At 46.7% G+C, this 72,089-nt stretch overlaps 1 protein-coding gene and 1 long non-coding RNA gene across 2 annotated transcripts; one reads left to right on the top strand and one right to left on the bottom strand.

The window, feature by feature from the left end:
* Positions 1 to 46,318: 46,318 nt before the first annotated feature.
* On the bottom strand, positions 46,319 to 59,403 carry LOC149367163 (uncharacterized). Its single transcript, XR_016284533.1, has 3 exons — positions 59,194 to 59,403; positions 55,136 to 55,189; positions 46,319 to 47,648 (listed from the first exon to the last, which is right to left on the bottom strand). It is a non-coding gene; the product is annotated as an uncharacterized LOC149367163 (long non-coding RNA).
* LOC149367164 (uncharacterized) lies at positions 48,244 to 51,020 on the top strand. The gene is made up of 3 exons (XM_089554417.1): positions 48,244 to 48,444; positions 48,577 to 49,377; positions 50,333 to 51,020. Exons 1-3 carry the CDS (start codon positions 48,271 to 48,273, stop codon positions 50,702 to 50,704), a joined length of 1,347 nt encoding a protein of 448 aa, XP_089410543.1. The 5' UTR covers positions 48,244 to 48,270; the 3' UTR covers positions 50,705 to 51,020.
* Positions 59,404 to 72,089: the final 12,686 nt, after the last annotated feature.

The following is a 72,089-nucleotide window of genomic DNA, read 5'->3' as shown; positions in this document are numbered from 1 at the left end:
TGTGGACCTGCAAATCTCATTTACCCTTAGTGGCTTCTGCATACATTTGTATCACAGAATTTTTTTCATTCTCTGATAACACGTGCAAAGGAAAAATTTCAGGCAACAGTGTGCTTTCCTTCTGGATGCATTCAAAGAACACAAATGCAGTGTAATCTTTGAGTACAGGATTATTGCAGTCTTGTGTAAACAGTGTATCTGTTACCAGAGAGATATTATCATCAACTACAGCTATTTTCCGCTTCCGCTTCTGGCTTTTGTGTTTTGCCAGAGCAAAATTCGGTGCTGCTGCAATCAGCTCCTTTCGTATCCTGTCCTGCACTTCTTTTTACAAGCATTTATGTGCAGGCCGTTGCACATGACAAAAAGTGTGCATTGGGCGTGGTTCATAGAGGGCTCAAGCCCTGAGAAGTCGCCATTGCTGCTGAGTGGCCGTGCAGGAGAGTATGCCCAGACTGTCTTCACTTGTCCTGAATATGGGAATAAAACTGAAGTTCACAACAAATCCTCTACACCGTGCCATCTGTACTCATGTGAAAACAAGTTGTATTTAATAAAGAATTTAAGAGAAAGGTACAAGAGAATACACGGTCACTCCATTCTGAGCAAAGGTTACAGCGAGCAGGACTTAATAGCAGGAAAAAATTATTTACGCCACTCATCCTACAAATGCATGTCTTAATATGGCCAGTGCATGCAAGCCGTCTACACAAATGGTATCAATCTAGCTTGAGATCTTACCTACTCAGGTATATCAAGGTGGCAAACAAATGTTTGCGGGAGCCTGAGAGGCCAGCCACGCGCGTACATTTTGCCCTGAAGCGCACAACAGAAGACAATAAGGAAAGCGTCCAGGGTGCAGCAAGTGAATTTCACTACATGGCCCGTATTAAAGTGCAGCAAAGAGAACATCGATCACCGCTGCGTTCGCCATGACGGTGACACCGTCGCGCCACCTATAGGCGCTGAAAAGTGCGAATATTTCAAACTCACAGCTAAGGTGGTTGGAAGCATCCGGAAGTACGCGCCCGTGTCATTTAAAATTCTATCCATATTCCACTACCTTCTCTGAAAAAAAGTTTCCAACTAGTCAGCTATGGTGTAAGCCCGTCTTATTTTTGTGGAGCTGTGTTCCCGGTAGAAAGAATGCTAAAGATTTCCAAGTATGCAGAATTTATCAATAGCGTTCAAATTAGCGTTATTGTTAGAATGATTCTGAGAACACTGCCTCTTTATGGAAGTGTGACCACCGAACGCCAATTTGCGCAACTTTTTCGCCGTCGGGAAATTCACTTCGATTGTTGAACACTTTCCGAACAAACTCATATTTTGTTACTGATTTGTTCTTCCGTCGAAAGATATATAAAGAGTCATTCACTTCTTAACTGAGGATTTCTGAAACAAAGCGAGGAAAGAAACAAGAAAGCGAAAAAGTTTTTTAGTTTTTGCCAATTTTTCGCCATACTGCGTCACGAGTTGAACAATCTCATCCCGCTAGTCTTCTAGGAAGTACCAGGAACTGCACAAAAAAGCTGCTAATCATCTGCACATCACCAATTTAAGAGGTACAAATGATTAACAATTCAATTTAGAACATCTTCGTTCTTTCCTTATGGACAGGTGCCACGTTGACATGACAACCTAATGGAAAGGTTATATGGGAGGGCTCGATCGTATGTCTACAAATGAACAAAAAATTCGTACGCTCTATATAAACCGGCTTATTAGCCTTGTCCGGGCTGCAATAGCGCAGGGCTCTCATTGGGGGCACAGATGCCAGCTTTTCGTGTTCTACATATTCGGCTGCAGGTCCTTCTTTTACTGTGAGTATATGGCTGCCGAGTTGCTAAGGCCAAAGGAATTAGTGAAAGATTCAAATATGTGGTCATAATTAATAATCTGATGGTCATTTGTAATCAAACATTCAGTAGTCTGATTCGTCGTTGACTATAACTGTATGCACCAAATTCTTTTCGGTTAGCTCTTATTCAAGTATTTGCAAGGTGCATTGACTGTTGGGTAGCCACATTCGCCAGCCTTTATGGGTTCACCTCGGTAGCGATAATGTGTCCCTGGCTATTTTAGAGACGTAAGAGCCGTCGCCATCAGCTCCTTTTTTTTCGAGCAAACTGAGCGACAGGCACTCATCACCATTTTAATGATCTGTGATCTTCCCCACTGAACAACTTATCTTTTTCGCGTATGGTTACGCGTTCAACATTCTTAACTGCCTGGAGTTCTTTAACCCTTTCTCGCTATTCTTCCGCATAGCGGCACTTTAGGCCACCTAAGCGGCTTCTCACAATCGTGTCAGTTTGCTCAAACCTTCCGTTGGTGACCTTGGTGATCTTACCTTTCTCTTCACTAAACTGGCTCAGTTGCACAGCCGAGGCGGCAACAGTACTGCGACCGAGCGATAAGAAAGGCACAACTAAGCATAAAAATTACGCTGATGACGAATTAAAGCAGCGGCATCCCCTGAGACTATAGGTGAGCAAATCCAGCGCGAAATCCTGGAGAAACAAAGCATCAGGAAACAAAGCAGCTTTCGTTTACGCAGGTGGTAGTTGGAATCCCACTCGGGGTGAAGGTGATTTTGCGGGCGACTGCTCAGACGGAGATTTGCAAAATTGTTCGGATATGGTCGGCATCTTAGGTTCGGCCTAAAGCTAGCCTTCAGGCTCCACGTTAGGCTCGCCGCAGTCTCCGTACAATGCTCGCCTGATATTTCGCTGAGAAAGGAGGTAAGAGCCCTTCGTGACCAAAAAGCAACGCTAGCCGTGGTAGAGGAGGAGCGATGTTTTTCTGGCCGCTCAAGCCCTGCCTTTGTTTATACGTGCCAAAAAAGAACTAGTACCCATCGTGGACCCCAACGCAACGACGTCAGTTATTTTCTATTTAACTTGCAAGGGTGTAAGAGCGTCATCCATTGTTCGCGTCATCGTTTTAATCGCCCTTCCACTTGTCTTTTTTAACATTTTTGTTTTCATTTGTTTTTGTTGCCTCCTATTTTCATCCTTGCCATCATGTGTCTTTCCAAATTTAGTATGTTATCTTTCGGTCGCGTGCAAACTCAGCAGCTGTTACACACATCTTCCCGCCCACTTTTCGAATATATATATATATATATATATATATATATATATATATATATATATATATATATATATATATATATATATATCGCTCCACAATAAAATAATCAGTTGAAGTCAGCGCTGTATCGTCTTGTCTTTCTTCGTCCTTGTCTTAGGAGTGCGCTGTGTTTTTCTCCAAGATTTTCTATGCTGCGGTTACTAGGAATCTCTCAATATTTAGCGGCATTTAGGACCCGATCGACCCTGAGAAGCATCGAACATTCGACTACTGTCAGCTGTTATGTTCGGCTTAGACAGACCATGGAATTAGCATCGCGAGCTTAATAACTCTAATAAGGGCATCACGTAGCACTGGAAACAGTTTTAGGCAACAGACTCCTTTCTGGATTAACTAATCGTGTAATCAAGTAAACAAGTACAAGCGGGAAACTATACTACCATCGCTATCAACAGACGCCTATGTTTAAATCCGACTTCGCGTGCCCTGTTCCTGTTATGAGTGAGAGGATTTACTTGACAGTAGGTTTGAAGCAGCAACGTAAGCGTCAACTAGCAGTGAGCGAAACGCAGTTATGCTGTTAATGAAATGAACTCAAGTTATGTGGATGTCATTCTTTGACGGGGAAAAAATTTGAAAGTGAATGTATACAGAACAAAAGCACTCGAAGCATCATCATCATCAGCCTGACTACGCCCACTGCGGGGCAAAGGCCTCCCAATGTATTTCCAGTTAACCAATTAAGCTTATGTGCTCTAAAGGTTAGCTCCTGCTGTCTAGATATTCTTAGCAATCTGCTGGTGAAATACGTATTTATGTTCAAACCTTTGCGTTCTTTTTATTCGAAAGTGGCACATGAAAATATTTAAGTTAAACTATTGTACATGAATATTGTATTCAATTCAACCAGAGAATAGTGAACGTGCAGAATTGTAGATCATAGTCCAAAAAACTTTGCTTTATATTTCATTAACTAAACCATGCCTAATTTTAAATCTTTTTGAGTCGAAAACCATAGTGTAAAATAACATTTCTCTATCCCTTCTGTGTAGTAAAAAACTAGCCTTGTTGGAACATATTTCCGCCAACCTTTGTAATGTTGGTTTCTTAATGCTTAAAGCCTCTGGCACGCGGCTTTATCACTTTATGACGAAAGTTGCGACCAGACTGATGTGGAAAGTTTGTAGTCCTGTGAAGCTCCTTCTAAGTTTTTCAAGATTGTTCCAGGTTCTGTCAGCGCCTTACCCCGAGGTTCGTAAACACTGAATTTAGCGCGGCCAAGAGCGGCCGTAGTTCCCTTCTTTTACGACCGCTGAGCACATTGGTTAGTGCCGCCGCCGCCAAGCTGTTCAGTTCTCCGCGGGTACAAGTCACCCATTAAAGAATCTGTTCTAGCGTTCCTTCTCTCCGTTCGGCCTGTGCTCACGGCGTTCTCACCACGGCGAGGCAATAACCGCAACAATACTCACAATTATTCGGTTCTTTTTTCCTCATAGCATAAAAATAACAGTGAATTGAACCGAATCAAAATAAATACTTCAGTTTTACTTTTGTAGGAAGACAAAATTGACATTTGAAACACTTAAATCTGACACCGCGCTGCAGACATGTTAGCGTGCGGCTTACTTGTAGACAGTGCCAAGTTATACCACTAACCTCATTTTTTTATGACACACAGGGCAAGCCATTGGTATCCCCAAAACGCTATTGGCCAACAGTGTCTGTCGAAGGTAAATAGGCCTCACCTTTTTACGCCCTTTCAAGTGCACTGACGTATGATAGCAGATGTTCTCATAGTCCTTCGTGTATCTGGAAATCAGGCTGTCCTTGCCCAAAAAATGCGCACCCAAGAGCTAATGAAGCAGTCGCTTTCAAGCAATATGAGTGTTTTAAAGAGTTCGAGAACAAAAGTAATTGTCATTACAAACTTCTTCGCCTCCTTTCGGCCGAAATTGTAACACTCTTACGTGCATACGAATGTGTTTCCTTTACATCGCACATGAAAGGTCATGATTTGTAGCATTGATGGTGTATCTGTGAAAAAGGCTTAAGAAGTTAAGCTAGCGTATACATCGCTATACCTTTTGGACACATATGGTCATGCTTAGCTGCAGCTAGCTAGTGCCCGAGAAAATGGGTTCACTAATCCGTAATATATGCAGGAGGCCAAGCTGCAAGCAGAGAGCTTGGATCAGAGCGAACGTTTTGAAAAGCGGCTAAGGCGTAACGTCGCATCGAGCCTTCAAAAAAATTGCCAACGCTGATATAGCAGAGGCTACCCTTCACGTGCAGTAACAGCAACCGCGACAAGCGACATACCGAAGAGCCTGCTGGCAATGACGATCGTCAGCGCCACGCACTGCTTTGTGAACACCGCTGCGACCTCCATCGTTAGCGTCTCCAGTTTTCTGCTGACTATTTGGCTGTATGTCTGTAATACCACAGCCTAATTTCGAACGTCTGACCTCAGATGGGACGCGAATATCGCCAATGTTACCTCTCCTGCCTTGCGAAAGCTGTTCTTCCTTAGAAGATCCTTACGTTTGGCCCCTCAAAATACCAAGCTTTTTGCCTACGACACCCTCATAAGACCAGTCTTAGAATACGCAAGCACTGTTCAGTTCCCGAAATCTATCACTAGCTTCACTCGGCTTGAGAGAATGCAGTGAAAAGCTGTAAGGTTAATTAATAACAAATACAAACCCTCTGACTCCCCTACCGATCTTGCCGCACCATCTGGCCTTCCATCAGTATTATCTAGGGCAAAAGAATCCCGCATGAAGTTTATATATCCATTATTACACAACACCTACAGTATAGATGTGTCTAAATATGCATCCTTCTCACGGTATCGGCAATCCCGGCACAAGCATGCGCACACACTGACTGAATACTCATGCGGAACCAACGCTCTTAAGCATTCTTTCTTTCCTTTAGCCATCAGCGAATGGAATCAGCTCGATCCATCAATTACCATGTCGTACTCACTATCTTCCTTCACCTGAAAGAATATAAAAAGTATCAGTAAAGTGCCAACAGTACTACATGTTACCAGATGACTGCCCAACAGTTACTTATTGACATTTCTTGAGATATTATTCTTAAGAAGGAATGCATGGCTATTGCCACCCGTTACCTTCTTTTCCGCTTTCCTCTCAGTTCCTATTGCTAAATACTTCAAATACTAGCATGCTTGCTGGCATGAACGACTGCGCTGTACTTGTTTTCTTTTTGTTGCAGTTCTGATTCTTCAAGTGTTCTTTGGTAACCTGCCTACTAGTAGTTATGTAACCCTTATGTAAGAGTTCTCATTTTTGTTGACCTGCTTCTAATTTCTCTGTATTGTATGGAACTCTATATTTTACTGATTGCCCACCTGCTACGGTCTCTTACTGAGACTGGCAGTATTGTAAATAAATAAATAAGAAAGCAACGGCGTGTCGTGAAAAAACGTCCGGTCATTCTAGGTAGTTTGTCACTATTCAGAGCTGAAGAGACCATCCTTTGCTATGCACAAGACCTGCCGGGCACAGAATACCGTTGCCACTAGGAAGGAATCAAGTCAATTTCATTGTAGAGCAAGCCAATATTTATGATGTTTCACAACCCTTTCGGCACAAGTGCTCTTATCACATTGAGATTGGGTTTTAAAAATCGTTAATATTTTGTTGTGCTGCCACAGTCAATTATAGTCGCGGCAAAGTGAATATTACGCGAGCAATTGTTTATGCTTTTCAGATGACACGCTAGTTTTTATTTGCGAGAACATCGTGGTACATTTCGTAACAGTCCTCAAAACAAAATACTCCATTTCCAGGATCGTTCTGAGTTGTTCTCATATACCAAGGTGTTGCGATTAGATAGCCGCTGCAGTGTAAATTTTCGAGAAGTTTTGTTCTTAATAAAATTTCTTCTCATGCTTCAGTATACTTAATTGAATATGGCGACATGGTTTTCTCTCCTTTTCCTAGGAGTGCTCCTTGTCTGGAAAGGGTGGCGAGTGCGGCAGCGATTGCACATGTATTACCAACCCGCTTACCCCAGCTGACACAGTCAAGGGAATTTGCAAGAGTGCTGGCAATGGCCCGGCAACTCCTCAGCAGCCGTCACCAGGTCCCGACGGTGTTCCACACGAGGCATCCCAGCTGCCCGGCACTCCTGGGAAATTGGCCCCAGCAGCGATGGCTCCTGCACCCGGGCCGGCTCAGTCACACCAGCCTGGTTTCGGACGCGGCATGCAAGGACAGTCTTATGGGGCGGCTGGTGGCTATGGCTATTCTTATGGACAGGGGGCGTGGCGCGGTGGTCAGTATGGACAAATGGGAGGAATGGGATCACAGGTAATGGGAGCCGCCTTGGGAGCTCTCGGAACCGGATTGATGGGAGGATTTGGAGGGGGCGGAATGGGAATGGGAGGATTCGGGGGAGGAATGGGATTGGGAGGATTTGGAGCAGGAGGAACGGGAATGGGAGGAGGATTCGGAGCAGGAGGAACGGCATACGGCCAAGGAATGGGAGTGCAGGGACTGGGAGGGGGAGGTGTGGGACATGCACCAGGGGGTGCGTAGACGCAACCTCAACCGCCTCCAGTTCCAGCGCAAACACCAAATGCGGAAGGGCAGCCACTACCTGCACCTTCGGGAGAAGCGTCATCTCAAAAGGTACCTGCGGAACCATCCACAAAACCTGGAAGCGTCTCAACCAAGCCTGCGAGACCTGCGCCGCCGCCACCGCCGCCTAGCACGTCGAGTCCAGGTTCCAGGCCTCCAACTCCACCCAAAAGACCTAATTTTCCGCCACCAGCACCGCCTTCGCGACCCCCGACCGGCGGCAGGCCTCCACTGCCGCCGGGACGACGTCCTCCAACCGGCAACAGGCCTCCACTGGCTCCGGGACGACATCCTACTAGACCGGCTACTAGACCTATTAGGCGGCCATATAATGGGTGAACTGTCTATGGGTGCCATTTACCAGAAAATAAATTTGCCCTCCAGCGTTAAAGTTGACTTCCTGAAAGGTTCCTTCCTTCACCATAGGCTCAAACCAGTAGGGCAAAAAAATTTGGCCGACGATTGTGATGAGAAATTTGTTGGCAGCTGTTGAGGCATATGAAACCTAGGCCGTCGCCGAAGCAGCACGCAACACAGAAAGGCGGCTTCGCTTGACGTCGATTTTCCATTGAGGCAGCGATCGGATGCTATATTTATTTTCGGTTTCAACTACTTTGCTCGCACTAATCACTCGTGCACATGCAGCATTCGCGTAGTATTTTTAATGCTCTCAATAATTTATCAATATGAGTGTAAGTCTACAATTAACAACACTTCGCCCTTTCCATTTACTCTTCTCCAACGAAACACAATGTTTCTGCATTTTCGCTGCCGAGAGCAGTTGCCCATGTACGCGCATTGGTGACTGTTGTGACCACTGGTATGTAAACCGCGCCAGCGTCGCAGCTTTCTGAGTCTATTGAGTACTCCGCCGTGCCAGGCCTTGTGTTCGTGCCTAGTTTTAGACTTGAAATACCTTGCGAGACTGCCTGCGCCTCCATCACAGCACAAAGGCGATTCATTTTTCATATGCTGCAGTATAGTTCCAGAAAAAAATTATAGTTACTTGTTTGAGAGCCATTACTGAGCGCCCGAGATTGCAGATTTGTACCGATTGAGCTTAGCTCACAGAAAAAGAGACAATGCTGCCAATTTTTAACCAAAGTCAAAATTTATTAGTTGACAACCACAATACAACACAAGACTCGGAATAGCACTCTCTTCACTTACTTGAGATAGTAGGAGGGCAATATAACGCCCTCATAACATCTTGAAAACTCCATGTCCACAAAACTGTCCTCAGTCGCAGTTTTATTGTGAAAACAATACTATGCTCATGAACGGCCTTTCGTGTAGCGGCGGCCGGTAGCTACGTTTAACCTTTAGAATGACCTCTGATGTCACACCAGGGTTAGGGATGGGCTACCAAGTCGAGTCGTCGCGCAGCGGCGGCCGGTAGGCACGCGTGACACTTAGAATTACCTCTGACGTCATACGATGCCTAATATCGTCATAGCGTGACGTCATACCAGGGTGAGAGATGGGCTACCAAGTCGAGTCTTCGCGCAGCGGCGGCCGGTAGCCACGCGTGACCTGTAGAAGCGGCGCACTGCGTTCCTTCTGTTGGAGGCGCTGCGCTTTTGCTTTCGCAACCTACCAGGCTTAACCAAAGCTAAGCCCCCGCCAATTTTTTTAATACACAATGACATGTAAATAGACGAGACGTTTCAGGCAGCATTTAAGTCGTATTGCAAGATATAGGGCTACAGATTTCTCTATTATGAAAGCACTGTCGAACATTTAAAGAGGTATAAAGCAACTGTATACTCCAAATCCCTGCCAAGTGCACGCTAATCATAGCATTTATTCACCCCAAACAGAAATAATTCCTATGCAGAACATCACTTAGTAGAGTCACCAAAAAGCAGAATCATTCAATCGCACTGCAGCTGCCTACACATTAACAGAGTTAACAGAGGAACCCAAGCAGAGGGCTGAGTCGGGCTGGTTTGTTCATGTTGAACCAACCAACCAATCAGCGCATGTGTCTATCTCTTCTTCTTCCGTCCCGTCTGTCAGCTCTGTTTTGTCATACCATTTAACAGGCGAACTTCCGTTTTTGTACAGATTACCAAACGGTCATCCCAAAGTGACATCTCACTTTTTCACCACAAGCTCGAAAAACACCTTTCTGAAATGTAAAGCACTCAGTCACAGCGACATACAACAGTACCAAAGAGACTGTAACACCGTATAGATGCAATGCGATTCCAGCGCAACAATTGCTACTTTGTCACTTTTCTACGGCGCACCAGTTCATCGCGTGGTATGCGCTCTTTGTCTGTAACCATGCCGTCTTTCCGAAGGCAGCAGCGTGAAAGTTGTAGTATTGGAACTTTGGTTAGTACTGTGCGCACCTAGCCGACGACAACGTAACAGGAGGAAAAAACTAACCAAAAACTTGAAATGAACCCTGATAAAAGGCGAACAGCCCCACGCATCGAAGTCGAGAGATGACATGATAAGCCGGTGATGGCCGTTCGGAGCCGGTAGTCACCGGCAAGCATGCCGCATAGCCAAAGTGGATGGCATAAGAGTGGCTGCCCGATTCTTTGGGGGAACTCGAGCATCAATACGTTTTAAAAGAAGAGCGTGAAGAAGCCTTAGTTAGGTTCATATCGTAGGGCTTCTCTTGAGCTTAGAGGGTTTTTTTCCTCCTTCCGGAGCTCCGGTGTCCTTAGCAGCCCGGCGAACCTGCTGGATGAGCTCCTGCTGGCCCTCCCGGTTTTCACTGGTTATCTGTGCCTCCCACTGCTCAAATGACGTGTGTGGCAACTTTAGGTTTTCACGTTTGCTCCTGCATCCCGACGAGATGTGGAAGAGTGTGGGGCGAGCCCTATACCGGCGGCAGGCTGAGCTGGTTATTGTGTAAATACATTCTGCTCTATTTATCGAGTTTTGGGAATGAATGTGCTTGAAGTTGTCTCCGCGCTGTGGTATCTTCTGTGCTGTGCTCTTTGTGTCGTGAGGGGGGGTGTAGACTCTGAATGACGCACTAGGCCTCACTGTCGGCGTTCATTGTAGTTGGAGTATCGGGGTGTGTGAAGGGGTGGGGTGGCATGTTCCGCTCAGTTAATTAGCGCTCGAGCTGGAGCCTTTACCTTCTCATTCTCTTCCAGTCCCAAAGCGGCCTGGGGTTAACGTGATTTGGTGGTGCACTCTAAGGGTGGTCCCTCATGTGGCAGCTGCCTTATGTGGGAGTCTGTCTGATGTTAAGTTGCGCAAGCCTGTTGCGAGTCCCTGATGACGTGCGCTATCTTGCCGAATGTAGTTCAGTAAGGTATGTTGACGGACTAGTTGGTTTTGCATCTTGAAATTTGGAAAAAACCACCTAGGCGCAAATAATTTCACAAGGACACAAAAAGAGACGAGGAGACAACGCACAGACGCCTGTCCGTCGTCTGCTCGTCTCCTTTTGTGTCCTTGTGAAATTATTTGCGTCTAGGTGGTTTTTTCCAAGTTTCAAGATGCCGAATGTATGTGTCTTGGTGTTTTATGTCTAGAGCTATGGGTATGTTCTCAGCTGCAGCGGGGGTCTTTGCTTTCACTCAGGCTGCGAAGATGAAATTTTATGGTCGACGGCTGCCACGGAGTACGCGCCCATCTCCTGGTACACCGCCGCGTCCACATATATGGCTGCGGCGCGGTGGCTCAGTGGTTATGGTGCTCGGCTGCTGACCCGAAACACGCGGGTTTGATCCCGGCCACGGTGGTCGCATTTCGGTGGTGGCTGAATGCTAGAGGCACGTGTGCTGTGCACGTTAAAGAACCCCAGGTGGCCGAAATTATCGGGAGCCCTCCACTACGATGTCCCCATAGTCTGAGTCGCTTTTGGACATTAAACTCCATGAAACATGAAACGTGACCAAACATAAGTATCAAAAATGAAGTTTAGTCCTCAGCGGCGAGACTCGGGCTTGCCGTCTTCCCGAGTGTAACTCTTGGTGCATGTGTTTTGGAATCGGACTCACTTTGATATGACTTCTGGGCTGTTAAGGAGGATCTCTGTGAGTTAAGGGCGTATAAATCCTCCACATTACCTGTTCTTTGAAGGATGGTCCATCCCGATGTTGTAGTTTGGAGCCTACCTTGTGAAGTTAGGACGCCTTCGACAGATCTCCGTAGGTGTTGTGATGTCCTGTAGCCACTAAACATTCGTTTGAGCTTTGAGGGGCAAGCCCACGGCAGTCTTGTACGCCCCTCTAGTGATTACGTCCCCTTGGGATTCTTCTCTCCTGGTGCGAGTGTGACAGGGGATGCTGCAGGTCACTCTGCTGATCACTAGAGCATGGACCAGCTGGAGGGTGTCCAGTTCTCATGCCTCAGCGATGTCTCTTATAGATCTGTCTAGACCCTATAGATCTGTCTAGAGGTTGTCCTCAGATTCTGAGTGGTGTGTTATGCGCAGAGACTGCTTTGAACCCACAATCCTAGGACTCCGACTGGGTTGGCTTCTTTAATTTTCTGTCCCTGAATGTAGATATCAATTTATCCGAATGACTTGTTGCTTGTTCCATGTACTGGGACCATTTTTCGGGGGCGGAGCAGAAGCTAGTGCTGGTCGCAAAAGTCTCCTATACTTTCCAACAAAAGTTCAGACCTCCACATTGAATAATATAGCCACATTCAACAGTAAATATAAAAATTTTGTCATAGTCTAAGGCGCGAAGACAGTGAATAATTTTCAGATCAGCTTCGCTTGCAGCTGCGTCAAACCACTCGGCCATCGGCGCCGTTTTGTGTTGGAGTTCTGTTTTGAGCTGTTTCTTTTCTTTATTACATGGAGAAACTGCTGAAAAAGTAAAAACTCGATCACGCTCCTTCCAGAAGTCTTCGAGCTGCATAATACGAGCCCGCCACTGCCCCACACTTCACCGCCTATTTTGATGCATGTGTGTGCCTCCCGGAATATTCATAACGTCGTTCACAGCCACGCCCTTTCTCTCCGCACACAACTAGGCAACTTTTAAAACCTCTAATTAAAATTGCGTTTTGGTTTGGTTTGGTTTGGTTTGGTTTGGCTTGGTTTGGTTTGGTTTGGTCTGTGTTATTGGGGTTTAACGTCCCAAAGCGACTCAGGCTGTGAGGGACGCCGTATTGGAGGGCTCCGGAAATTTCGACCACCTCGGGTTCTTTAACATGCACTGACATCGCACAGTACACGAGCCTCTAGAATTTCGCCTCCAAAGAAATTCGACCCGCCGCGGCCGGGATCGAACCCGCGTCTTTCAGGCCAGCAGCTGAGTGCCATAACCACTGGGCCACAGCGGCGGACTAAAATTGTGTTTTAAATGGTTATAAGTCGCAAATGTATAACCAGTTATTTTTCTCTTATTAGTGTTTGCCCGCACACTTGATTCTCGCGTTTCAGTTGCACAGTCTTACTGATGTGACTGGCACTCGGTTCTAGACCGCATTCTAAGTGCGCCTTCACGACCTATGTAAACTGAACATGGAGCCTCTCGCTCGGTTTGCACATTATCAGCAGCCGCCGCTGACGGCAAGCGCACCGCTCTCATCTGCTTCCGCCATACCTTCCTCACCTTCTTGCCTCCTGGCCCTCTCTTCTGTATTGCGTGCATTCATCGTGCGGTGTCCTCCGCGTTCGTTCTGCCGATCACAACTTCGGCGTTGCCGCTCAACCCTGAAACGGGCGCTTAATTTCTGCGCTCTAAAACTATAAGCCATATAGGTACGACGAGTTACTATATGCGCTGAAGGGGTCGCTTTGTCTCCAAGCTCTTCGAAAGCGCAGGTTTTGTGGCGAGATGTGGGTAAAATTTGTTGCACCACAGCGTCGAGGTTAACTTTATTTGGCAAATTGTAAAAAACTGATATCGGTATTTCTTACCGTGGCCTACATGCTTCTCAAGAGATAAGAAAACTAACACTAATAGCTAAAAAGTGAATTGTCGGTATCAGTTAACCAGCCTACTAGATAGCACGTGATAACTATATTCTGGTGCGCTATACCACTGACAATGTTATGCCACAAAGAGCGCTCTACTAACGCAAACAGGTACTTTTAAAGATTGAAGGACTACTAGGGCATCAACAAAAGGATGAGTGAAAAGGACAGTTATGAAGTGTATGACAGGTAGAAATATGGAACCTGATGACTGAGCCATAGCCTCGCGCCTCCATCCCCTCCCCCGTTTGTTGCTCACATTTTCAGGCAAAATCCTTTCTAGCACAAAGCGCCCTTCTAAAATGATTTAATAAAATATTTGAAATCCACGCTGCAGGCTATGAAAGTGCATCGTTCGAGCTGAGGGCTTGATTTTAATTTGGTTGGTTAATCTCGGCAGCAGCGACGTGCCACGGTAATTTTTTTCTCATTTTGAGGCCAAGACGCTTTATAACATTTGACGTCACCTCTACATTTATACCTTTAACCTCGCGTTCGAGCAATACAATTTCCTTTAGGTGAATAAATTTCGAACACTTTGGCTATCCAAGCACGTTCATTTACGTATATACAAGAAGGCGGCAGAGGTGATCGCATTGAAGGTAGACAGATGAAAACTTCAAGCTGAAATGTATGAGTGGATTAACATGTGCTGTTTAAACTTGAAATACTGAATCTCACTTTAAATTTGTGCCCTGTGTCACTTTAAGTCCGGTAATGGTCGCCGCCCACCACCTGTGTTCGACATTTCAGGCTTACTGTCGTATGGGACGCGTACAACCGGCTGTACGAGACTTGCAACTGTTGTCCTTAAATCAACACAACTCATTAACGGTAGCCTGCTAGAGTATCTAAACCGGCGTTGAAATGCCAACCCAGGTCACTCAATCTCATTCTCTTACTCATCGATAACTTATGATAGTCATTTTTTTTTTGTTTGTTGAATTTTGGCTTACAATGCAAATGCCAAGGAGGTGCAGGCAAATGCGTTACAAGACGCCTAAGTGAAGCCCGCCCTCTTAAAAAAATGGAATAAAAAAATAAAGGATGAAAGTTGTGCTACACTGGAAGCACAACCGCTGGTAGCTGCTAGGAATTCCATAAATATTAATTTCAACAGAAAGAACGCAAAGCTGCCAAGCTAAAATTTTCATCTCCGGGGTTTAAAATGCGCGTGACATTTCGCCACTCCTAGCTTTTCGGGATGTCTGTGCAGTTTCATCATCCGTCTAATGCACGTTCAATTACCTCCAATTATCCCTGCAATTACCTCACCCTGCGGCTATTTTATCCGCGCAATCTTCTAAATCTCATCCGCCCACGTGACTTTCCAACGCACCCTGCTACGCATTCCCCTTCTTGGAATCCTCGTCATTACCTTACTAGCCATGGGCTGTCTTGCTTTCGCATTACATGTCGTTCCCATAGCAATTTGTCTTCTTCATTTCGACATGAATATCTTTCTTTCTTTTGTCCCGTCTTCTTCGCGCAGTTCTGTTTCGCTCTAACCATGAACCGACTAGCCCAACATCATGTCTTACTTCGATGAATATCATTAGCTCTCGTTTCTTGCCGGAACGACTCCGCTCTTTTTCTCGTTGTTTTTTTTTTCTTTTGAACCTGTCAATTTCCATTCCCTTGGTCGCTACGTTGTGCTCCCTTTAAGCTCAATTATTTTCAATCGAGTCAATCTTTCTTCTCTAGGTTATTACGTGCATGGTACAGCTGTCATGAACTTTCTTCGTTAGGGATATTTGTAAGCTACTATTTAACACCTGACGGTGTCTGCCAAATGAGCTGTACCCTGATGGTCAACTTATTACGGGAATTCCCTTAGGTGTAGTAGATTTGTAATAAGGTTAGGAATTACTCCGTTATTACTCCTTGTTAGTTTCCCTTCGTAGCCGTATGGCTGCACTTGGGCGGGTGCCAATGAGTAATTACTCCCTTAATGCAAATCTACTCAAGATTCGGGAGTTCCCCTGACCATTTGACCAAAGCTGTCCCAACTTCGAGTTATTGATCAATTCAGCCTCACCCTTCAATAAGCTTGCCGTCCGGGTTAGCTCTGTTGGTACAGTGACTGCTCCAGTGGAGTGCTGATCCCTGGTTCGAACTCCGGACCAGGACAAAATTTTCTTCCTGCGAAGTTTCGGAGAAAGCTGTTAGCTTTCCTTAGCAGCCGTATGGCTGCACTTGGGTGGATGCGAATGAGCAATTACTCGCTTATTACGAACTCTACCGAATTCCTGTTCTCCTAGCTATTTAACACTCGTAGTGCTATCACCTATCATTACCTGCTCCAAGTAAATAGTTGGCTGTTTGCGGTAAACTTTTCCTTTCGGAGGCTGTTGAACATTTGTTTAGATATTTTCTTGACAATTTTAGACCCGCCGTTCTGGTATGTTTCTCTGGGCCCAATATCCTGCTTTGCAAGTCCACCCTTGAGTAACTAAACCAGCCAATGTTGTCATAAAATGGGTTATGTTATGATATTGCCCTGTTTCTTCTATCAATAACAATTTCGAATTGAATTCTCTGCACACCCTGTGTACAAACGCGGTTAATATTAGTGGAGAGATCATATCTCGTTGCCTGACATATTTCGTGATAGCTATTTTATGTTATGGCTAAGAAGTTTGGTGGCTGTAAAATCGCTACATATATATATATATATATATATATATATATATATATATATATATATATATATATATATATATATATATATATATATTTCTAGAAGCACGCATAGGCGTCTTTTACACACTATTTACGCAATGCCTATATGATGACCCAGGTTGCGCCTGCGTCAAATGCTGTCTTTTACACTAAGGTATTTGTTTGGGCTAGTCGGTACATTGTTAAAACTGAAGGCTGTCTTTTAATCTATGAAGGCTACTTAAAGAGTTTGGATTGATTCTGCGCATTTCTCTGTCATCTGAATGAAGGTATGATTGTGGTCTATTGTCGAGTAGCTTTTATGAAAGCCAACCTTTCTCTTTTTTGACTGGAGACTAAGCTGGGTCTTAGTATATTAGGGATTAGCTTAGTAAACACCTTGTAAGCAGTGCACAGCAGGCGGATCAGTCAGTAATTTTTCCAGTTCTTGAGGTACCCTTAGTTACGATTTAAGATGGTCTTAGCGTTCTTCCAAGGTTATCTCGGGCATGATGGCGCCCGAAGCAGACGCACGTGCTCGCTGCTCCCAGCCATTTTGTGATGGGCAGCAGTTTCTTGCCGTGGGCTTCTTGCCGGCAGCGTTTTCATCGCAAATACCTCAACATACATTCGATAGGTTGGGGCAACCAAAAGGAAATAAAAATAATATGCCCCTGCCTTCACCGCGTACGCACAACAGACTTAACCCAATTGGAAAATAAAAGAATAGGCCCGTAGGCAAAATATATTTTCGCCACCCATGGGTGGAAAAATAAAATCAAAGGGAAAATACTACTGTAGCGACCCACAACCGGGGGAGCGGGCCCGGGGAGAATCCCCTGATCTCCCCTGGGAAGTAGCGGAAGGGATGGGCAAATGGCGGGGAAAATGGAAGTTGGATTGGGTTATGGGATTTAGTTGGGATTGGGGACAGCAGGGATTTTGACCAGATTTGGTTTGATTTGATCCTGAGTTCCTTTTCAGGCCTCCTTGAAGGGCGAGCACTCAGTCCATCAATAGAGGTCCCTCGGCGTCGAGCATACTCCCACACCACAGAGAACGTTTTGTGGGCAATCTCCGACCGTCTGAGACAGGCAAAACCTACCGGGGCTCGACTAGGATCCCCTCCCCCAAGCCAGGTTCCTCCCCCCCGACCGCCCCACAGTACTAAGATGACGGATTTTTCACACCACTCGTTCGGTACTTCGGCTCTTACTCCACTGGTACTCGCACACGCAGCAGTTATCCTTTCACGTTTTCGCGGCGTTCGTGCCCACCGACGATCGCCCCCGGCCTAGTATGTGAAACTCCAATCCATACACCCACACTTTCATGGTTGAAGTCTCAATTGATGTCCGCAGTTATCATCACATGCTACCACAAGGTAGCATGTTGTCTCTTTGCGACTTAGCCAGGTCTACTAACGTTACTTAGACAACCGCGTGGCTTTCCCGTGTTTCGGAGCTTACTGGCCTCCCGAGCGTGCTACTTACTCCATCACTTTTCGTGCTTTCGGGCCAAAGGCGGCTTCCCCAAAACCAAAGCTTGGTTCGCCCAGCCGCATGCCCCGCGAGGCACCGAGCTCTTCGTGATCGGAAACCAACGCGTCCGCGGCTGGGTGGTACCCCTCGTACCGAGAGGGAACCGTGTGACTTTCAATTTTGCGAATTTTGGAACGACCGCGTCTGCCTGCGCGATCTCGTCGCTCGGCAAAACAGCTAATTCGGAACCGCGTCTACCGAGGCCCGAACACCAGCGGCCAAACGACATAGTCCCAAACGACATAGTCCCAAACAAATCGTTCTAGTCACCAGTTCTTTTGAGCCGGATTCCACGTGCCCAGTCCGTCTCCCTTCTCGGACCTGCCCTCCCACATAGGCAACGGGCATCGTGGGCGCGACACGCTCACAATGTCGCGGAAAGTCTGCTGAACCTTTCCTGGGGATTCGCAACCCCAAGAGTGGGTTCCGGCGGCTCCACTCACCGCTGTGCGTTGCACCAAAACAAAACCTAGCAGCCGAAACCGCAGCGGTCCGTATTTGGTGGCGGGGGGGGGGGGGGGGGGGGGGGGGGGGGGGGCAGGCCGCACAGTCGGATTTCCCCCCCCACCTCAACATACAGGCGGAGGAACATAATATCCTCATGGAATCCGGGACGGGCAAGTACCATCGCGCTCAATATCACTTGGAACCCGCGAGCGTGTGGCCGCAGCGTTTTCGGAAGCATGGTGTGGCCGACAAACGGCGCGCCTGAAAGCTAAGTGGAAAGGATTCTGCTGTTCCAGCAGCCTGGCGCATCCCCCGCGTCGTCTGCTCAACGAAATCTGAGCTGGTTGATTCTCACAGTCACGGGCGCGTCTAGCCTTGCACAGGCGTGGTTTTATGCTGGGACCAACGGCTTTATGCTAAGGCCGGTGGCATAAACCCGGCTCAAATCGTCAAAACCTCTCCTGTCATTCTGTGACTGTAGCGCGATTTGCGCCACGGTTTTATCGGGTATGACATTTGGAAGAAAAAAGGAATGAAAGAAAATTAACTGTGACTGTGTGCGCCTTGCATTCGTCACGCAAGCGCCGGCGATGCGATAACGCCCTGGTACTGCCAAAAGCAGACGACGCAGGGGAAAAGAATGAATGCTGGAATATCAAAATTATTTCCCTTTCGTTTTCAAGCGCGTCGCATGTCGGCTCCACTATGCTTCCGGGGAGCCCTCTGGCCACGCTGCTTAAGGTTGCAAGTCATATTGACCGCGATAGTACAAATGTGTTCAGGGTGTAAAGCGGCACGTCTCCTCGTCGGCAAAGCTTATCTGCAGCACCGGCCGCCCAGACACGCCCCAGGAGGAACTTTCGTTTTTCCTCGATCTTCAGCGCGCGGTTGGTATCAGCGCTTCGTCGAGCGTTGTTCACCTGATGCAGACAAATGCCAGTCGAATGGATGCGTTAGCGGCTGAGGTGTGACAGCTTTGAGCGGAAAATGTGCTCCTCCGTGAGGCTGTGAATGGCCTGAGTGCATCCGTTCTTGTGCATATCGCCAAACAGGATGACTGTTTGCTGTCCGGCTGTTCGGAACCTCGGAACTAAGCGTCTGCTGTGGCCACAAACATCGCTGCCCCAAATTCTGATGTTTTTCCGTAGTCTCTTGCTCAGCACCAACGAAGTCATCTGCCACGCCTGTCTAAAGCGGTGAGCCTGCCATCACGGCCTCGAGCGACATTTGGCACAGCTAAACAGTCGATGCTTAAAGTAACCCCCAAATTGCCGGAAAGGAAAGGCCTATTTATTTCTCGCCTGGTCCCGACTACAATAGCGTCGGACATAGAGGAACTCCTGGGGGATATAGTGGCGGACAAGGTGATTACGTGCAGGAGACTGAAAACAAGGTACGACATGTATTGTTCCTTCCATGTATCGCTCGATGAGCATTTGTTAGATCTTGTTAACAAACCTGAAGTGTGGCCTGACGGTTGCGTGTTTCGCCCCTTCTGTGGAAACCTCTGGTCCTCCCGACACTTTGATAATCCCAACAGCGCTCTAACTTGTACAGAAAATGGCTCAGCAAATTAGGCTACAATTTCTAAACACGAGAGAGCTTCGAACTAAAAGGAAAGTGCTCTTCGCGAATGCATACCAATGTGGGTATGATATTATATGCTTGAGAGAAACATTGCTAAATTCATCATGTGCTAGTAACTCTTATGTTTCACATGAGTATGCTGTCCTCAGTGCCGACAGAAATTACTCCGACCGCGTTAAATACGGTGGCAGAGTTCTGAAAGCGTGCAGGTCTGCATTAGGTTCATTTGGAAGATCTGACTTGGAGACCTAAGAAGAATGTGGGTAGTTATAAATTCTAACACGTGACATATTTCACTGTCTCGTTGGCTGTAATTACTTTCCACCAAATTCAGATCTTAAGTTTCACGAATCATTTTTTTCGATGTGGGAAAAAAATTTGATTTTTCGAAGTACAAAGTTAATATTTAGGGGACTTTTAATCTCCCTAAAGTCGATTGGGCAACTGGTTTGGTCAGCAGCGACTGCGCATCGTACGACAAAAAGCCCGATCTTATTTTTGTTAACTTCCATGAGTTACGTCAATATAATGTGATGAACTGCGCTGGTAATATGTTAGATCTAGTTATATCGAAAGTGCCTGTTTTTTGTGTGCAAGCGGCTAGCGATGCTCTTATTTTAGTAGATAAGTTTCACTGTGTATTTGCTCTTTTCCTTTTTTGTCTTTTCGTCCAGCGCATGAACTGAAACCAGAAAAACTCAGGTACACTGACGGCGATTATCTAGGGCTGTACAAAGAGCTTTCCAGCTACGACTGGTCTCGATTCTTTGATATCGGGAACGAAGACTCATGCGTTCAGCTATTGACATCAGTTGTACAGGGAACGATGAAAAAAATTATTCCCCGGTGGCGTCCAAGGGCGTTTAGATTCTCTTGCTGGTTTTCTTGTGATTTGAAACACTATCTAAAGAAAAAAATAGCGGTATCACAAACACTACGTTAGATCAGAAAGTGAGTATTGGTACCAAAGATATTCACTATGCAGACAAATTGTGAAAAAACTTATTGCACGCGATGATACTCAATAACATAAGCATCTTGAAGAGAACTTTAAGAAAGAACCAAACTCTTTTTGGGTTTTTGTGCGGAAGCAAAGTAAAGAGAAAGTTAGTGCTGCTGTGTTGAACATACGTGACAGTATCTGCTTCAAGCCGCAAGATGTATGCGAAGCTTTCGCTGAGCACTTTAGCTTTTCCTTTGTACACCCTGACAACATAAGCAGTGTTATCACCCTTGAGGACAGTCCTGACTGCTTAGCGCTTGAAAGTGCCGCTGAGTACGGAGTTTTATGAGCGATCCAGAAGCTGAAGCCAAAATGTTCAACAGGAGTCGATGAGATTTCCAGCTTCATAACTAAAGGATGCAGCGACATTTTTGGTCCTGCTCTAACTTATTTGTTCAGTTTATCTTTGCGCACTGATGGTTTTCCTTGACTTTGGAAACTCTCAGTAGTTGTTCCTGTATTTAAGTCTGGCGATGCTTGTGATGGGAATAATTTTCGACCAGTGTCACTTATTTGATGTTTTCCAAACGTTTCTGAAATGTTAATGTACACCCGGCTAATTCTTTAACAGTACCTCGCGAGCGTCGACGAAACTAAAGCCTCTCAATGAAGTTTAGACCAAACTGCTTGTCAGTGCAGAGCAGCAAAACCAGCTAGAATAACCGCGTGCGCACAAGGTTTCGTCCGTCGTGGCTGTCGGCGGCTTGGCTTTTCCCACTAATGCGACACAACCCCCGTCGCAGTTTGCTGAGTATGCAGGTTCTTGGCCGAAGGGAGATAGCTGAGGCACATGTAGCTGGATTGCATTTTTTTGCCAGCACTTACCGCATGATTGCGCATAAGCCGCAAAACGATGAACAAAACGAGTTAACGGGACAAATGCTGCGTTTTACGAAAACGAAGACGCCTCGTTGGATATTGATGCACAGTCAGGCACTATTTATTGTGGCACTTTCTACATATTCCATGTGATGGCGTTTGCGTGCGTCCCAGCGCACGCGCGTGCGTACTGGTGCGTAGAAAGTAAGGCAGGAAATGTCCATCTGACTGAACAACCCCAGCCATGCGTCGGGGTAATGACTCATACAGAGTGGGCACGAGGTCCGTGTCGGCTTTTCCCACTCCCCCTCGACGGCTTCCCAGAGTTCGTCAGAAGTCGCACGGTGCAGGCTCATTCTTGACAGGTTCCTCTTCATTATACCCCACACATATCTTCGTTATGTTGAGGTCGGCTCCTTGTGGCAGCCACGGCAGTGTCGTGACACCGACTTGCTCTAGGTGAACCTTCACAGATCGAGAATTGTGGATAGGGGAAAGATCTTGCTGAAGATAAAAGAACTTCCTTGAAAGGGCCGTCAAGGAAATGGTGAAGGAGCATGTCGTCAATAATTTAAATGTATGTGTCCGAGCAGAAACGACCGGGAATCCGATAGATGGGCCCGAGTCCCTCCTTGGTGATACACCCCTGACATTTAAACTCCTGCGACCGCTGGATTTCACGGCTGTAGTGTTGCAAAGGTTATACCAACAAAAGAAAAAACAGCTAGTTTTATTATCGGAATGTAATACCATATTCCCGGTGCAATTTTAAGTCTTAACATAAAGGCTACGCAGGAAAAAAAATGCAGCTCAGTGCATTTGTTGAGAAGACAGTGAGTGCTTTTTGCTTATTTGTAGGTAGCATGAAACTGAGCGGAAAGTCCGTCATAGGTATCCTTTACAATCACGCACAAAACGTGCACTGCATACCTTGAGAGAGCTGGTCGATAGACTGTTTGCTTTTGGTCCCACTGGGTGCAGAACGTCGACTCGTCGGTGAATGCTACTTGACTCCAGTCGTCCACTGTATACACTGCAGATGCTCGTGCGCAAACCGCATCCTTTCCGCAATGCTGGCGGCCGGAAGCAATCTTTTTTTGGCCGACATATGCTCATGAAGCCTGCTTCACGTAGCAGTTTTCGCACAAGCTCGCCATTTGTGTTCAAGCCGACAATGCTCTTCATCTGGCCCGCAGTCATGAAGGGATCCGCAGCAGCTACAGCAAAAATGGCCATATCTTGCTCTGGTGTTGTCTTGTGGTTCAAACATCTGGGTGCGTATCCAATACGGCCTTCATCACGGGAAGCTTGAATAATCCTATTAAGCGTTGCCTTCCTCACTCCAACTTCCCGTGCTATCTGCAGTTGTGGCCTCGTAGCAGAGCGCCCGCCTCGGCTTCGGGAGGTGGTGGGTCCGACTCCCACCACCGGCCGGGTACCCACCGGTTTTCTCAAAATGGGTACAAGCTATGCCCCGGCCTGATGCTCGGCTCCCCAGGGCTGCATTGCTTGGGAAAGGAGCCTACGCCTTCAAATCCCGTCACATAGCCGCCGCGGTGGCTCAGTGGCTATGGTGCTCGGCTGCTGACCCGAAAGACGCGGGTTCGATCCCGACCGCGGCGGTTGAATTTCTTTGGGGGAGAAATTCTGGAGGCCCGTGTACTCTGCGATGTCATTGCACGTTAAAGAACCCCAGGTGGTCGAAATTTCCGGAGCCGTCCACTACGGCATCTCTCATAGCCTTAGTCACTTTGGGACGTTAAACCCCATAAACCAAGCCAAACGAAATCAAATCCCGTTACTGTGGGCAAAGAGTCACGTGGACAAAGCGATCTTTCCTTTGATGGGTTTGGTTTCGTTTCTTGGGGTTTAACGTCCCAAAGCGACTAAGGCTACGAGAGACGCCGTAGTGAAGGACTCCGGAAATTTCGACCACTTGGGGTTCTTTAACGTGCACTGACATCACATAGCACACGGGCCTCTAGAATTTCTCCTCCAAAGAAATTCGGCCGCCGCGGCCGGGATAGAACCCGCGTCTTTCGGGTCAGCAGCCGAGCGCCGTAACCACTGAGCCAGATCTTCCCTTTGAGATCTTTCCACTTTCGCCAGTGCTACAATACCCAGCCGCGTTTCCTCCGGGATGCGTGGTGGCATTCTTCTTGCTCCTAGGCAGCTAATGGAATAAATTCGACGTGCCGACGACAATTTATAGACAACCACTACTGCGCTGTCAAGAATGCCGTCTTCGTAGTGACATGTAGTGAACTTCTCGGCTGAATAAAAGCTAGCGACATTACTAAAACTTTATCAAAGATTGGCCCATCCTGTCGTTCGCTGCTTTTATTGCGAAAGCAGTACTGCTCACAGTTTGAGCCCTTCAGCGTAGCGCACCGGTGGACACTTTGACCTTTAGCGTGACCTTAGACGTGACGTCATACTAGGTGCGAAAAACCAGGGCCCCAGCTCGGCTCGTCAGTGTAGAGCGGCGGTAGACACGGCGGGCGGTGAGCCTCTCGCTTGTCCCACTAGAGGAGCTGCGGTAGGAGTGACGTCACACCATCTGTGGAAGAAAAGGGCCCCAACTCGTGCCGTCGGCAGAGAGCGGCGGTTGACACGACGCACGGTGAGCCTCTCGCTTCTCCCGCTAGGAGCGCTGCAGTCGGAGTGACGTCATACCAGTTGTATAAACAGAGCTCCAGCTCGTGCCGTCGGCGCTGAGTGGCGGTAGACACGGCGGATGCGGGCTGAAGGAACGGATGAAGTTGCTTTCGCAATTTCCGGGCTTAACCAAGCTGAGCCTGTGCCAGTTTTATTTCTTCCCCATGACGCCGCTGGGATTAGCTGTGGGAGAGGAGGGCACGGCCGGGGTTGTTCGCGATAGTGGGAAGAGCCTAGCAGACGACAGTCGTTACGTGAGAAAACTTGCTCGCTCATGGTTACTCTCGCTGGATTCGCCATTCGGTGCCGTTATAACGCGCTGACAGGCAGTTTGGTCGACGCTGCCGCAGTACTGTCAAAGAATTGGCCGGGTGTGCAAAAGCGTTTGTGCTTATTTTTAACAAAGGATAACACCTCTGAAGCAAGGTTTTTTAAGAGTACGATCCGTTGAATCGAATCTATGCAGTTATCTCGGGTGTAGTGGGCCTCACGTGTTTAATCGCAGTCAAGTGGGCGCAATTAACTTTGACATGACTAAAGCCTGACATGGCAAGCTTGACTTTGACATGACTAAGTGTTTCACCAAAGATACTTTCTCTGTTCACTAATAATCTGTCTATACCATCTCAGACACACATCACTGTCATGATCGTTCAAATTATACAGGCTTGAGGCACTGCATTACAGAGCACTGCGTTGCATAGAAAATCTGCACCATGCATTCCCTTTCAGGCATAATTTCGTGACGTTAAACAAAATCAATGCCCTTCCATAGTTTTTTTGCCTCCATATCTGCGTAGTAACAAACCGTACGGCATCAGGCTTGGCCATTTTCACGTTCCTTTATTAGGTAATAACTGGGCTGCTCAGAAACTTGCTGACTTAGTACTTGATTTATTTAGCAAGCACTCACGTCGTTTTGAACTTCTGCTCCAGCCTCCCACCCCTCACAAATTAATTTCAGGGGAAATGTAGACTTACCTCCTCTTTTCTCCTCCCTCGTGAAGACTTCCCGTATTTTTGTCTGTAAGAATATGTACTTCCTTCTCTTGCTTTTTGTTGTCGTACTGGATTTATTTTCTTCTTTTTCGTGTAATGTTGTGTAAGTATGCTGCTGTGCTGTCTAGTTTATACTTTATGTATGATTGTTTGGTTTCGTTTATTGGTTTGGTTTATTGGGATTTAACGTCCCAAAGCAACTGAGGCTATGAGGGAGGCCGTAGTGAATGGCTCCGGAAATTTCCACCACCTGGGGTTCTTTAACGTGCACTGACATCGCACAGGACACGGGCCTCTAGAATTTCGCCTTCAAGAAATTCAGCCGCCGCGGCGGGGATCGAACCCGCGTCTTTCGGGTCGGCAGCCGAGCGCCGTAACCACTGAGCCACCGTGACGGGGCTGTATCATTGTTTAATTTTTATATACTGTACATGTGTTCTCAAGAACAAAATCATTAGTCATTCCGCAAAACAACTTGCTGGTGACGGCACCTTGTCAGGCAAGAGAACTAGTATTTCTGAATAAAATATCAACAAACCATTATCATAAACTTCGCTACGCTCACTACAGGGCATCTTCCGCGGTCCTTGCCTTTTCTTATATTTCATTCCGTTGCCCTTAACAACCAAAGGCTACTTTGCCTTCGCATTACATGTTCGGCAAATGACATTTTTCTATTGTAGTGTGCCAACTGTGAAGGGTTCCACTACCATCATATGCCGACACTGTATAGTAACAACCCGTTCTGCATAGTAACCGACCACGATGCCCTGTGCTGGCTGGCCTCTCTCAAAGACTCGTCAGGCTGCCTAGCTGGCTGGTCTCTGTGATTATAGGAGTATGATATTCATGTAATTTACCGCTCTGGCCTCAAGCATAATGACGTGGACGCTCTTTCCTGCTCGCCGCTAGTGCTTCATCGTCTGCCCCTGTGTATGCTTACGGCTTGTCCTCGCTTTCCACTGCGACATGTCCACCGAAAAGCGGAAAGACCCTTGGATCACCACTCTAATCGACTGATAATTCGTTTGTTCTTTCTCACGTCAAGCCCGTCACTGTTCTACTTGGCACTGTCTGCTCTATCGTCGCAATTACTTGTTCTACGAACGCAAGTGGCTCGTCATCTCCCGCCATCTATGCACCGATATATCCACTGCTTTTCATGCGGACCCCCAGTATGCCCACGGCGGCGTTTTGAAAACCTACACGCGTCTGCGTATCCGATTCCACTGGCGTGGCATGTACCGTTTTGTTCGCAACTTTGTGCGGTCTTGCCCATCCTGTCAACGGCTTAAAAGTCCGCCTCACATCTCGCCTGCTTCATTGCAGCATTTACCTGCCCTTCCCGCCCGTTCGACCGCGTAGGCATTGACCTCTACAGCCGCCTCACTTCAACTCCGCTGGTCACCACTGGATTATCGTGGCCGTGGGTCATCTCACACGCCATACTGAAACGTCTCCGTTACCACATGCGTCTGCCCGTGACGTCACATCCTCTCTTCTAAAGAACCTGATTCTTTGCCACGGTGCTCCTCAAGAACTTCTCATTGACCGTGGACGCGTATTCCTGTCTGACGCTCTTGAGGCCCTCTTCAAGAAATGCCGCATTACCCATCGAACCGCTTCGCCTTATCACCCTCAGACCTTCGGCCTGACTGAGCGTTTCAACCGAACCCTCAGTGACATGCTGGTCATGTGCGTCAACGCCAACCACTCCAACTGGGACCGGGTTCTTCCCTTCGTCACCTACGCGTATAGCACTGCGACGCAAATCACCACTGCATTCTCTCCCGTCTTTCTTCTGTATGGCCGCGAGAACCCCTGCACGATGTATACTCTTCGCTACCAGCCCTACATTTCCGACTCCACGCCACTCTCCGAAGCCGCCAGGTACGCCGAGAATGCCGTCAGCTTGCTCGCTCGTTCACCACGCAGACCCAGTGGCAGCAAAAACATGACCGCGACACTTCCGCGGCCTCTACCTCCTATCCTGCCGACTCCCTGGTGTCGCTCTGGGTGCCTCCCACAACTCCCGGCCTTTCGCGGAAACTGCTGGATCGGTATCATGGTCCCTACCGGGTTTTCAAGCAAACCTCTCCGGTCGATTACATCGTTGAGCCCATTGTGCCCTCTGGGGACTTGCATCGCCGGGGCCGCGAAACCGTCCACGTCCACCGACTGAAGCCGTACTACCACCGCTCTGTCCTTCCTTGGCCATGAGGCGCTAGGCTGGCTCCTTTTCATTCGGGGGAATTTGCAGTGTGCCAGCTTGACGGGGTTCCGCTACCGCTGTGCGCCAACACTACGCTGCGTTTGACGACGACGAAGTTGCTCCGCTCTCTTGGTGTTGGCTATACCTGTCTACGCTGCCAGAACCCACACAGCGGTTCGGTCTCACCGAGGGCGCCTAATAAACGCACCCCTACACCATTCTGATTTGGGCTAGAATATCGTTAACCCGAGCTTGTTCTATAATCCACTCGGTTCTCTGTCTCTTAACGTTACACCTATCATTCTCTTTGCCGTAGCTCGGTTTACCTAAATTTAGGTTGGGCCATTTTGGCTACCCGCCAAGTCGTGCCGCGTAATTGATTACCGGTATGATGCAGTTTTTATGTGAACTCCTCATAAAGGACACTGATTAACTTCCACTCATGAGCTAAGACTACATGCCGAATTCATGCCACCCTGTCCTACTTCTCGTAGTTTTCTCGTAGTTATTTGAATCTCGTGGTCGGATATGATGTCAGTACTAACCCTAAGCAGATGTACTCCCTTGCCAGTTCTAACGCCTGACTACCTATTGTAAACCGCCACTCGTTTTCCAGGTTGCTCAACAGTACTTTAGATTTCTGCATATTAATGTTAAGATTTGCCGTCCTGCTTTGCCTCTCTAGTCTCCGGTCATGGTTTGCAATTAGTCCCCTGAGTTACTTATCAAGGCTATGTCATCGGCGAATTGCAGATTGCTGATGAAACACTGAAGGATTCCTGAAATCAGTCGCATGAAATGAAAGGGTATTCACGGACTGCGAGAAGACGTTAAAAAGGTAGTTTGTTATGTTTCATCTCGCAGCGCGATATTGTCACATTTGTATTGAGCGGCCGATGGTCAAAAGCGGCGTAGTCCTTGGCGTGTTCTTCCACAACACTTCTTCTTCTTCTTCTTCACCTCTTTATAATGGCACATGCCCACGTGGGGGGATTGGCCAAGGTATAGTGGTATACATAAGGAAATTTTCATAGGATTACGAGAAAATATCGGAGCCAAACGTGAATTTTGAAAAATGTATTCATGAAAAACGACAGAACATTATTTGAAGTGAAATAACAAAGAACATTTTGGCGAGAATAATAATTAAAAAAAAACTAAGAGACTTTTAAAGGAGTTAGCAAATCAACCTACCAGTTGCAATTATGTAATCATGGAGATTCCCACAAATTGAACTCAATGCAAAACCTTTGGCGCTCGCTCCGAACGATAACAACACTGGCAGAGATAACGGGAGCCCTAACCTGGAGAGAGGGACCTCCAGGTAATTCTTTCTCTGGAGTGCGAACTTTGGACAGTAGAGCAGGAAATGGTCCACAGATTCAACGTCCCCGCATGAGTCACATAGGTTTGTCGGAGACCACCCACATCTGCATAGGTATAAATTTAAACTGGGAATCCTGCACCGCAGTCGCGTCATTGCTACCTCACACTGCCTGGTTTTACACGAACGGACGTTCCGTTTATACGCTAAGTGCTGATAATCAGTAGTATTTAGTAAGGGATCGCGTAGCCTGGCTGATATGTGTTGGAACCGCTGAAACCTGGAGATCGCCAGCAGACTGAAATTCGGGACGGGATGCGTTACTGGCCCGTTAAGAGCTGACCTTGCTAAATAATCAGCCACCTCGTTGGAATGAATGCCTGCATGACCAGGAACCCAGACAAAACGGACCTCCTTTAAAGTGCACGGGACAAGCATTCGCAGGAAGCGGCACAAAAAATCTTTTTGGGAACTTTCAAGGGAGACTAAAACTGACAAACAAGCAGCCAGGATGATAACGTGAGATACATGATACGGAATTTTCTGCAGGGCCATTCCAAGCGCCAAAAAATCCGCAAAGAATATGGGGATATAATCTGGGATGCGGACAGAATATCTCCATGCGAAATCCTGCGAAAAGATGCCAGCTGCAGGTTTTTGGCAGCTGACGGAGGCGTCAGTAGAAAGCACCACATGATGGGAGAATTCCGCTGTATGAGCAGAAAGAATGCCTTTTAAAATGTTTGTGGGCATGTGTTTCGCATGAGATGGGAAGATGTGGTCAAAATGGAATTCCACTGCTGCCGGCGTGTCCTCAACCCACTGCAAAGAACTGAGATCAACACCAATCGGTGTTAAAAGTTTCTGCGTTAAGGAAATTTGTGGCATTTGATATCGTGGTCAATGATGGTAAAAAAATAAGGCCTGCTGAGACACAAAAATAGGAGTACTGACATTAGTCATCGGGTCCAACGACCTGAGGAAAGTTCGCACTGTGAGTATTTGAAAGCGGGAAATTAAATCGGGCATACTGGCTTCGAGATAAAGCAGAGCGTTTGAAACTGATTTTGGGAGACCAAGGCAGAGACGTAGAGCACGCCTTTCCAGTAATATTAAGGGTTGGACCTTGTAGTTTGCGCTACCATCAGTATCTTCCCTCCTCTGAAAGCTTCAACCTGATGCTGAAAATACAGGCAGGGAAAAAACCGGAGCAGGGATGCCGTCGGTGGCCAGTTTTCGCCAAACTGGTTATTTTCTGATGTTCCGGGGGGGTTAAACAACTGCATTAGCGCCTTAGCTACTTTTTGATCTTTTGTAACTTTTTTAAGAGAATATTGTCACGTTGTAGTGACGGCAGTCCAGCGGTCAGGAAGACACCAGAAATACTTGCAAACGAAGCTCTTTATTTGGGCTGACTTGCGCCCACAAAAGAACTAACTCACTCGGTGGCGGCGTAAGCAACAAGCGTGCTCGTCAATCGTCGAACTACGAATGCCCGCTGCTCGCGGCATCGTTCAATTTAAAGCCGGCAAGAAAACTTCGAGATAACAGGTCGAGATCATCTAGAGTAATCTAGAAACACGTAGATGCAGCTGTTCATGGCTGTGAACAATCGAGATAAGTCCGGTCGCCTCTCGCGTCACGAACAAAAATGATAACAGCCCTTTCCTGCAGCCTCGAGCGTGAACGAACAAACACTACAATGATACGTGGCATTACCCCCCTTCCAAAGAAGCATCGTCTCGATGCTTTAAAATGAAAATAAACACGGAAAATGAAACTTCGAGTGCTTTAGCGTTCGTAATATGGCTTCAGACGTACGACATGTACGACTTCCGGGCGTGGGCGGCGTCGCTGAGATGCTGTCGTGGCGTCGGGGATGACTTCATAGTCGAGGTCACCGATCCGACGGAGAACCCTGTACGGGCCAAAGTAGCGTCGCAGCAACTTTTCGCTCAATCCACGGCGGCGAACTGGCGTCCATATCCAAACCCGATCACCTGGCTTGTAATGCGTGTCTCGTCGGCGCAGATTGTAGCGTCGGGCGTCGGTGTGCTGCTGGTCTTGAATGCGAAGCCGCGCAAGTCTTCGGGCTTCCTCGGCGCGATGAAGGTAGGCGGCGACGTCGAGATTGTCTTCGTCGGAAGCGTGCGGGAGCATTGCGTCGAGTGTTGTCGTGGGCTTCCTGCCGTATACCAGCTGGAATGGGGTAAACCTGGTTGTCTCCTGGACGGCAGTATTATAAGCGAAGATCACGTAGGGCAGAATGGAGTCCCACGTTTTGTGTTCGGCGTCGATGTACATGGAGAGCATGTCTGCAATGGTCTTGTTCAGACGCTCTGTGAGTCCGTTGGTTTGTGGATGATAGGCAGTGGTCCTCCGATGGCTTGTCTGGCTCTAGTTTAAAATGGCTTGCGTGAGCTCCGCTGTAAACGCCGTTCCTCTGTCTGTGATGAATGAGCACTTCCGGGGCGCCGTGTCGCAGGAGAATTTGTTCGACAAAAAATTTTGCGACTTCTGTTGCGGTACCACTAGGCAACGCTTTTGCTTCGGCGTAGCGGGTCATGTAGTCGGTGGCCACGATGATCCACTTGTTTCCTGATGAAGAGGTCGGAAAGGGGCCGAGGAGGTCCATCCCTATTTGCTGAAAGGGCTTAGTTGGCGGTTGTATGGGGTTCAGGAGTCCGGCTGGTCTAGTCGGAGGCGTTTTGCGTCGCTGACACTCACGGCACGCTTTCACGTAATGGGAAATGTCGGTAGCTAGCCGTGGCCAATAGTACTTCTCCTGGATGCGCTGCAACGTGCGAGCAATCCCGAGATGTCCTGCAGTCGGCTCGTCATGACATGCCTGCATAATTTCTTTCCTGAGATTTTTGGGCACGACAAGAAGATGCACTGTCCTGTTCGGCGCGAAGTTCTTCTTCAGGAGGACATTATTGTGAAGGACGAAGGACGACAGTTGCCGCTTGAACCCTCGGGGAGGCGATGCGGTCTTGCCTTTCAGATAATCAACTAGGCTTTGCAAGTCAGGATCCGAGTGCTGCTGCTGCGCGAAACTGCTGGCGCTTACCGGTCCTAAGAAAGCGTCGTCGTCTTCCTCTTCGGGTGCTGCGTCGACAGGAGCTCGTGATAAGCAGTCTGCATCGGAATGCTTGCGGCCAGATTTGTAGACTACAGTTATGTCGAATGCTTGAAGACGCAGGCTCCAACGAGAAAGGCGGCCGGAGGGATCTTTCAAATTGGCCAGCCAGCACAGAGCATGGTGATCACTCACAACCTTGAATGGTCGTCCGTATAGGTAGGGGCGAAATTTGGACGTGGCCCAAATAATGGCGAGGCATTCTTTCTCTGTCGTCGAATAGTTGGCTTCGGCTCTCGATAGTGAACGGCTGGCGTACGCGATAACTTTCTCCTGTCTGCCATTTTTCTGAACGAGGACCGCTCCTAAGCCCACGCTGCTTGCATCGGTATGAACTTCGGTTTCGGCGTTTTCATCAAAGTGCCCGAGCACAGGAGGGGACTGTAAGCGGCGCTTCAGCTCGTTGAAAGCTTCCTCTTGTGGCCTTTCCCATTTAAAAGGCACGTCAGCCTTGGTAAGTTGAGTCAAAGGTTCAGCGATGCGCGAAAAGTTCTTGACGAATCGTCGGTAATAAGCGCACAATCCAAGGAATCTGCGTATAGCCTTCTTGTCATTAGGCTGCGGAAACTCTGCGATCGCAGCCGTCTTCTGGGGGTCTGGGCGAACTCCATCCTTGCTTACGACGTGACCAAGGAACAGCAGCTCCTCGTAGGCGAAGTGGCACTTCTCTGGTTTCAGTGTCAGGCCTGAAGACTTGATCGTTTCCAGCACTATCCGAAGCCTTCTGAGGTGGTCTTCAAAGCTTGAGGAGAAGACAACAACGTCATCTAAGTAGACTAGGCAAATCTGCCACTTCAAGCCTGCGAGCACCGTATCCATTACTCGCTGGAACGTCGCTGGGGCAGAGCAGAGGCCGAATGGCATCACCTTGAACTCGAAGAGTCCGTCTGGCGTGATGAACGCAGTCTTCTCGCGATCTCTTTCGTCGACTTCAATTTGCCAGTAGCCGCTCTTCAGGTCCATCGATGAGAAGTACTTAGCGTTGCACAGCCGGTCCAGTGTATCGTCGATGCGGGGGAGGGGGTAGACATCCTTCTTCGTAATGTTGTTCAGGCGGCGGTAATCGACGCAAAAGCGAAGGGTGCCGTCTTTCTTTTTCACTAGGACGACCGGTGCTGCCCAGGGGCTCCTCGATGGCTGTATGACGTCGTCACGAAGCATTTCCTCAACTTGCTTGCGGATAGCTTGGCGTTCTAGCGGCGATACGCGGTAGGGGCTCTGTCGCAGTGGTCGTGCGTGTTTGTCTGTGACAATGCGGTGCTTGGCAAGCCGGGTTCGTCGCACATTCGATGCTGATGAGAAGCAATCGGTGTACCTTTGAAGAAGACTGCGTATTTGGTCTTGTCTGCTCCGGGGTAATGCCGGGTTGATGTCGAACGTGGGTTGATGGCCTTGGTCAGATAGTTCTGCGGGTTGGTCGGGTAGGGCAAATACGTCTCTGATGTCTGCCAGCTCGTCGAGGAAAGCGATCGTCGTACCTTTGTTTAGATGCCGGTATTCTTCGGTGAAGTTGGTTAGCAACACCTGGGCTTGGCCATTTCGGATTTCGGCGACTCCCCTCGCGACGCCCAATCCTCGATCCAGGAGTAACTGGGTGTTCCCCTCGATAACACCTTCGGCATTTTCGATGTCTCCAGTACCGATGCCGACGAGAACACTTGATCGGGGTGGCACGCTCAATGCTTCATCGAGGACGTTTAAGGCAACGTGATGAGTCGCGCTCGTCGCAACAGGTATGGCCTTTTCCGTGGAAAGCTTGATCGACTTAGATCGAAGGTCGATGATCGCCCGATGTTCGTTCAGGAAGTCCATTCCCAAAATCACGTCTCTCGAGCATTGCTGTAGGATCAGGAAGGTTGTCGCATAGGTTCTCCCATTTACAGTAACTCTCGCGGTGCAGCGTCCTGACGGCGTAATCAGGTTGCCACCTGCGGTGCGGATCAGCGGGCCATCCCAGGTTGTTGTTACCTTCCTGAGTCGGACAGCGAGTGGCTCACTCATGACGGAGTAGTCAGCTCCGGTGTCCACCAAGGCAGTAACCGCGTGATCGTCGATCATAACTTGAAGGTCACTTGTCCGCGTTTTCGCATTGCACGTTGCTTCGTCGAGTAGTGAGGCTGCGGTCGGCGTACTCCGACGTTACTTCACTGGGCAGCGGTAAAAGCTTCAGGTCTGGCCGCGTCGTTGTCGTCGTCGGTGTTGTCGTCGTCGGTGTCGTCGTCGTAGTTGAGGCATGGTCTTGAGTACTCGTCGATGGAGGATCTTTATCATTGCGCTTAGAAGCAACCTCACCTCCAGAGGCTGCTTTATTTAGTTTAACCTTCGGGGGCTGGGGGAGCGTCCACGCACGGCGTAACCTCGGCTAGGAGATACAAAGCGCGGGGACGATGGCGACGGGGAACGTGATAGGCGGCTCGGGGATGAGTATTCTTCCCGACGCAAAAACTCCTCGATTTCGGCTGGTCGCTGGCCGGGTCGGGGTCGTGGAGCGTCGTAAGAGAACCCTCGGATGCCCAGTCTTCTGTATGGGCAGTGCCGGAGGACGTGACCGGCTTCTCCACAGTGGAAGCATAGTGGGCGGCGCTGGTCGGGAGTTCTCCACTCGTCGCATTTCCTCGGCTGCGCGCGTCGCTCGTAGGACGGGCGGGTTGGGGCGAGTGGGCGGCGGTCCAACGCAGCTGGCTGAGGGCGATAGGGGCTTGGGTCCCATCGTCGAGGTGCAGGACGGCGCACAGCTGCGGCGTAAGTCATGGCTGGGGGCTGCAGAGGCTGCGTGGGTGTCGGCGTCACACCCAAGGCCTGTTGAACTTCTTCCTGGATTACGTCAGTAAGTGGTGAAACCTGTGGCTGCGTTCCATTTGGCAGCAATCGTCGGAGCTCTTCTCGTACTACTTGGCGTATAACCTCCCGCAGGTTATCGTTGTTAGCGGCGTCCAGGCAGTTTGCTGAAAAAACGCGCTGCTGGCGCTCATATTGGCGGGCTCGGGCGTCAAGTGTTTTTTCCATCGTGGAGGCCTCTTCTATGAATTCCACCACGGTTTTCGGTGGGTTCCGTACGAGGCCGGCAAAGAGTTGTTCTTTAACTCCTCGCATAAGCAGCTTGACCTTTTCTTCTTCCTTCATGTTCGAGTCGGCACGCCGGAAGAGACGCTTCATCTCCTCAGTGTACACTGCAACGGTCTCGTTTTGGTGTTGTATGCGAGACTGTAGCAGCTGCTGGGCTCTCTCCTTTCTCACGACGTTTGTGAAAGTCTTGAGAAGCTGCTCTTTGAAGGTTGCCCAATTCGCGAGGCTGGCTTCCTCATTCTCAAACCAGACTCTTGCTGGTCCCTCCAGGGCAAAGAAGACGTACCTAAATTTCATGGCATCGTCCCAGTTGTTAAAGACAGCCACTCGGTCGAACTGCTCCAGCCATTCTTCGGGGTCGGCGCCAGGTGAAGCGTCGAAGGTTGGTGGCACCCGGGGCTGCTGCAGAATGATTGGAGTCGTCGTCTGGGGCAAGCTCATGGTGGACGTTGCTGCTGTCTTTCGCTTCCGGGTAGGGTCCGGCAGATTCCCGAACTCTGGTGCGTCCCCTTGCAGGCGTCGGCTAGCGCGGTGGACTGGACTCAGGTCCTGCGGTTGATGACTCAGAGGGCTGGCGTCACGGCTTGTAGGGGGTGTCCGGTACATGGGAGGCTACCCAGCACCTCCACCAGATGTCACGTTGTAGTGACGGCAGTCCAGCGGTCAGGAAGACACCAGAAATACTTGCAAACGAAGCTCTTTATTTGGGCTGATTTGCGCCCACAAAAGAACTGACTCACTCGGTGGCGGCGTAAGCAACAAGCGTGCTCGTCAATCGTCGAACTACGAATGCCCGCTGCTCGCGGCATCGTTCAATTTAAAGCCGGCAAGGAAACTTCGAGATAACAGGTCGAGATCATCTAGAGTAATCTAGAAACACGTAGATGCAGCTGTTCATGGCTGTGAACAATCGAGATAAGTCCGGTCGCCTCTCGCGTCACGAACAAAAATGATAACAGCCCTTTCCTGCAGCCTCGAGCGTGAACGAACAAACGCTACAATGATACGTGGCAATATTTTCTCCACTTAAGAAAGTGCGCATAAGTGTGTCAGCAATTTTGAACTTTGCAATCAATATAGACTGCAAAAACGGCCGTCTCGGCAGTCGTGGAAGAGCTGCTTGTTCGTCTACTCTTGGCCGATGCCTGAGCAATATTTCAAAATTGGTCTACATTGCAAAATTTATGTCTTTATGCAATCTGTCCAAAGGGCGGTTGCGTGCAGAGTGCAGGGTTCTTCATGCGACGCAGCATGTACCGATTGACTCTGGGGATCAAACTCATTTTCAAAATGTCGAGCGTCATAAGATCGCATAACGCTGGCGGAGAAGATTAAGCACTGCTTGAATAAAATTACAGGGCTCGTTCTTACAACGAAAAAATACAGCCGCATGACTTTCTCTTGCGGCAGCGCCTGCTTCTTGCTTAAACGGCGCTTCATCATTTCAATGCTATAAATTCAAAACAGCTTGAAGTTCCAAAAGCCGGGCAGAAACACTAAAACATTGGGCACCATCTGTTTTAAATATTGCTCGGCCGTGCTGGTGCTCGAAGTCCGGCAATCGCAAGTGGTATAAAACACCTTAGACCATAGTTTTTCAGCGCAACGGCACGCGGCCAAAGAAAAGAAGTAGGAAGAGAAGAAGGACGAACACAGCGCCATGTTCGTCCTTCTTCTCTTCCTACTTCTTTTCTTCAGAAAAACTATGAGTTTAAATCAAGAATAGCAACCAGCCCAAGAACTAAGTCCACCTTAGACCACGCAGCATGCTTAACTTTCTAGCAAGGAGCAGATGCTTACCTTGAGGAAGGTGCCATCAAGTTTATGTCGCCTACGATTTCAAGTCGGAGTGAAATTTCTCGCACACTGTTTTGAAAGAAATCGAAATTGAGAGCAAGAATAAGGTGGAATCAATTGTGGCAGTCATCAAACTAAAGTTTGTGCTGCGGTTAAATTGCAAATCTTCCTGAACGTTTTAAATTCTTTGTGATCTCTTGCATAAAATGAGCCGAGAGCATCTACGCCATGGCATCATTTATTATAGGTGATTAAAGACTAGTGGTAATGGTAGCTGTTGGGCTTTTTACTGCAATTTCAGAGATGTCGACAAACTGTCTATTTTTGGATAATTCTGACCTTTGTTTCGGCAACTTTCAAGAACTCTCAATGGTAACGCTGCTTGTATGCTACCGTGTTGTAAATGAATCCATGTCTCAGCTATGCATTTTTTTCTGCTGCTCAAAAGATTTGCCCTAAAAAAAATTCCTCTCGCCTTTCAGCATTAAAAAGGTCATAGAAATTTCATAGCAAGAGAATATAGCGCAGAGTAGGCAAAAGGTCATAGAAATTTCATAGCAAGAGAATATAGCGCAGAGTAGGACAGGACACAAGACACGAATAACACAAGCGCTATCTTGTCTTCTTGTGTCCTGTCCTGCTCTGCGCTATATTCTCTCGCTATGAGCATTCACCAACAAGCCCAAAAAGCCCTATTTTTGAACAGAAATATTTCTCTGCAACTTATAAGTCGCCATTTGTGCATCCGCATCATCTCCCAAAATGAAAAAAGGGGCCTCAAGCTGTCCTCTCTATGCATACTGCATGAAGGAGACATAATTAGGCGCAGTCCATTTGAAGTTTATTGGCAGCTAAAATCTAAAAAATTAAGCAGCTAACCAACGAACCTCTGCACCAAGCCTCTTTCAACATTGGGTTTGCTAACCTCTCCAATCTATGCAAATCCGCCTCACTTCCCTTACTTATGCCTGTTCCAGAAAAGAATTGTGAACTTATGCAAACTCGGGGGCTGAAAAAATGGCCGTCCTTATGCTCTAAAATACGGGCTGTTTTTCACTTAATGCTACGCAATACTTTCTTCCACTATAGAGAGGCCATACTCTTTTACTGAGAGATCATCATTGCAGGCCTTAACTCATTATCATGTACCGCCTACTGAACACTGCAGGTACTCAAGGCAAAGCTGCTGCAACTTCGCAATGTTCTTGTGCCATCTCATTTGTTGTCTTCAAAACGTATGCGCGACATATCATGGTTTACTGCATAGCTACGTTCTCTGCTTTGCCCGAAACGTAGGCTGTCCAGTAAGATTAAAGCCAACTGTTCACTATCACACGGTCCCAAGAGCCTGAAATCAAATTTTAGCCACTGAATGCTAAATTTATTAAATAATGATAGAAACAAATCAATACTTCCAAAATATGCAAGCTAATGTATATAAATTTACATGTAAAAGTCAAAATGTTTTTGGTGGGGCTGCCATGTGAGAAATCGACATGTCTGTGATTAGGTCGTCATGAACCAATATCACCTGGTCCATTTTATATGGGTAGTCAAAGTTGTATTAAACACCTAATCGAAGGCCTCAACGAGCTGGATGGCCCAGCTGGAGAAAGTAAGTGTTCGTCTAACAAATCTCTTCTTATTTTGGCGTCAAAAGTGTTCCGAAAATAACGTATTTTGGACGCCGCTGAGTGGAAGTGGCACATTCGCGCCCCTATTTATTTCCATTCATTCCAATTTATTTCAATTTATTCCATTCATTGACGGAAAATATATTTACCGGAAAGCGCTACCAGGTACCCACAATTTTAGATCTAACTTTGCAAGCAAGCTCCTTTTAGTATTGAGTATACAACTTTTAAACGGTATGCCGCCATATTTCGACACTGGGCATTAAACGGTTAAATGAAACAATTGTGCGCGTACTTCAATCTGAATGGAAACAAAATCATGTAAAGTGCAATGCCACAGCCGTGTGTGGAGATAAAAAGGCCATAGAATTATTTAGCCAAAAGTTTTCCTCCAAATTTAATCGTTCTGAATCGCACTGTTTAGATTTGCCTACGGTTAGGTTTCGCGCTTCAAGTATTCAGAAGTGGTTCTGTAAGATTGTTACATCAGCAACTTGTTTCCAAGAAGATAATCTTGCAACAATTCTTCGCAACTGTTCTGTAGCCTTGTCACCATAGTTTGCCAAGTAAGCGGCCTTTGCCGAGTGAATTACTTAATGCCCAGCAGTCTGTTCGCTCGAACGCATTGCCTCGCTTCATGACATTCTTATTCATACCTCAGTCGAGTCAAGCTCTAGAGGATCGATCTATCCTAACAAGCTGTAGGAAGGAGAGAATCGAATAAGAGAATTGACTGCTACGTAAAGCTCAAGCTGGTAGATATGTTTTGCTGGCGATAACCGGATCATGAGAATGTATGCCAAGATCCGTAAGAAAACTGACGCTCACAGGTGATAACCATCTCAGAACTGCATTCATATCTCTCTTTTCTCAGAAAAGACTGTCACACCATCTTTATAGAAGCCTCTCTCAGCTTCCTTGCGTTTAATAATAATAATAATAATAATAATAATAATAACAAGAATAATAATTTTATTGCCACAACACATTGTGATACATACAAACTCAGGCCTGTCAAAGCCAAGAGGAGGCTTGCAGGACTAGGCCCGGCATAATCGGCGAGCGAAAAGTAAAGGCAATAAAATATCCGGGTAAGTGCACAAACACTGAAATACAAATTCTACGGAAGATACATTGTATAAAAGATAAAAAAAAGTCACATTGGAACTTACAAGTTTCTGGCATCATTTAGAATTGAAAGTTCACAGATTTAAGCATTTGCTTTACGGTGGCTTTAGAAGTAGCGGACAAAACCTGATCAGGAAGCGTATTGAATATTGTAGGGACATATACACATCGTCTTGCTTTGCCGTACCTGGTTGCGTATCTGGCGACCGTGTAGCGTTGACAATTCCGTAGTGTTCTGGCAGAAACTGCTTTCGTCTTGAAAGTAGGATTCAAAAAGTGCCGAAGAATAACAGTGTGCTTATATAACATTTCAAAGGACGGAAGACCAAAAAATTAAACAAGTTTACTTGAGGGGGAAAGAAATGTTCACAGGCGGTACTTTTCAACATATATTTTAGAAGAGCGTCCACCCGATCATGCCCCCTTTGCGAAGAGTGCGCAAACTCTGTGATGCCATATCTGTATGCAAATGCGTGCATGATTGTCTTTTTTTGTAATAATACTACTACTAATAATAATCTTTATTCACTATATTCCGAACATACATAAAACGGAAGCGCCGAAGCCACAAGTGGGCTTGTGCGGTGATTGTCGACTTCCGCTTTATCGCGTGCCCCACACCTGAGCTCGCTTCCGGGACACTTATAATGGACAACCCGTGCTTTCCTAGCTGCCGATGTCAGTATATTAATTAGTTCCCCTATTCAGAAAGTGTTACTCTTCAAACTGTGAATAGAACCACCTGGCACAAAACACAAAGTTCATCAGTTACTTTCTGAAAAAAAAAAGCGGTCAGTTTGCAATAAAGTAAGAAGAGAATAACGAATAGACACCCGTTTTTATTCGAGTAAGAAATAAAAAGGCAGCGGCATGAGTTTTAAGTTACTAATCTTGTCCTAGGTTTCGCCTATTGCTCAAGAGTTCATCGAATATTGAAATATGCGTGTGCGCCTCATCGCATCTTATGCTGGTTTGTCACTTGGTGGTGAGGTAGGTGAGATTCATTTTCTATGTCTTGCCATTACGCGGCTTCCTTCTGCGAAAGGCTGGCTTATGCATATCGTGTTTCTAAGTCTCAAATCAGCTATCTTCAACTTTTCAGCACACTTGTGCTGTTACAAAGACATGAGAGCGTTTCTGTTTTCTCTGCCTCACTTGGCGGTCATTCTTGCCTTGTAAGTATGACGTGGCCAGGACGCCGTAAAAGTTTTTGTTTCTTTATTTTTAGTTCTTGTTTTCCTCAATCGCTTGCAGTTTTTAGTATAGTAACTACAAAGCAGCCTTTCGATTCCGTCGACAGAGGTGAATATCTCTAGAAAGTTGAGGGATGTGACGTTTTGTATTGTGGGCTACTAAAAGAAGTAAAACATGACTATTGTCATTTTGATCGTTAGTAAAGCACACTTCCCAATCAGCAGCAGCAAACCATACCTCTCGAGACCCCCAGGTAATTGGCCCAGTATTTTAAACTGCATTAGCAAAGCATGTTCCTACAAAGGACCAGTGTAAGACCGTCCATCTTTAATGTTGGGCAAATTGCGTGCGCTGCTTGAACTCGTTGCTTCTTTCAACATGTCTCAACATTATCATCATGAGCTTAACTACGCCCACTGCAGGCCAAAGGCCTCTCCCATGTCTCTCAAATTAACTCTGGCCTTTGCCAGCTGCGGCCACTGTATCCCCGCAAACTTCTTTATCTCATCCGCCCACCTAACTTTCTGCCGTCCCCTGCTACGCTTGCCTTCTCTTGGAATCCATTCCGTTACCCTTATAGGACCAGCGGTTATCTTGCCTTCGCATTACATGCCCTGCCCAAGCCCATTTCTTCCTGTCCGAGCCCATTTCAGGCCCGCAGGTGAGTACAGGTGAGATGCAGCTGTTGTATACTTTTCTCTTGAGGGATATTGGTAAAGTGCCATTCATGATCTGAGAGAACCTGCCATATGCGCTCCACCCCATTCTTATTCTTCTAGTTTCTTCCCTCTCACCTATCAGTGAAATTCGAACAAACTGTACGCCATTAGATACCGCAAGACTCTGCTCAAGAGACCTGCCCCTCAGACATCGCCCATCCTAACAGCGTACAAAATGGCACAAACCTATTCTATGCATCTAGTATGAAATGTGTTTCCTTCTGCGGCGCATTGAGCATAAATCCTCGCTAAGGAATCCGATATGATGGTCGGTAATAACTGATGTTGAAGTGAAAGGCAGCAAACTGGAACGGTATATTAATGTCCCCTACGAGGTTATATATTTGTGGCGCAGAAAAAAAACTTCCCGAGCTGTGTTCTAAGTGCCTCTTACAGCATTTGGCAACATGCTGATCCAGAAGAGAGCGTATCTCAGTACTTAAGAAACATCACAAAGATACACGTTTTTCAAGCATAGAAAGGCTATGAGGTTTCCTTTCCGTAACATCTGCTTGCTGACTTTGGAAAGAAAAACTCAAAACAATGATAATTTTCCAAAGTTGCCCCAGGCACTTTGCTTAGGTTGGTGGTAGGTTGCCTTTGATGTGACTGATATTTAAATATTTTCAGTGCCATTGCACACTCGAGCTGCTGTATCTAGTAAAGCAGCGCAACGGCACAAGGCCAAGGGAAGAAAGGGACCAACAAAGCGCTGAACTGACAACAAATGTTTATTCCGGATACTATCAGCATGTGTATACTTTAGCACCGTAGGAAAAAATGAAAGGAACAGAGAGGAGCGGAAGTTTCAAACCCAGTCACTATGCGCATGCAGCTGTATCGCGTGTAAATCGATCATATGACATCAGATGGTCGTTCTCTTTCAACGAAATGGCTACGGAAGGGGTGCTGATAAAATTCGCACCCAGCTTCATGATTTCAGAAGCTTCGATTATCTCTTGTGTATGCTTATCCTTGTGTTTGGTAACAACTGGGCTATTTTTGAATACTGGAAAACATACACACGACAGTGAATACCTATGTGCCAGGCCGCCTTCTTAACGTTGTTTTCATGCTCCCTAAGTCCTTGATTTAGACAACGGCCAGTTTGGCCGATTTATGAACCACCACACGTCAACGGCACCGAATACACCACGTTCTCTTGGCATGACACATACTTGATCTTGTAGTCTTTCTTGCATTGATGACCAGATTCCGATCATTTATCCGGGCAATTTACCCTCGCACACAAGCCACTTAGTCTCACAGGTGCCGAAAAAACAACCAATCCCGCCTTTTTACCTATTGTCTTCAAATTGTGGGACACAACATGGACATAGGGTATTACTGCCAGATTTCTGTTTTTGGAATGAGGGACAGCGTTGCCCCCCTTCAGCCTTTTCAAAATCCCTTCTGCTACTGACGCTAGAATATGAAGGGGGTATTTTGCATCTGTTAGTCTATCAACCTGATTGGAGAAACTATAGTCAATCTTGTGTGGACAGAAATTTTCATGGCATTTTGAAAGCATGACGCCACAATGTCTCTTTTCACGAGCTTCGAATGGGCTGAGCTATACAGAAATAAGGGCTTTTTACTCCTAGGATCAAATGCCCAGCATACATGGAAGTCAGTAAAATATAAGGTCAGATCAAGGAACTTAATGCGATCGTTCACAGCCACTTCATGTGTAATTTCTAGCGGCGAAAGCACTTCAGAGAATATCGCGCACAGGTCATTCACTTCCGAAGCGAAGCTAGCCGGGTCGCGTATTGCCAAACCATATCCCGTAGACGCACTCGAGCAGACGACGCCCAAGAGTGCGATCACGTGACTTCACGCCACTTCCGTCGGCTGAAGCAGCGCTGGCGGCGCCTAGCGTCTGCAAAGCGACTCTAGAGAAGTTTCGGTTTTGGTTTCATGCAGGGACTCGATTCACGCGCACTGCCTCGGCCCTCGTCGCATTTTTTGTTTTTGTCGTTGCGCGAGGGTGCGCCCAGCTTTTTTTTTTCCTCTTTGCGTGCAACGCGGCGCTTTGCACTCGATTCAAACGCACTGCCTGGGTTCTCGTCGCGTTTTTTTTTTGTTCTCTTTACGCAGGCGTGGGCGCGACGTCATTGCACAGCTTTTTTCTCTTTTTGCGAGCAGCTCGAGCGAGCTCAGGCTCAGCACAGAGGAAAACCACATCCGCTGGTGTCCGTGCAACGTATACCAGTGGATGCAGTGATACGTACAGGTGCCGTCAAAAGTAAATGGAAGGCAATATTAACGAAAAACTTAATAATTACGCCCCCCCCCCCCCTTAATTCATGCATCCTTGAATACATATGTGCAGACTAATTGTGGTTGCGCGAATTGCACTGTCCACCAACAAACATGGACCATTATGCTTTAGATTTAAAGAAATTAATTTTTTTGACAAAGTCGCCTTCCATTTACTTTTAACGGCGACTGTACATACCTTTTCTTTTCCGCAGGCTTTCTAGGGGGCATGAGGTCGGCGCCGATAGTCAAGCGAGATGTTGTCAACTCTCTTTGATGAATATAAACGCTGTTAAAGTAGTTAGCTTGTTTTTTCCGGGCATCACGCGTCTGATATTTGCTCCTATAGCGCCCGTTGTGCAGCATGTGCTACTATTTAGTTTTTTGCTGCCTTCAGTCAGCGCCTGAACTCTGTAGTGCTTTAGCACAATGAAAATGAACGTGTAACCCTGTTTTTATAACATGCACGTGTTGAACCCTTTTTCTGGAAACATGCACCAACTAGCCACCTGTTGGAGACGGGGGGGTCCTGGAGTTGACTGAATCGTTCAGCCCCGCAGGTCCCAGCTCCGAAGAACGATGTCGAACTCCGATATGGAGGAAACTGTACATAAGGTTTATTTTACATATTTACAGACGAGATGGGAGTGTGGTGGTTACAAAACAACACCCCCTTAAATGCCCTTGGTATTCCCGAGATCTCTGACTAGGGAATAAAGTTCGGAAAACGTTCTCCAGTCAGGTGGACAGTTGTGGGCGCTGGCGGTACCACCCACGTCAAGGGGCGGTGCTGAACTCTCCCGCAGCTCGGTCGATGGGAAAGGGGAAAGCCAGCAGACCTCGAACACTGTCGTGTCGAATTGGCAGGTGCAGCACCTCCGTGGGAAAGGAAGGCCACGCCATTTCCCAGCCGGTGGACAGGGGGAAAGAGCAAGGTATGTTGCTGGGCGAGTTGGTTGGGCGAGTTGGTTGGGGGGGCGAGTTGGTTGGGGAAAGACACGTCATCGAAGGCTGTCGTGTCGATTCAGCACTGTGTTGAGATCGGTGCCCCCTGGGAAAGTAAGTGCGCTGCGTTTCCCAGCAGGTGAATGAGGGGCCTTGTACGCCCCCGCCTGATGTCCGAAACGCAGGACCTCAGTCAATGTAGCAGTCGCCTTTCAAGTAAAATCAACAGCGTGACCTTTCACGGCGTCACTCCGTCCGGCGACCCGTGGGCAGACTTGGCCACCTGACGCCGCCGCCGTCACCGCTGTTCCCCGCCGCACCTTTGTTGCATGACTCACGTCTTACTGGAATTCCTCCCAGGCCTGTGTTCGCCGATCTTAACATACCCAACAAGTATCACTAAGGTAATAATAGTTGAGAAGCTAGCTGCACAAGACTTCATTTTCGAAGAATGCCTGACATGCAGTGCGAAAAGAAACGACTGAACGCACGAATGGGCTGAAAACTGGAAAGCGTTAAGTTTAGTACGCATATGTCGATCAAATGATATGTCGCCAGTCGGATTATGCAAGCAGTAGAATGTTCTGCAGTCTTGCGCACTGTTTTCCAGAGAAATTCGCAACTACACGCCTACCAGGTGGACTTCACCACATAATGCATGCACCCTTGTAGGGTAGATTCACCGCATGGCAGCAGTGTCGTGAGGAAAGTGGGCACGTCAGAATGACAAGACCATGACTCATTTTATCACCAGGAAATGTTAAGCAAATCAGTGTACTACGTGGTATCTTATTTCATGATTGCCCCGACAAAAGGCCCCGACGAAAGGGGGAAGGGGCACTGCTCGGCTTCTTGCGAACTTCTGGCCTGCATGACAGGCTGTGACTTCAACGAACGCTGACTTTCCCTGTGACTTCAATTTTCTGTTACCCTCCTTTCTCTTTCTTTTTATTCCCTCACCCCCTTCCCCCCGTGTAGGGTAGCAAACCGATTATTCTTTGGTTAACCTCCCTGCCTTTCCTCTTCTACCTCCTCCTCCTACGCATTTCGCACTGCCCTCCACCCGCGCACTGTACATTCGTGGCCGTTTTCTAGGTACAGTCTTTGTCAAAAGTAACCACGGTGGTGCTGGTGGCAACAATGGCTGGTGCTGTGCCAATAGCGGTGCTACTTCACAATGAGCAGAGCACAGAAGGCTACATGGCTGCATTTCAACTTCTAAAAGACACTCATCCTTTCTGCTTCGGAGGTCAGGCCGTAAGTAGGAAAAACAATAACACTGCCTTTAATTTGTGCATTGCAGAAGCTAACTTCAAGAAAATATGCCTTCATGTTTCCTTCCCCATTACTTCATCACCATAAAATGTGGTTGTCTGCCAAGCATTGCAAGAGGTTGTAGGTCAGTGTTAGAGATGCAATTCTAGGCTGCCATATTGTTCACGAAAGCACCCCATAATGAAAAATGTAAGAGCGATATTTCAACACTGTGCTAGACAAAACCCATAACTTCGCCATATGCACTCAGTGAGGGTGCAGTTATGGCTCAAGTTTGAGTGAAGAATAGAGGGGAACAGAATGTTGCAGTTTACTAACATGTCTGCGGCACGAAAGGGAATGATATCAGTTCCTGTAAAATTGCAATGGTCATACAAACATGCGAACAGCCATTTCTCTAAAGGTAAAAAAATTGTTGTACAGACTAGAAAGAAAGCATACGTAACTTTTTGGGCCTACAGTATAAAAGCAAAAATGCTGAAATGTTCACATTACTGGCTACTTGCGTTCTTCAGAGCACACTCAATTCTCTCCATATTAAAATTCCTTATGACGGTTACCTTGCACTTATTGATTAGCTATTCCGTATTGATTCTATTTCGTACCTGTGGTTAGAGGCTTTCATGCTTCAGCGTTTCTGAATCAAATATTCCGTCTCCTCAGAGAGCTTGGCAGTAAGCAGTCTACCATCCTACCTTCTACTTCTACTGAACACTACGTAATGATAGATGTGAGACTATCGTCCAATGCCTGAACATTAAGGTCGTCGCCCTTGGTTACAGCCGAATAGCTGTTCTGCAGTGAGACCTTTACTTTCCCTCTTACCGCTAACGCGTTAATGGGCTTCCGTCTCACTGTTTTTTCCCATCCCTTCAAGCATAGGCTAAATCGAGACCTTACCATCCTGTGGCCGCTACAACGCACCTTTCTGAGAACTTCCACAGCCTGCACGATACCAGGATGAGCGCACAGTATGAAGTCTATTTCATTTCAGAAGGAATATGATCCATAAATTATTCCTCTCTGCAAACTCTACTCATAACTCCCCCCCTGCTGTTCCTAGAGCCTATACCATAGTCGCCTACTGCCTGGTCTCCTTTCCTACCCTGGCATTGAAGTCAGCTATCAGTACACTGCAGTGTGTTTTTATTTCGTTCTCTGCAGATTCCTCGTTTTCATAGCAGCTTTCAGTGATCTGGTCATCATGGCTAAATGCGGGTGCATACGTTTGTACCACCTTCAGTTAGCACTTAAGGTTATTTACGATAGCTGCCACCCTCTTGTTAATAATATAAATTCCTCTATGTTGCCAGCTATATTCTGACTGATAAGGAACTCCACACCTAGTTCTGCTATCTCCACTAATCCACGATAGCATAGTATGTGCCCTCTTTTAGGACTGTATATGCCTCATCTGTCCTAACCTCGCTATGCCCCACGACATCTCATTTAATGCCTGCTAGTTCCTCAAAAAGCTTTGCAAGACTAGCCTCACTGGATAAGGCTAGAGTTAACAGTCACCAGGTTCAGTTTCCAGCGGCGGTCTGTCCAGAGCAAGAGATTCTTGGCACCCTCTGTTGTGTCACAGGCCTGGCTGCTGCCTTGGTCAGTTGCTGAGCTGCCGCTGGAGACAGGGTTAACTAGTGTATTAATACAGGAGGTTTTGACCAAGTACTACACCAGGGCGGCCAAATCCTGCTCTGGTGAGGAAGTGCACTGTCGGTTCTGGTCACCGATATCGGACCTAACCCCAGGCCTGGTTATGCAGTTCCATCGACAAGCAGATTGGGTTATTTCTACTTAACAGCAAGCTAGCCATGGCATCTATGCCATGGACACTGACCTTTTTCTTTATTTTTTTTTGGTTTCAACCGAAAAGTCCAACCCCTACTAGTAAGCCAGGGTCCAGAGTATGCATACGCTGTCGCTTCTGCATAGTGATATTATTTCAACTGCTTTAAACTGCGGCAGAATTTTCTTGTCTGTGATCCTCATTACAACAGTCCTCTGAAAGCAGCGGATATCCGCCAGGATTCACACTATGTGCAAATGTTTGGCAACAGATGATGTAAAGTCAGATTTCTAGAAGAAAGCTAGCCACAATATTGTTAATCAAAAAACAAAGATCCAAGGATGAATCCTTGCAGGTCACGTGAAGAACAAACACTAAAAGCTATCAATTGTTCTTGGCTTGATAGGCGTGCTGAAATCGGCTATTGTTATCGCTGCAGGCACCACACGTATTTATGACAGACAACTCCAGTGCAGAGAAGGCTGCACTGCAGGAAACATGGCCTCCAGCCAGGCAGCTTCTGTGCCATTTTCATGTGGCCCAGGCAGAGTGGCGCTGGCTGACAGCTGCCCACAACCATGTTGGCAAGGACCAGAGACGGCAACTAATGTCAACATTCCAGGAGCAAGTTTTGTCCAAATGTAGTTCTTTTTTAAAGAGGGGGACTGTGCGAAATTACAGGCACAGCGTAAATGTGCATATGTGTATGTGAAAGGCACTGGCACATTTCTCACTAAAGGATTCCAAACTCCAACTACAGGTCATGTATGCTGACACAGAAGAGAAGCTGGAAGCTGCGAAAGCCAGGCTTGGGTCTGAATCCCACCAGGGCTATATAGAACGGGTGAAGGCATTCCTCAAAAGGGAAGAGGAGTGGGTGCTCCTTTTTCGTGCAAACATCACCACACGGGGGCACAACACAAATAATTTCTCTGAGGCCACCATCCGTATCCTAAAAGACATCATGCTCAGCAGAGCAGAGGCCTTCAACGCCGTTGCACTAGTGGATGCAGTGGCCGTGGTGTGGGAGAGATACTTCGAGAGCCGCATCCTCCGCCATGCTAACAGCCGTGTTGCCAGTCATCACCTGGCTTACAAATGGCTCCTTTCCCGGATGCCATCAGGAGCTGCTGACACCATACGACTAACAGGACACAACCTCTATGCAGTGCCCAGTGCCACACGCCAAGACACAATATATGAAGTGTCAGCAGATTTTGGAATGTGCAGCTGCGCAGCAAAAAAACAAGGTGCTTTTTGCAAGCACCAGGCGCTTGTCCATGAAACTTTTGGGGGATTGTTTCCCAATGCTCCGCCCCTGAACACAGGAGACCGGCATCAATTGGGCAAGCTGGCCTTAGGCAACAAGTGCCCCCCTCGGGATTTCTTTATGCCCTTCCTTGAAGGAGAGCAGCCTCAAGAAGAGCCCGACCAGGCAAGCTGCAGTTACGAAAACCCACAGGCTTGTGAAGCAAGCCACATGCAAGACGACTGCCAGCCCTCCACATCAAGACAGCTGTCACCTACTGCGCAAGACTGTGATCAACCCCAGCTTGCCCAGGTGCATATTCCCTGTAAATTTCCTTCTCATCCTAAATCCTTCTTTCCTCAGCAATGCCAGTGCAGGTAAAGACAACGAACATTTTTTCTGGTTGATCTTTGCAAACTTGTAGAAAAGGCACTTTTTAGAGTTCATGCTGAAAGTAACACTAGTGTAGAAATACAAATTCTAGAATTCTGTGCGATACATATTACCTTGCCGATGTTAGTTGCACATTCAAGTCTGCAGCTTTCCATTCAGATGAAAGGCTATACCAGGCAAGAATGAATAAATGAGCCACAGTTTTGTCTGTAAATGCTGGGAACATTTGCAACGGACCTATATATCAAGAATGTTAAACTCAGATTGTTCTACTGACCAGGTCTTTACCGCATATGCATGAAGAGGTATGCCTTGCTACAGTGAAGTTTCATGTCCAGCAAATGAATATTCGATTCAGCTCAGAGCTTACTGCAAAGATAGCAATAGGGTGCCACAGTCATAATTGGCTACTTGTAACAATTTCAGACAAGTTTAGTTTAGTTTATGAGGATTTAATGTCCCGAATCAACTCAGGCTATGAGGGACGTCGTAGTGAAGGGCTCCGGAAATTTCGACCACCTGGGGTTCTTTAATGTGCACTGACATTGCACAGCACACGGGCTTCTTAGAATTTCGCCTCCATCGAAATTTGACTGCCGCAGCTGGAATTGAACCAACGTCTTTCGGGTCAGCAGCCAAACACCATAACCATTGAGCCACCGCGGCGGCTAATTTCAAAGAAGTGTGCATGCAAATAATGAGAATGCTAATATATAAAAAGAAAGAAAACCAACATGGCAATCCTCAGCTGCTGTAGCCCAGCCTGCAACTAGAACTTCCATCACAGGGTAGATGATAGCTACAGAGCTTTGAACATTCGAAACGCTCAAAGTGGACAGAATCTAGTCATTCAGTTCCACAACCTTTCATGCAGGAAAGAGAAGATGTGTACCGGAGCTTGGAGTCCCAGCTGCGCCGCCTGCATGCCATGAATGAGCACAACCCTGCATATCTAGAAATCCTGCGGTGTCTTGGGCATGAGCTGGACCGCGTGCCCAATGGAAATGACGCAGCTGGGCTTATGCTTGCCTTCAAGGCAACTGCAGCAGCACGGAGGCACCGGGGACGTCAAATCCGGGTGCAGCCTACAAGTATTGCGAGACGCCGGCCGGGGTTGACAAGGGGCTCCAAAAGGGTGCCAGCTGGACACCCACCAGGTCAACCCTGTTCCAAGAGGCCAAAAAAAAGGCCCCACTCCCTTCGGAGTAATGTGCTAGAAAATGTCCGAAGTGCAAAATTGCACTGAGGACATTTCTCGAGAAGATCAAATGCAACATGTCTATTCTTGATAACACACTTGATTTTGAGGGGCGTGTCATGTACCGCACGCAACACTGTGCACTTGCTTGTGATGTCAGGTTTGTGCTGCGAGCTGGACACGCATGCATTTTAAGAAGGAATTTTGCACCACACGATTGATGCTCATGAATAATTCAGTAAAAGTACGGTGCATAGTGCCCCTGACAGTGGCCTTATCCTGAAGTCTTCCTATTCCAAAATCTGATGTGAGTTCTCATGTGTGCTGTTCTCATAATTCTTGATTTTTTGGTTTGGTATGGTTTATTAGGTTTTAAAGTTCCAAAGCGACTCGGGCTATGAGGGACGCCGTAGTGAAATTCCGACCACCTGGGGGTTCTTTAACGTGCACTGACATCGCATCTCGGGCCTGTAGAATTTCATCTCCATCCAAAATTCGGCCACCGCGGCCGGGATCGCACCCGCGTCTTTTGGGTCAGCAGCCGAGCGCCATAACCACTGAGCCACCGCGGTGGGGCCTTGATTTTTTGATCGTCTTTTAACAGTCCGGCAGACTGCTGCAAACTGCACTGTTTGGTCATAGCTATGCTCTTTTCTGCTTGAAAAGAGTAGCATAGCTCTCTAACACTCCAAAGGTGACCACAGCTCTGAGTCTGCAATTCTGCTGGGTGTTCTTGTGCATGTTTGTCTTTCCTTGGCATTTTTCCTGACTCTATGGTGCACTCCAATGCATCACAGGCTTTTGTACACTGCAACATATCTTTGGTTTTTTGCACTGCTTTGCCAGTTTATTTTTAAAGACACACGGTGTTTTCAAGATCCTTAAGACAGCCTTCAGCGACCACCTCTCTGATTTAACCACTTCCCCGCTGGCCATGACACAATCAAGCAGCAGGTCTTCCGTTACAGTGCGGAATTTGCACTGCTTAACTTGCAACCTTGCAGCTGCCAGTCTAAACTTTTCACCTTTCCCCTCCTTCATACTGTAAAGTTTTACTGCCCATCGCATGACCAAGTTTTGTTGAACACTGTAAGGTGAACTTTGCTTTGAGGCTTTCTTCTACATTTTGTGCGTTGCCTCAGCTTTAAGCCTGCTCGGAAACACAAACACGGCTATTTGCCCTTCAAGTGGGATCTATGACAGCTGCACGGCTCTATATCATATGTACAATCGAAGCCACTGTTACCACATTTTCCTGTAGTTGACAGATTGAGAGGATTTGGCTGTGTAACTACGATTGCTTTTGCGTAAAATGTTTACTTGGTGTTTCTTGTGCACTTGCTAAATGGCAGAGGTGCTGCCTCACTAAGTGTAGGAGCAGTGTGCATAAACAACTCTCCAAAACTGCTAATTCCTCCATATGGTTTCATCGAGGGGTCTCACTAAGAGTAGTTTTGTATCTTATGAGCAATGATGTTAGTCAACTGTGTGTGGCATTTGCTGATGACTTTAAAAAGCTGTTTTGAAATGTTCGATCACTATCTGTCCGGACTATTCTGGAATTTCTACAATGCGTTCTGGGCGTTCTGGCGAATTTCTGGGCGTTCTACAATGTTTCACCTAATTCAGATGCTTTTGAAGTAGCTGTGAAATAATTTGTGATTGGAGTTAGTCAAGGTCATTCCAAGAAACATAAAAAGTTATCATGAAAGCATCTCACTGTGGGAAGCCAGCACTTATTTATTTTGTTCACTGTTGTCTTCAATTCCACCATTCCATGTGAGCATATTAAAAAGTGTCCCGGACTTAATTTAAACACTCTTGTCTCATCTTATGATGACACCTGCGCAACACATGAATCACATACCTATGAAATCATCAAATACCAAAAAAAAAACGTGCCACCGTCTCCGCTTAAAAGGAGTGCCTAACGTAGGGCCGACATGACGACCGCAAATTCACCACAGTGCTCTCAAACGGCCGGCGTGGCTACTTGTTACAGATTGCACAAAACAGCCCACTGATCTCGGAATCAAGTTTCACAATCCCGAGCCTCTCGCTTAGTGAACACACAAACCGATAGTTCAGAGCGGTTGCTGTTGTGAACAGCGCGTCACAATAAAGGGTGCGGTCGCAAAACGAAAGCATGTTTTCACACTATAAGGTCCGTTACAGCTACTTCGTTAAACTGCATGTAATAAATGCGCTTCCACTTGGCCAGCCTTCACAAAACAAGTTTGTAAACAAGTTCCATGTACACCATTTGACAACGCTAGTCCCCAAGGCTGGAGGGTGTTTCGCGATCGCAAGTGCTCTGTGAAATGTTTATGCAGTAAACTTTCGCAGCCGTGACTTCACATAACTGCTTGCTGTAACTCAGCCAACATTACGCCCCGGCTTTCGCAACAGTGCCACTGTGGTCCCTAAAAATACTTGCAACCCTAGTATCACCTCGAACGGCAAGCAACCGAGCAAATGTTCCAATATTACACACTACTAGCTAATTGACAAACTGCAAGAAAAGGCGTACCCAGCATCCAACGGCACTGCTTGCATAGATCCTTGACATCACATATTTAGAACGGCATTTGTTTGCAAACCAATGTCTTCTGGCAGGCTGGCTGGTGCACTTTGTTCATTTTTAAACTGTGCAAAACAACGAGGACCGAATAAGGTAAGGAGGACATACGCTCACAGCGCAGAAAAAACTCTGGTCCACTTGTCACCACCGAGCTCAAAAAACGCCATCTTTGCAAACAAATAAACATAGTGACGTCACTTCCGGCGACTGTAGCGCTGCCTAGCGTTCGTGAACTGTCGTGGAAGTTTTGGTTTCGCTTCACGCGGGACTAGGAGGTATGTCGTGTCTGGTCGTGTGTTTGTGTGTATGTGCGCGTGCGTGCGTGATCACGTGATAAAACGAAGGACGAAGACAAGTCGCAGCTTTCTTTTACAACCTCTGTGTCGATCGTCGACGTTCAACTTTTTTTTTTCTCAAGCAGCTCTGCGCATTGTTAGCTACCTCATCGGCAAAGTGCGTGTCTTGGCAGCACGAGCTCCGGCGGTGGAAAGATACCAAAATTTCCACCTTTTGCTGGTCGCATAAGCAACAATATAAATCCGATGTGGACAACGACGCGCTGTTTTGCGCGAGCTCAAAATCAAGGGAAACTACACCTGCGGGTGCCTGTGCTGTGCAGACCTGCCTGCAATAACATATGTCGTACTTAGATTTGTTTTCCAGGGCTTTCCATGGGGCATGAGGTCGGTGAAGATAGTTAATGAAGTGATGTTGTCAACTCTCTCTGATGATTTGAAACACTGTACAACGTATTTTAAATTACTTTCTTTTTCTAGGCATCACACAGCTGAAATGTTCGCTTCTCGCGCCTGTTGTGCAGCACGTACTGCTACTGCTTTGCCTGAACTCTGTGGTGCTTTCATGCACTGGAAAAGAACGTTTAACTCTGTACTTATGATTAGTATATGTTGAGTGTGGAAAGTAAGAGTTGAGAAAGCAAGCTGCACAGGACCCATCCATATTCAAAGACCAGGAAGCCTGTCAGGCATGAGAAACGAAATGACTGAGCACACGAATAGCAGATAATGAGAGCATTAAATTTCGTTCAGTGTGCATATGTCGCTCAAATGATATGTCGCCAGCAGAACCATGTAGGTAGTGGAACATTTTGCAGCCTTGCGCAGCCTTCTGCAGGAAAATTTGCGACTATGTATACACGCCTGCCAAATGGACATCACCACATAACAGCAATGTCAGGATGGTCATTTGGGCCCTTCCTGAACCCATCTCGCTCTTCCAAAGGGCTCCTCAACTTTCAGGGGCCCTCCTAGGGTGCAAGAAATATTTTATTGTTATTCCTTTTTATGGATAAAGTTTACTCCTTCCTTCCTCTTTTAGGGTGATTTACCACATGGTAGCAGTGCCGTGAGGAAAATGGGCGCGCTGAATAGACAAGACGATGACTATTTCACATTATAACCAGGAAACGTTACCAAGAATCAGTAAATTAATGCACTAGCTGCCATCTTATTTACTGGTTTTGACATATTAAGTATAGCTGTGCATGGACTTTTCTTGAACAAATTTGCTAACCTGCTTGAGTTCCTCTTGAGGTTGTGGAGTGCAGCATGTATCTTTGCGTATTAGTGTCACCCATACATCATGTTCACGACATTCAGGGATAGAAGAAATGTTGCACTAGTATAACCCTTGTATATGAACTTCATCAGTTATAAAAGAGCACTTGGCTGATTGAAAATGCTTGCAATCATATGCACGCATAACCACACTGCCACAATTCTTCAGAAAATTGTTACGTATTACGCATGGAGGTGCACTTCCCAAACCTTATTCACTCCCGAATTCCAATATGTGCTCAGGGCAATAAACTGAAAAGAATGAGGTATACAAATTAGTGGGGAGTACCTCGGCAACCTCTAGTTTGCTAATGACATTACCTTGTTGAGTAACTTTGGAGACTTGCGGCAAATATTTGAGGAGCTCATGAGGCACTGCAGACAGATAGGTTTGAAAATTACAACATGTATAAAGTAACTGTACTAAAGGTAAGGTAGTGGCTGGTAAATAATTTCCTCAAAAGTGGGAAAACACTCGAAGCAGCCCTTGTGTGCAATTAAATGGCCAAGTATTCATTGGGGACACAAATAATGAAGGATTAGATAATAAATAAGAATAAGCTAAAGCATATCTGGTAGATATTCCGACATGATGAACAGTAGCTTGTTAATATCAGAAAATACCATTCTGTCAGAGCTCACTTAAGAAGTGCAGACTTTAAAATAAACAAAGTATCTGGAATTGAAACTGTGAATACTGGAACAAGTGGTGGGAAAAAGATCAATAAATGTAATTTTAACAGGTAGGGAAAAAGAAACCTAGATCAGTGGTCATATATTAAACTTAAGGAAAAGAAGTGGAGTAGGGCACATCATGCAATGTGTACAACAGATAACCAGCTTCCAGTTTGAGCCACAGAATGTATATCAAGAAAGGGCGAATATAGTAACAGCCAGCAGAGGTTAGCTACAGCCATGATATAAGGAAATTCACACAAGACAGGGGTAACTGGAGAACACTGGGAGAGTGGGTTTAATCCAGCTGGAGATGATCACACATCCATTACAGGCCAAGCACAGTCATGAGCAACCCAGTGCCCCTTATCATTTCAGATAACGTTACTAAGAGCAATGTAGTAAAACCTCGTTGATGCGTTTTTTTTTCTAATTACGGGGAAAACTCTATTATCCGGGAAAACGCATGATCCAAACCGCCTAATTCTGAGATATATACCTGTTGAATAAGGTAAAAAACATGTACTGACAATTTCACTTTATAAAAATGTCGATTGCCATTTCTTGGCACAAGAGCTGAACAGACCCTATTCCAGTGCTCGCTGAGTTCAGTCCGCGTTCGTGCTGTCTTTAACACAGAAGGAAATTCTCAACACATCAGCTCCGTCGTCGGCAATGACGAAAGTAACCAAAATCTGTTCCGTGTCATTGTTGGATGCTTCTCCCGTTTGCACCTAAGTACCGTGGGGAAGCCACCCGATTGTCGAAGTGTTTTTGCTTTTTAAGCTGCGTTTCCCAGACCCGGAAAAAAACTTCTCCTTGCCCTTATGCACCGCGATGAAACTTCAGCGCTTCTGCTCTTCACATCACGCACTCGCAGGAAAGGCCATCGCGAATGCTAATGCGTCGTTTTTATTTTTTTGTTTTTGATGGTGGTGCTTCGCCTCATAGCAAGTAGGCACTGCAAAGACGTCACCACTCCGCAAAAAAAAAAAAATGTTTGCACATGAGCGGTTGGTCAATATACGAATTATACGACCTCATATTGTCGAAATTCTAAACGTAGTAGCCAGGAAATCGAGTTTTCCTGGAATGTATACATTTGTAAATAATAATAATAATAATGTGTTTAAGAAAAATAGTGTAACTCAATGGGACATTTTAATGTCTGCGATTTTCTTCCTTTCTTTTATTGATGTCCATTTTTACAAAATGGAGGAGGCCAAGGTAAAAGCTGCGACAGTGCAGCTTGAGAGGCCCTCGACCCCCTTTACACGTGGCAGCGCGGAGAAGCACAACACGCAAAACATAACATACACAGGTAACCTGTGTACGAACCCAGAAACCGTATAAACCATGAACGTATCAACGAGGTTTTTCGGTTGATGTCAACAGCACTGACCTAGGCTTGCTTATACACTGAGGGCATTTTCTCGCGTGCATCAATTTTATGGATAGGAAGGCCAAGGTAGTATGCAATACTCCTTTGATACTTCAGCTGTGTATTTAAAAGAAAGCAATTTGTGAAGACATAGTGCTGTAACTGCAATGAAAATTCAGAAATATTTACGGTTCTGGCCATATTCAAAGGACTCAGTGCAGCAAATGGATAGAAGATTGAAAAAGGTGCAATTAATCTGGTGCTTAGCGTGATGCTGTAAATCTAAACTGTGTCTCTAAAAGAAAGGGCTGTTGCTGACAATGTACAACTGAGCTAATGGAAGAAAATGCACGTTTTGATATGAAGAGCTGTGCTACAGACATCTTTTTATCATATATTATTGCGTATAGGCTTTCAAAAGCTGATAACGTAAACAAAATCAGTTAATTACACTAACAACTGGCAAGGTTATGAGCACACAAATAATGAAACTAACACCAGGGGAGAAGAAAGCAGAAGTTGGAACATTACATTAACATTCAGTACCCCACAGATTTGCGTACCTCATTCTTTTCATTCTATTGCTCTTAACACGTACTGAAATGCTGCAGTGATTAAGATTTAAGAGGTACGTGTCTCCCTACGTGATTAGTATTTTAGTTTTCTAAAGCAAGAATGGGTAGACTGAGATCAAGTACAAAAAGGTGGCCTCTCCTACACCAATGCTGTATTGTGTGCAGGAGATAAGAGAGAGAGAGAAATACTTAAACAGGTTAAATCAAGGCCTTATACGTGCTCTAAGAGCCAACTGGGCAACTTGGCCGCCAAGGCCAGCCATGCCGACCAGCAGGAAGGAGGGGCTTGGGGCGGTGCAGAGAACGGATGGACATCTCCTTTTCACTTGCGCTTAGAAGCTTGACACAAGAGAGGTGATACAAGGAACATAAGACTTCAACAACTGAGCATTTATTCCACACATAGTGAAATTTAAGGAACCAATGAAGAAACGATCTTTTGAAACTGCTGCAAAATAGTTTGGACCTGAGTTTGGTCATGGCCATTCTAAGAAGCACAAGTAGGAAGTTATCAGCTTATTATGAAAGCACCTCATTGTTGGAAGCCAGCACATTTTTTGCTCAATCTGAAATGCACCATCGCATGTAAGCATACTAAAAATATATGCCTGCACAATAAAGTATGCATCTTTGTTCCTTCTTAAGGTATGACGCCACACTTGAAGGAAAAATGTTTTTGATGGGAAAATATTTATTTTGGTATTTTCCAATATTACGCATCCCAGGTTACTGTCATTAGCACGTAATCAGCTTAAAAAAACTTTTTAAATATGACTTACTCTGAAACGTGCTAAATTTTCCTCTCATGTCAACAGAGATAACTCGTAAAGTAAGTAATGTACAGTCTGCATCACCCTCATGTCGAGCACTAAACCAGTGGCCAGCAGGCAATAAAAATTCATACTAGACAGCAACCCATGACACCTGGCCAAAGCTGTAGTGCCCACATTGCTTGTGGGTCTGCGAGGCTCTACTGACATGGAATCATTTCCTCTATAATCTAGCAGGTACGACGAGGTGTCACTTTATTTGCAGAGAAGTGTGCCGGCTGAGCGCTCTACACGAGGGTGAGGCAGGCTGTACACCATAATGATTTGGCACTAATGAAGGTCTACCTGTTAGATGAGAAGTGAACTACAATAGTCTGTGATGGATATGCAGGCAATCATTAGAACAACTGAAAGCATACATGAAAAACTGCCTTTCTGCAAGCATGGATAATTTATCATGGCGCCTGACCAGCACACCGATCACATGCCTATGGATTTACGAAATACACAAAAGATAAACTAGCATCTTCTCTGCTTAAAGGTTGTGCCTAGCGTCGGGCCGGCATCCCCGAATGCCCACTCGGCACAGTGTTCTTATTACCCCTCACTTTGAGAAATAGCGGTTTGGCAATCCAAATTTATGCTATCGCACCAAGAACACCGTTACCACCAGTCCGGAAAAACGGCTACAGTAAGTGCACTTTCATTGGGCCACACTCGTCAAAACAAGTTTGACGCAAGTTCTGAGAAGTCTAGCCTTGGGGACAAAACGCGCACACCGTTGTTGCTCGAAAGAGCACCGCGAGCGCAAGTGCGCTGGTGAAAAGTGAGTTAGTTTAGTGAGCAAAACTTCTGCAGACGCGACTTCACACAACCGACTGCCGAAACCACTTCTGCGTTAAGGCCAGCTTCCGCAAGAGCTATATATCGCGAACCAACGCTGTCACGAACGGCGAGCATCGATAGAAAATTACACACGGGCAGAGGGGCAGGCTGCGAGTCCGACGATACAGGGCCCGAGGGGCAGGCTGCGAGACCGACGATGCGTTTTCCAGCGTAGAACAGCGGCACGGCGCGGCTTGCATAGCTCCTTGGAATCTACGCACTTTAAGCATTCGGAGCCAAGTATCCACGATCCAACGAGGCGGCTTGCATAAAACTGCGTAAAACCGCTCGCGTGAAACTGCAACCCGCAAGTAGGGTCCCTACCGCACGCATACGCAAGGCGCCATTTTTTTTATGACGGCGGAAGTTGCGTAGGGTCACGTGATAGCACTCCTGGGCGTCGTCTGCTCGAATGCGTGTACAGGCTATGTTTTGGCAATACGCAGCCGGGTCACAATCTAGTAAAATAAGGTAGTCATCTACATATCGGAGCACTCTAGCAATTGTAGAGCTCATGAGCGATTGTTCGAGTATCCTGTCAAGCTTAGCAAGAAAGATGTCACTTAGCAAAGGAGCGATGCAAGATCCTATGCAGGTCCCATTCTTTTGAATAAAAACCGTGCCTTCCCATTCTGCATAGGTTGACTGAAGGTACACTTGCAGCAGGGCTAAAAAGCTTTTTGCAGAAATGCCGCAAGCATTCTGAAATGCTACCGCTTCATAGTCGTCAGTTGCTTCACTAATGCACTTTAGCAGCTTGTGATGAGGGATGGAATAATATAGGTATTTTAGATCAATGGAAAATGCGCGGAGTGACTTGGCCTGGTCAGTTTTTAGAAATTCAATTACTTCGTCCGACTTCTTTACCTGATAAGGGTCGTCAATAGTTAGGTGAGCTAAGTTATTTTGTAAAAACTTCCCCAGGCTCTTCTGCCACGTGCCCTTCTCAGCGACTATCACTCGCAAAGGCACGTGTACTTTGTGCGTTTTCACGCTAAAATACATGTCGAGACTCCATTTTTCACACTTTTCAATAGAGAATAAAAGCGCCTCTAGATGTATCTGTTTGCACAAATGTTTTGCCTTTAATTCGGCTTTTGCCAGGCAAGTTCTTATGCATTCCTTGAAGAGTGAGCAGACCGCATCACCTGCTTTTTCCTGGAAGCTATCCTTGTAAAGTACAGCAACGCCCCCCTCTTTTTCTGCAGTCAACAATACTAGAGCGTTTTCACGCAGGTATCTAACGGTCTTATCTACTGGCAAATCTATGCCACGTGCTTTCGGGCGCAGCACAACATCCACTCCATCCGAAACGCACCTGCTGGCATCTGGTTCACCAGCTCGTCGGGACACGCGCCTTACCATTGCCAGTAGTTGCGGTGGCCTCATCTTTGGCTCAACAGTAAACTTTGGACCAAGGCGTAAGACTCGTTGAACTTCCTCCGGAATGTAAACTCCATCCACATTGTGCAGTTGGTTGAGCGTCCCTCCAGGTTTTCTTGGGACAAGCACTCGCAGGCGTGGGAGGAGCTGCTGCCACAAGAACTCGGTGGTGCTGTTGATGATGCGGCTAATTCCGTGCCACTGCCGTATCCAGACACCCGGCTCGTTGCGGAACTATAGAAGAAGCTTTAGATAATCCTTGCATAGCCTTACTTATCGTTGCCGTTCGGTACTTAGAAATTTGCACACCCATATGCCGTGGCTAACAGAGGGCAAAAAGCCTCTAAACAACGACAGCACTTCAGCAGGAAGCGTCTTATGAATAAAATCTTTATTTGCTGCACGGTACTGTAGTTCCTTGTTACATTAATTCTCCAACCAACCTTACTAGCCGTTTCCTAAAGGTTTACTTTACGAATGTGTTCTGCAGCAATGAAAAAGCGCTTAGTGGAAAATGAGGGTACCCGCCGCGGTGGCTCAGACGGGGTCATATCTAAATCTAAACACACTAAGTAAACTTCACCCCACACTTTAGGCACACAATTGTCCGGGGTGCCATGAAAAACCTACACTGTATCACATCACATGGGCATGTTAAAAAGTCGACGTCGTCCCATTTATACAAAACCCAAGTGTGGAGCAATGGGAGGGTCTGCTCTCCAGCGACTGCCGCGATGACCAGATCGGTTTGATACGGCGAGCTCAGCTGACGGCAGAATCCAGCGGAGCCCTGGAATAGGGGCAACCGACCGTTGCGGATGGACTCATCTGACCACATAAAAAACACTTGTGCTAGAGCCAAATAAAGTTATCCTATTCTATCAGTGGTAAGGCGCTCGTCTGCCGAGCCGTAGCACCCGGGTTCGAACCCGACCGCGGCGGCCGCGCTTCGATGGAGGCGAAACGCAAAAGGCGCCCGTGTGCTGTGCGATGTCAGTGCACGTTAAAGATCCCCAAGTGGTCGAAATTATTCCGCAGACCTCCACTACGGCACCTCTTTCTCTCTTTCTTCTTTCACTCCCACCTTCCTCCCTTGCCTTACGGCGCGGTTCAGGCGTCCGCCGATATATGGGAGACAAATACTGCGCCATTTTCTTTCCTCAAAAACTAATTTACCAATTTACCAAAATGATGGCAGAGCAAGCGCTTTTCCTAAATGTTTCTTAAAGCAGCTTTTTTCATCTCGTTCTGCTATTTTTTGCAGATACAATCATTAACTTGCTAATTTCTTCCCCACATGCAGATCAATTCCAAGCATTCTCAACAGCACGAATGGCGAAACAAGCACTGAAAAGGTAAATTTATACAGATCATTTTTATTTTGGCCTCAGGTCCTTGGGGGGGCTCATATGCGAGCCTGCTGTAATTCATTTCTTCACTGAATAACTCCGAACACTGTTCACGAAACAAGGAAAATTTAAATTCTGTTTCCCTTTAAATTCAGCATAAAACGCTCGAAATTGTTGTACGCAAGGACTAAATTCCTTAATAGGTTTTCTTAGATAAATCCACGCAGCGCACATAACAATATGATTTTTTTTATTTTCATCAGTAGAAAAGATGATTCTCTATAACGTATGCAATACAAGCCGAGGGAAAATCACGGACGCAGTTCGGGGACGAATGACCTCTAGATACTGCCAGGAAAATGATACAGAACTCAAAAAATACTTTATTTTCGAGACGTGCTATGTAGAGAGTTTTCAGTGCTAAATATACCAAAATAATGCAAGACCTCTCACTGCAAAAACGTCGATATGTCGCAGAATTCATTTACATCGCATACTACCATGAAGGCTGAACGGTGTCTGTTTTTTGCACTATGATGATGTCTTGCTTTTTGAGCATTAAGTGATTTAGTTTCTACTCAGTTAACAATGCAATCTGCCTTGTTCCACGTAACAAATATGCGTTGAAGCTTAGATCTCTTTTTGTAGGCTAGACGTACAAATGTGCAAGATGAAAATCTAAACATATCAGGTGATCATTTCTTTTTGTAGCAATATCAACGTAAATTTGTGAAGGGCTTTACTTCTTGGTCATGCTGAGTGGTTTGTTATGTATGGCGAGCGTTCCATATCTCTGCAAGGTCATACCAACAGCCCGCGTAAACTGCTCGAAAAGTTAGGGCTTCCACACAACATACATACGCCTCACTACGTGTCTCAGAGTGAAACTGACAGAGCTCCTTAATTTTCACACAGGCTGTACCGTTTTCTCGACCAAAGCCATAAGGTTTCAGTCATCACCTTACGAAGCGGTGAAAGTTGACGCGTTTGTGTATAAGGATTCTAAAATCCAGGATGTAGTCTGGTGTTCCTTCTAAATTGTCTCCTTTGGTGCGCTGGTATCGACTACATAACGAGAGAGTGCCGTCCCCACCATAACTTCTCATTTTGGCAGTGACCTAAGATTTGGTTTTTATGAAAAATTCCATCTGACAGAATGGTTATGGCGCTCCGTCATATTCTGATCTAGGTTACAGTTCTTGTCGTATAATTTGTTCTTAGTAATCGCAGTTCTCAACGGCCTTTGCCAGCTTTTAAAAGTAGCGGATACGCAGGGCTTGTGAATACAATTTTTCATTGGGAAGAGCTGAGTTACATTATAATGTCGTAAGAAACACGTAACAGTCGCCAGCAAAATAAACTGTCCATTCAGCTCTACATGTATTCCTCCTTAGGGGTCTTCCATTTTATTTGTGCAATATGATATTAAATATGGCAGAGGGGGCCAACATGCCCGCGCTGATAACCCAGCGGATATTTCAAATGCAATGTCATCAATTGCTGTCAACGCAAAGAATACATTACATGTTTAAAAAATTGAAAAATCCGAAAAACAGCCGGTAACAATCAAATAAATAGGTTTCTGGTTTGTGAGGGTTTGATGTTCGAAAGCGACTCAGGCTATGAGTGACTCCGTAGTGAAGGGCTCCGGAAATATTGCTCACCTGGGGTTATTTAACGTGCACTGACATCACACAGTACACGGGCCTCTAGAATTTCTCCTGCATCGAAATTCGAGAGCCGCGGCCGGGATCAAACCTGCGTTTTTTTGGGCCAGCATCCGAGCGCCATAACTACAGAGCCATCGTGGCGGCTACGACATAAATATTATATCCGTTGTGCATTGTGAAACGAGGTTAAAATGTTTATCCAAATTACGTAAATGTGAGGTACCTTATGCTGGCACACCACGCCACAGAATTTCAGGTTAAAGATTAGTGCCTGCAAGTCGAACATTCTCGATACTCACCGACGTGTCACTTTCGTCAAACGTGTTTATTGTACTGAATGTTTCAAGCAAATGGTCGCTAGAAAAGAACTTCAAATTAAGATTGTAAATGTTTCCTACGAATTCTCACCCGGAATATACTAGCCTCATTTTCGTTTTTTTTTTGTCCCTTTAACAACAGTGCCAGTCATTCGCGGGTGGAGAAGGCTGCGGGAGCCACAGAAACTGCACTCTCGACCATTCGGAAATTTTGAAGGGTCCCTGCCAAAACGCCACCAGTAATCAACGCTTGCAACCGGAAGTAAAACAATCTTCTGAAGCTAAACCTCGCAAGTCAAAAAAGGCATCTGCTGGGCGCAAGGGATCACGCCGAAACTCAAAATCCTCTGAAACTGAAACATACCAGGGACCATTAGTAGCCAGGCCTTCTCACTCAGGACAGCAGCCGCCTAAATCTATGTCACCAGAGCCAAACGATACTTATTCTGGAGCAAAGGAACATCTGTTAAACCAACAACCTCTTGGAAGTATGCCTCAAAAGGTAAGCCGGATTTCTCTGGCAGCTCGTTTGGCACCTGGGCCAAACGAGCAATCAATTGGAGCTGAGGCACCTAATGTAAAAGAGCAACCTCATGTACGTAGACGAACCCAGCAATTTCCGACTACAATCAGAAATTTAAGGTTTGGACGACCAAATTCGCTTGTTACCGTCAACATAAACTTCCCTAAAGTCCAATCGATTCCGCCGTCAATCTCCTCACACTCACAAAATCAACAATTGCAACCTATTATGAAACAGCAGTCAGTTGTGCCTTCACTGTCGCAACAACGTGCCCCGCTTGTGGCTACGCCGCCCTCCCAGCGTGCGTCACATCTCCCTAAGGCGCCCTTGCAACAAGACCTCCTGCTTGCGCCGTCAGCGCCACTCTTTTCATCTACGCCTGGGCATTCGTCGCCAAACCCTGCCGCTGTGCCGTCGCCGCAAAGCCCCACAACTGTGCGTTCGCCACCATCGGTATTCCCTCTCCCTGTTTCGATGGGATCCTCTCAATACCCCGCACCTGCGTCTCTGCCACCACCACAGCACCACTTCACTCTGCCTGGACCACCGTCCCGCACCGCAAGTCAAGGCGGTCTAACGCCGCGGCGTGTATCCCTGAAGCGTAAAGGACGGCGGGTCCTGGCCTCAAGACTCTCAGGCAGGAAACACTCAATTCGGGAGCAGAAGTTGCTAGGACGCCTACAAAGACGACTTCACGGGAGATCTCATCCGAGAAGTGCAGCCAGGGCACGAGGCGAAATTTCTCTGTTTTGATGCCGCCAAGTAAATGTGCCTGACCAGAATTCTTTGCTTCATTTTTTTTATTCCTCGTGACCACAACAGCAGGCAAAAATGACCTTTGGTGATCACCAACATTGCTTAGCAGCTCACGTGCGAGGTGAGGTGCCTTCTCTAATGAGATGATCAGTTCATATTTGCAAGAAACAACTACGGAATGCATGGTGATGTGCCCAGTAGCAACACTTGTAGTGTCCGGCCTTGAAGCCGACGAAACTTCGGCACTTGGCGACAGCGAGTCTCTCGCCGAACAATCCTTCTTCATACATCTCTGGGAAGCAGGGACCATTGCTACGTCCTCGAATGCATATCGGCCAACCTTTTTTCCATTTATTTAGCATCCTTTTCTTTCAACTTCATTACACACCTCTTTTATGTCCTGACGCAATAAATATCTCTAAAAACACTTCGCGGTTAAAAAAAATGAAAAGGTCCAAACAATAAAGTTAACGTCATGAGCTCCCTTGTGCACAGAATTTAACTACGATGGTGTTTTGGCATGTTTACCAATGCAACTCCCATGCCGATATCTTTTAGACTCGAAACACTAATTTACAGAGCGCATGCCGCAGGCCAAGAGCGGCATGAAAGCATGCACTAACTCATGGAATCATTGCTTTTGATTGACATGCGTAGGAGGGATGACTGAATAATGAATCAGTGTTTACCTTGAGGCATAGTTAAACGAATGTAGAGCTGTCAATGAGGCTGTTAATGTCCGCAGGCACGTAGGAAGTCCACTACGCGAAGCTTTGTCCGTAAGCAAGAAACAAAGCATAGTGCGACGTTGCTAGTCTGAGGTGGAGGTAGACGGCAGGGGTATTCACCTGGCTGTTAGCCACGCATGAGAACTCTTATCGGTTCTCACGAAACAGTGGCTCGAAATCGAGTCGCAGAAGTTACCTGAAGCTGCGCAGACTCGACCGACATATATCAACACCACGTTTTTTATGCGAGAGCAGAAGAATTATTACAGCCTCAAAATCAGTAGCCTTAAATAATTAATCCAATACCGCACTATTAGTTGGTCATATCCTTTTTGCGGGTGCTTCTTGGTGGTTAAAATGTTTACAGGACAGGAAACGACGCGAAACTCAAGCAGTGAAGAAGTGTTTTCGGTAGATTGTTTCTAATGCTTTCCCTTTAGAAGCCACAAAAAAGCGTGCACCAGAGAAAATCGTTCTAAGTGGCACATAAACGCAGCATTGCAAGATCGCATCATTGCAAGGGGCAATATCTTACATCTGTACAGTGCAAGCATGGCCTGATCTGTTTCAACGAGGAAAAGAAACACTATAATGCTTCGAAATAAACCTCCGTTTTTGCCTGTGACCGGAAGTCTCATTTTCAGGCAAGCCTTGAGTAATGCACAATCACTGCGAGAATGCAACTCAAGTTCGGTCGAGTTGGTGGATTGAAAATCAATACCAATACAAGAAAGATAGAAGGAAGGAAAATGGACACTGCACAGACGCTTATTTAAAGTGGCTTATGAGAAGGTTTGTTTTATGGGGCTATGACTGAAAGTGGGCTATCAAATTGTGCTTTACGGCAGTTTACTGTTGCACGCAGGTAACCGAAAGAACAGGACAACAGGACAAAATAATGTTTCATAACGGTGGAAATATAGCGCCAGCGCTGCGTCCCGCGCCACTGGCCAATTCATTGTTGTCATCTCCGAGGCCGTCTATTTTTCCCTAATATTCAGTGCAGAAGTTCCGCAGCCCTCCCCTCAGAAAATAAACTTCGCTGCTTCGAACTGCCTTTAATGCCTCATCGTTGTCGACAGAAGGTTGTCAGCAGAAGGTTGACTGCACAGGTGGCACGCTTTTTCCACTCAGATCAGAAAAAAAACCTTTGTCCACATTGGAATCGAACTACCATCCTTGCGTTCGGCATCCGAGCGTGCTAATGGCTACGCTACTTCCTGCCAACGCTTATGTAGTTCTCCTAGTCTAGGAAACTGGACAGTGTCTGCTGAAAGGCTGGTTTAGTTTGATTTATTGGAGTTTAACGACCCAAAGCAACTCAAGCTATGAGGGATGCCGTAGTGGAGCGCTCCGGAAATTTCGACCACCTGGGGTTCTTTAACATGCACTGACATCGCCCAGTGCACGGGCCTCTATAATTTCTCCTCCATCGAAATTCGACCGCCGCGGCCAGGATCGAACCCGCGTCTTTCGGGTCAGCAGCAGAGCGCCATAACAACTGAGCCATCGCGGTGGGCTAGTTTATGATGGGAACACCGTGAACAGTAAGTAGGTTCCTTCTCAAGGCGACCAGACTACCAGTAGCCATGAGACATAGCCGTTACCCGAGTGCGGCTACCACTATAGCTACGAGCTCTCTAACGCCTTTTATGCAACGTATTTCATGTTTTCACCTATTCATGATGACGAGACAGCAACTTTTGTGGAAAGCTGTCGGTAAAGACGAATGTGTGAGCTAAATGTGGCATAAACGCGACACTTTCGGAGAGGCTCATGCTTTTCGAAGAGGCTCATGCTTTTGGGCTATCTTCGTCGTCGACGACACATCCAACGCCGCATCAACGCCTTTAATGAAGCCGTTGCTTGCGGGTAAAAATCGTCGAAAGAATACTTTTTGTTAGCGTGCTAATCGCGAAATGCCACTCTACTGACATTTCAAACAATACACGTTGTTTCCGCGAGTATCGGCAATTAGTGTGCAGAATTCTGTTGTGCATCTCTTACAGCGCGGCCTTGCGAATATTGGCGATGAATAAAAAACGACAGATTCAATTTTTTGAGAATCTAGGATCACACTGTAAAAGCATAATGAGTGACGAATCGATCTACCGCGAAAAAAAAATGACCGCATTTGTTTCAGGGCTTTCCCGGAATATATAACGTAAGGAGGGCTGTTCGCTGCGGCATAATGCATAGAGAATTCAAAGTTTTAAATTGTATATTTGTCAGAAAAAAATAAAATCATGAGGATCTGTGCTCACTGATTTCTTAAATTCTTATGTGCTTCATCGACTTTTTGAAGGCAAGCTTGAAAATAGACACTCACATGCATATCTAATCGCATTGCATCCTTTAACGTTTTGAATGACGTGCGAACACTTGATTACGGCACCGCGGCTTCTCCCAGCTCCACGAACGAGTTGGTAATGCAGGTCTTAAATTGGAACGCTACATTTGTCGCCTCGAATGCTAGAACTGCTATATTGTAGGAAAGAAACGGAATGTTTTTGTTTGCCTTCTTTAGTCTTGTCCTCTGCCCTGTACAGCAAGTACAAAGCTGCCTCAAACGTGCGATATATATCGGCTTTCCTAAAGCTGACCACAACCAAACAAGTAATGCTTGCAACACACACTTTCGAGTTCGTTGCAAGCGAGAGATCTCCGCACAGTGAAGAATTTCGCATCAACGAGTCATCTTAGGTGCCTGATGCTAAGTCATGTTTCCTTGTTTTAGCAAGTAAGGCCGGTTATATTTACGTTGGTTTCTCTAAAACCACTACAAAACAAGCCACAAGGTTTGAAAATACACTGAAAATCAAATCTCGCTCCCTTCGCTCCTTGCTGCTTACTGTACTGCGAAAGGGTGGTCCAGTTGTCCTCTGCATCTAACAGGTGCTTGCCGTGCCCACTACAGATTGGAGAATGTACCATTGGTATTTACCATAATTTAATATTGGTATTGACCAGAAAGCACCATCAGTGCATTCCGCTAAATACATGGAATGGTAAATATATACATGCATTGGTGAATATATGGAATGTCACGAAGGCATGCCTTTGTGCCATTCCATGTATTCATCATGCTTTATGTGTTCATGTGTTTTTAGCTCTATGTCCTTGTTTGGTTTCAACATGGCTGTCCTGTTTTTATGAAAGAATTGTTCCTCAAATTATTGCGTCGTGTTAGATGTTGGCTCTTGTAAAGAAGCGTTTTCTATGTTTTTTACTAACCTGTTCTGGTTCCCTCTCCCTGTCGGTTTTGTAATGTAAGGGAACTTCGCTTGCGGTCCGATCCAGTGCGGGATCCCGGTAGCATCCTCCAATTTTTGCGTTTACCTTTGCCGTGCCACCCCTTCCTGCCACTCCGGAGCCCTTCACTGCGCCGTCCCTCATAGCCTGAGTCGCTTTGGGACGTTAAACCCCAATAAACCAATAAACCAAACCTTCCTGCCACGTGTGTTAAATTTGTTATGCAAGGTGGGCGTTTGTCTTGCGGGTATATAAGCAGTGGTTCGGCGGCCTCCTAGAATAGATTTGAAGTGAAACATCTAAGTCGCTGTGCTTTATGTTACGTTCGTGTGTCTAAGCGCTGTTGGCCAAACTGTGGATGTCGCAGCGCCTTCACGTTAGCACCGCTGGGCGTGTTCGTCAACGTACCAAGACGCTGGACTGCAAAATCAGCTCTACGAGGACTATTACTACAGATTTTAAATATGTTCGTACGTTCAAGTCTACTGATCAGTCGTGATGGTGGCTCGGGGGTGACGGCGACAACATCGGCAGCTGCACTTGGCTTGCTGGCGACTCTGCCGCCTCCTCGGCGCTCAGACTATTCGTGAGACCGGCCACATCAGCCCACAGAAGCATCGCAGGCTGTATGGCACTGAGGACGCAGAAGCGTGGGCTGCAATTCTTTGCGACAACTTCATTATCGGAATCGGGAACAAGAGACATCGTGAATTCTTTTGTAACAGTTTTAACGTTGTTATGCACTTTCCCAACTTGACGTATTAACCACCTGAAGTGGTTTTCTGCCTTCGAAAATTGTGCTCTGATTTGTCCCCCCCCCCCCCCCCCATGTAATCCCCCCGGTGGTCCCTTAGGGTATTTGAATAAAGTGATAATAAAACAAAAATTCTAGTTTTTTCCTGGAGTGTCCAAGTGGTACTACAACCAACTAAAACCATAAAAGGTACAAATTTCATTAATTCCTTTTTGTTATACGACTAGAAAGTGTTAAACATCTGCGGACAAGATTTCCGAATTAAGTACTAGCCCTTACAGCACGGGACGCGTGTGATCCAGCACACGGTAACCACACTGAGCCAGCCGGTACGGAGCACCTTAGTGCTAAAATTGCAATGTTTTCAGTTCGAATCTTCATCTACGAAGTCATTCTCATTTATCGTAGCAGTCAAGCCGATGCCGCAAAAAAGAAATAGACGCTTAACAGAAATAATACAATGCATGTCTATATACCGGCAATATTTAACGTCAAGCACTCGTGTGCACACTGCCAGAGAAGAGTACCTTCATTCCTTTCACGAGTGCCCCGCCGCGGTGCCTCAGTGGTTACGGCGCTCGGCTGCTGACCCGAAAGACGCGGGTTCGATCCCGGCCGCGGCGGCCGAATTTCGATGGAGGCGAAATTCTAGAGGCCCGTTTACTGTGCGCTGTCAGTGCACGTCAAAGAACCCCAGGTGGTCGAAATTTCCGGAGCCGTCCACTACCGGCGTCTCTCATAGCCTTAGTCGCTTTGAGACGTTAAACCCTATAAACCAACCAACCAGTAGTCATCTATCAATGCAAAAAGAAAATATCGGCTCGAGTGGGATGCGAATAGCTAAGCTTAGCCTGGCACCACTTTAGGCCCCTAGGCCAACGGCGCAGTTTGTTTCTCTCTATTGCGTGAAAATAAATCTCGCTGACCTGCCAGATGACTCGAAGAGGCGAGTAGAATTCCGATGCCTTCATACACCTCACTTCCCTCGCAAATCCAAATTGCGGTCGACATATACACGCGTGTAGATCCGGCAGCCATTAAGAAGGATGCTCCTGCGCAGCATATATCTCCCGCACCAAAGCGCACTGTTCTCTGGACAGCGATTTAGTTCAACAGGCTGTTCTGCATGGCGATCGATCTTGGGGCTCTTTCACAAGGTAAAAAAAATTACCGACGATTACGTTACTTCCTAATGCGAAATTTGAGCGCAGCAAATAAGCTGTTTCACCTTTTCGATAGTGAGTCAACCCCAGCTGCGGAGTTGGTTTCAGGGACAACGCCGCCGATGCCGACACAAACAATATGATACCCTCGCTTCCGCAGCGCTAAGAACCAGGTCTAGCCGTGGGAAGGTGGTCACGTATTCGTCGACGTGCCGGGGCCTACGTGAAATAACCGTCGCGTCGGCAACTGAAGAGCACCCTATCCGCCACACAAGAACAGGGGGGGCGACCCTTTCTTCCTCTTTCTGCATGGCGGCGACGGTGTTCTATGCAGTCACGTTATGTTGACTCTCTAGCGGCGTCAGCGGCATCCAGCGGTATCAGTCGGTCGCTGCTAGCGCTGGGGGGATGAAAGGGGGGCGGAGCTGGTTACGAGGCCGACGACAACGCCGACGACGACGCGAAACCCAGGAACGGACGCCAAAGAGCTGCGCTCTAAAAGCCAACCAGCCCTGACCAATCACACGGAATACCGGAGTCTCGGTACAAGCAGAACCATTGTGTATACTTTAACTTTGGTTTTCTCGTTTTATTTTTCGTCACGGCCTGCACTCTTTGCTTTGTCTGTTTGCCTGTGACTGTAACTTTGACAGTGATGTGCCTATTGCCTCAGCTTAGAAGCAAGGTCTAGATGCAGCCAATTGTGAGAAATATGCACCCCGAATCGCCCAGGCTGAGGAAGCAGGAATAGCTTTGGCGATGGTTTCCAGGAAGGTCTCGTGTATAATTACGCACTCCCAGACTGCATGTCGTAACTATAAAAGAGGAAGGATTGTTAAACACGCAGAATCAATTCTCAGAACTAAAGAAGATAAAGAATTTAAGCCTGCAGTCATATGAACTCAAGGACAGTCTGCGGATGTTAGAAACGAAGGCGCTCATGGCGCTATCCGCGCGCTATTACCTAGGGTCCGCCAGCAATCGCAGGAATATAATTTTTATGAACCAATTTTCAGGTACAGGGATTCATTCTAACGTTTGAGATTAACGAGGAAATTATACAACAAAGCGCACAAAGTTCTAAACAGGCAGCA

Source organism: Amblyomma mixtum, chromosome 1, assembly GCF_055824585.1.
Source record: "Amblyomma mixtum isolate Tamu chromosome 1, ASM5582458v1, whole genome shotgun sequence".
Lineage (NCBI taxonomy): Eukaryota > Metazoa > Arthropoda > Arachnida > Ixodida > Ixodidae > Amblyomma > Amblyomma mixtum.
Note: the sequence above shows the minus strand (reverse complement) of the source record. Positions and strands in the feature narration are given on the sequence as shown.

Excerpts from the sequence above, each read along its gene's own strand:
- LOC149367164 (XM_089554417.1), top strand. The coding sequence starts at position 48,271 with ATGACAGACAACTCCAGTGCAGAGAAGGCTGCACTGCAGGAAACATGG. Across the intron at positions 48,445-48,576 it reads TGTCAACATTCCAGGAGCAA|GTCATGTATGCTGACACAGA; the intron begins GTTTTGTCCAAA and ends CTCCAACTACAG. Across the intron at positions 49,378-50,332 it reads ATCAACCCCAGCTTGCCCAG|GAAAGAGAAGATGTGTACCG; the intron begins GTGCATATTCCC and ends CCTTTCATGCAG.